Source organism: Castanea sativa, chromosome 11, assembly GCF_040712315.1.
Source record: "Castanea sativa cultivar Marrone di Chiusa Pesio chromosome 11, ASM4071231v1".
NCBI lineage: Eukaryota > Viridiplantae > Streptophyta > Magnoliopsida > Fagales > Fagaceae > Castanea > Castanea sativa.
In genome coordinates, this window is record NC_134023.1 from 2,059,862 (window position 1) to 2,123,081 (window position 63,220).

The window sequence follows — 63,220 nt, forward strand, 5'->3', positions numbered from 1 at the left end:
ACACACACACACACATGTAAAGAATAATTAGAAACACTATTATAGGAGGGCAAAAGTTCAGCCCATACTAGGCCCAAGTCAAGCACTGTTAAGTTTAGGTTCAGCCCAAACTTAATGAACACCGAGCTACAATATATAGACATATGCATCCTCGGCAATCATATCTAAACAAATCCCACTATCCCTAAGGATGGAAGGTAGTGCCTAGGGGGGATCCGCCTATCGAATACAAGATCCAGCATTAAGTGCAACTTACTAGAAAATTATTTCAATAGCAGGGCTGCGAGTCCCATTCCTGATGCATGATTAAACATGCTAGAATAACAACATAGACTCAGGAAGCCACTCAAACTCTATGGATGGAGGGAACCACGTATATGCAAGATATTCTCACGAATTAATGGTAAAGGAAAGGGGTTGGAACATAATTATGGGGAGAGAAGCATGAGAGAGAAGTGAGAGATTAGAACATAATACTTGAGTAACGTGATCCAGCTCGGACACCTAAAAGGGCACCTTGGCTGTCTGGTATTCACCTCAAACAATCACATTTCTAGCAAATTAATAACCACTGTACCACCATTTTAAACCATCTACTATTAACTAAACTTCTACTGAGATCTCCTATTGTGGACTAAATCCAAAACAGAATATTAATTAATTAGGGGTTCAGACCCAACAAACCCAAGGTCGTTGGGAAGACACCGCCACAACTACTACTTTTACAATTTTTTTCAAAATTTATTTAAAGGGTAATTTATGATTGGAGTAATATCATTTTTATATAGATTTAACACTAAGAACTTTTTTATTATACACTAATTACAGTAGGTAATCGTTAACAATTGTAGAAATATTTGGTACAATAAATCATGCTTGTTTTTGTTGCAAAGCTAATCTCCCTGAATTGTCTATGAGAATGTATATTAAGAGTGTGGATTCAGATCTTCTAGAGTTCTTAGGGTACTCTACTAAATAGAGTTCTTTTAATTTTGACCTCTCATTTAAAATTTAATGGTTCAGATTACACCATGTCATTAATTCTTAAACAAAACCTTAAAAATAAATTCCACATCAGTTATTAAAATGGACATGTCACATTTTGAATTTATTTTTAATTTAAAAAAATTTTAAAAGTCATATCTGAATCCAATCTCTCTGCCATGCCAATACCAACGACACCAAACTTTTCTCCGGCGAAGAATGACAGATGAGGAGATTTTGTTCTTTAAGGAGGCATGAATAGCAGAAGAAGAGGCAACCGATCTCAAAGGGAATATACTGAGAAAATGTGGAGGTTCACGTCTGGCAATTCTCAAATTGCAGAAACTTCAATCTCTCTGCCATGCCAATTCTACCCAGTTCTCTATTCATTCCGTCACTTAGATCTCGCTGGAGAAAAGTTTGGTGTCCTTGGCTCTTCTTCTGCTTACATCTTCACGTCATTCTTCGTAAGCTGTGGTGGTTATGTATTCTTGAAAGAATCCAGTTCATGTTTTAATATATAAAAAAATCTTTGATTATTTCATTCTGATTGATTTATTGATGGAGAGGTTTTCAAGGCGTTGGTAGTTGGGTTTTGGTTGGTGGAGCTTTTGGTACTCTTGTTCATATCTGACTTTTAAAATTTTTTTAAGCTAAAAATAAATTCAAAATGTGACATGTCCATTTTAATAGCTGATGTGGAATTTATTTTTAAGGTTTTGTTTAAGAATTATTGACATGGTGTGATTTGAACCATTGAATTTTAAATGAGAGGTCAAGATTAAAAGAACTCTATTTGGTAGAGTACCCTAGGAACTTTAGAAGATCTGAATCCTAAGAGTGTTGAATATATGTTAAGTATGAGACCCTGATACCGAGCATATTATGTGAGAATTTGTGAGAGAAATTCTGTATTGCATTAATTAGAAACTAAATGTACAAGAGGTATAAATACAAGGACTAATACAAAGACTAAGATAACTAACTCCACATTATACGGATCTAACCCCTACAACCAATCAAATCATTACATGTGTTCATATATAAAATAGATATTAATTGAACTAATTCTAGAATTACAGGTCGTATCAGCTACTTTAGAGTAAACCACTATCGTATAGTTGTCACAATTGCAACTCTTCAAATACTCTGTTTTGATGCTCTGCCTCTCTGCCTAAGTCAACATCTTCAATTCAGTGCTTGTTCAACCTTCAATCTTCTTCAACTTGAGTCTTTAAGCTTGTCCTTCTGATATATTAGTTCAACATGAAGAAACATATTATTATGGTTTAGTTTAACACCTTACTTGCTATATACTACATTCAAATTTTGATCTACAGGCTTCCCAATTGATTTTTCTAATGAATTTAGGAGTAAATGACTTGATTAAGCTAAGCTTTCATGATGATGGTGTCTCTACCTAGAAAATGTTTTAGGTGGGGCATTCAAAGCCACAATTATTCAGCTCATACATCTGCATTTCCTTAAAAGTCTAATTAAACTTAATTTAGTTATTCTCATTTGAAGTTATCAAGTTAGCATTGTATGTGTATTATTATCATAGTTTTTTTTTTTTTTTTTTTTTATACAAGATAGAATTCTAATCTAGTCTAATCTAAGTGTATATGTGCGTGAAGCTTCCTCTTGGAGACTTGAACCCCGACTCTTGCCCCCCACACCTCACAAGTACTCATAGTTCAATTGTCAAGCTATTGTTTTTGTGATAAAAAAGACCTTATCAAATTTCCTACATATTTACGTCACTATACATCTTACTTTTTAAATTATCAAAATCAAGCTTCTAATATATATATATATATATATATATATATATATATATATATATATATAATAGGTGAAGCAGAGAGAAACTCCAATTGCAATTTCAAATTAGAATTCTAATCTATATTGTGCCACGTGTCAATGTAAATATGAAATTGGAGTCTAATTTTCGTCCATTTGTTGTAATTCTGATGTGCTTCTTTTTTTTTCTTTCCACACCCGTGTATTTTTAAATTCACCTCCCTTTTCCACACTCACGTATTTTCATATTTACCTCCCTTTTCTACACCGATTCAGGCACCTTAATATATAACTCCCCTCTTCTTCAATCAATGCTATGGAATTTCAAAAGAATCTTTCAGTATCAATGATGCATGTATTTAGGTATTTCTGTATCTTATATAAGAAGAGGTTCTCTAAATATTCCGATTATACTTGTCTTTACAATTTTCATAGTCTTGGTTTATGCTCTACAAAACGAATTCCAACCATTCTTAAGGTTTGATTACTACTTTCTTTCATATGCCTATACCGTTGTTCCTTTTTTGTGTAAATTTTTTATTGTTTAATTATATAATTTTGTGGTTTTCTTATGATTGATGTTGTATGTTTATTTTCTTCCATCTGCTTATACTTTCTTTCATTTTTGTCAATAATTTTTATTGTTTAATTATAAAATTGTTTTGTTTTCCTATCATTGATTTTGCATTTTTTTTTTCATTTTCATAACATGTTATCAGCACGAGTCTCTATCCAATTTCGAAAGGAAGTTGTAATCCTACTATTCTTCAAACATCAAAGATTATTTGTGTAGTTTTCTCAACTCACTATAAGTTTTCTTTTAAGGAATTAGTACTTATCTTATTTGTTTGTCTTTACGTTTTATGCTCATAATTTTAGTGATTTTTAATTGATTAATTTTTTTTATGAGATTCAAATTATTTTATTGTTATACATTGTTATGAGATGCATGTTATGAGATTCACGTTTAATTGATTAAAATATTTTGCTAAAAATGGTTTGTGATAAAGCAACTTAATCATAACTATATGTACCGTGTTTGAATTAACCTTGAATATATATGTCTATGTAGCATTTTTTCATTAGAATTTTGTATGATAAAAATATTTGTTAAAAAATTACATAATGCTAAGTTTTATTAAACATGAATAAACTAAGTCTTTTAAACATGACTAAACTCATGATTAATAAATAAATAAAAAACAAAACCAATAGTATCACTTAAATAATAAAATGTAATATATTTATTTCTATTGTTTTATTAAATTATATCCATTCTCGTGCGGTAGTACTGTTTCTATCTCTTTTTTATTTAAAAATAAATAAATAAGAAGAAGAAGAAGCAAAGTTGCTTTATCTTAATCCCCATTAACATCAAGTCAATGAGGACAATCACGATTACAGAGAGAGAGATCCAAGCAGTAAAACTAAAATGGGGGTGAAAATTCTTTGGTGCCTTCAAATTAAAGATACCACCAAATGCTGCTTTCCTCTATTTCTCTCTTTGTATTGGGGTTGTTGGTATTATTTCTATTTTAAATTCTAAACACTTAACTTCTATTTCTTTTTATTATTAAACTTTTTTTCCTTTTTTGTTGTATTTACTGCTTTCCTATTTTTTCTAAATTGAACTAATTTTTTGGGTGAGTTTAATGTGTTCAAGTTTAGGCATTGTGAAATAAGAAAGGGACAAAATCATGATTCTTAATTCCTTCCAATTTTCTCTCTTGTTTATTCTATGAAGATATTGTGTTTTGGTGGGTCCAAGTTAAGTAAAAATACTAGGACCACTTCTTTTCTCCCCAATTTTCCACTCCTAATCAAATAGGAGAAGACTGAGTTTTGTCTCCACTTTCCTCTCTCCCTGCTTTCCATACCCTATCTTTTCTTCCCAACCAAGGGACATTTTTAAGTAAAATATATAGCTTCCCAAAAATTTATCTAGTGTTTGGTGAAGGCCTAAGCCTAAAAGCCCATCACAAAAACATCCTAACCTCATTTTAAAAGACCCCATCCCTCTTAGAAAACTATCCAATTATATAAATATATATATATATATATATATATATATATATATATATATATATATATATATATAAAGTGATTTAAGAAAATGAAAAAAAAAATGCTAGTGCAGTAATTTTCTCGCTTGAAAAAAATGCATCTATAATAATAGACCAATAAATACTCAATTTAATTGAAACCCTATATTATTTGAGAAAAAAAAGTCATAAATGTGTAGAATCATCAATGATGAGTTATCTTCTATAATGGCTAGAGACATTAATTTTTGTAAATTAATATCCTGCTTGTTATCTTGTCAACATTAGTCACGTAATCTTCCTGATGGCCACACACTAATTTGGTTTTTTATTTTTTTATTTTAAGAAACACAATAATTTGGTTGGTATTAAACCCAGAAGCAGAATAAATAATTATTAAAAATAATGTGCAATATAATAAAACTGGTTCATGTAAAACAAGCATAGTTCCCAGATTGTCATTAGTCTAGGAAAAGTATGTGAAATTGCCAATACCAATAGGCTCTTTTTTACGGCCCAAATGCTTCAAACTCGGTTTTCTGTAAAGGACGCGTGACCCATTTATATGGGCCGTTTTGAACCCACATTTTACTAGCCCGAAAGTTGTATTTTGCCAGGCTCTAAGACCCAAAACAAGAATAGAAATAACAATGTAACTTCTGTAATTAGTTTCTCTCTTTCATAATTTAGTTTCCAAACTTTTAAAGCTTTGATTAAAATAAAATTGTTAGTGTTACGTCCAAATTGATAGACTTTGAACTTTTTAGACAAACAGACACCCCTTATGGTTTGAGTCAAGAACAATTTAGTCTCACAAACATTTTCAATTTGTTACATTTTAATCCCTTAATATTTGGATTAAAATAAAATCGTTAGAGGTATTTTGCGCGGGTTTAGTTCGTGTTATGAAGGTGATGAACTTTGTCCATGGATTTCATCTAGTAGGTATAAGAACTTTTTGCAGTGAAGGGAATGTTGGGGCTAAGGGAAGATGGTGGTATTGGTTTTGTGGTGTTGGACACATTTGGGTCTTGTATTTGAAATTGAAACATGGGTTTTGGGTGCACATGGTTGTTTTAGGGTAAGCTATTCTTTGCACTCCACAATATCAGTGAAAAAAAAAATAGAAGTAAGGGTGATTGTGGTTGGAAGTGGTATGATAGGTAGAGGCACTAGTTTGTGGTTAAATATTAATGGTCATGTTAACGGGTATTCTTAGGGTAATTATTAATAAGCTATTTCTAGAAAAGTTTTGATACCATTTTTATAGAAAATAGAAAAAAAAAAAAAACAAAGATATCAAAACATTAATTTCTTTCTTTCTTTTTTCTATAAAAACTTTACTAACATAGTGTACTAAAAAATACTCTTAGCCTTAGGACGTCTGTTAACTTTTTCGAAATATCAATATATCATCAATGATGAATGCATAAAATTCTGGGCATCGGTTAACTTTTTTCAAATATCAATATATCATCAATAGTGGATGTATAAGATTGTTTGGCTACGGTGGTTTCGTTTAGGGTTGATATAATTTATTATTATTATTATTATTATTATTATTATTATTATTTATTTTAACAGTTAAAAATGTATTAGATATATTTCACTTTTTTCTTTTTTAAAAAAAAGGGTGATGTTCTTTGGAAAAGTTAATAAAAATCTTCTTTAGCTATGTGCCAACCTTTAACATCGTTTGACCTGGAAAATGGTTACAGAGCAGATTGTCATTTTATTTGACAATTTCAATGAAGTATCAATGAACACTCAGTCAATTCGAGGTAAGAATAGCTTGAAGATTTGCGTGGTCAAAGGTTGGCACCGACGTTAGCCTAAACTTTGTTCAAATACAAGTCAGTCTGTGCAATAATATTCTATTGTGACAGTATTGGGGTGTCAATTTTCTCATACCTTGGAGAAATGAATACGGGCTACTTTTATAAGCCTTCTAGGTGCATCATTACTCTTTGGTCTCTGCCATTAGAGCTAAATAGTTAAATTTTTAGTTTCACAAAAAGTTACTTTATCTATTTTACCTATTCACTTTACAAAATATGCTACAACAGTAGATCTATTTTAACTTTCAACACAATAAAATAATATATCCACTACAATAAAATAATATATCTACTATAATAAACAACAATCACAACCACCCACAACCGCTACCGCTACCGCTGCCACTACCGCCGCCGCCGCCACATGATATCAAATAATCGTCTAGTGTTAACAAGTGATTTTTTTAACTCCAAATTATACTTATACATTTTTTTTAACTAAAATAATTTCTCAATTATCATGATATAGCAAATAAGAAACTAGAGTAACAATAATATTTTGTTTTAACCCCAAATTATATATATATACAAAACTCAAACTAACAATAGAACATGATTATGCATAAATACTTAATTTGACATGTAGCTTAATCCCATTGATAAAGAAAATCACACAACAAATTCTTGCAAATAGAAAATTCCCAATACATTCCAATACAAATACATTATGTACATTCATTGATGCTTTGAATCAAAACGAATGGATAAATTACAGAACATTTCATTGAGTAAGAATAGCAAAAAAATTATTGCATCTAAAATAATAAACTGAAAGAACAGGAAAAAGAAATCATTGACCATATTCTTTGATGCTATACCCAAATCAAAAATCCCAAATACTTTGATGTTATAAACTGAGCTGATTGGCGACGTGGGTCTGAGCTGATCGGTGGCTTGGGATGGCGGTGAAACAGAGAGATGAGAGTTTGAGAGAGTGGGTCGGTGACGTTGAGAGAGTTTGAGAGCTTGGGATGACATGGGTCTGAGGCTGAGAGAGTTGATCAGCAGTAGGTCTAAGTTGATTGGTGGCTTGGGAGGGCGGTGAAACAGAGAGGTGAGAGTTTGAGAGAGTGGGTCGGTGACGTTGAGAGAGTTTGAGAGCTTCAGATGAGATGAGAGTGACACTGAGAGAGAGGCATGAGAATAAGAGAATGAAAAAAAAAACCACCTATATTATTTTAATCCGGGGCTCAATAAAAAAATGTTTTTTTTTAGCTCTCAACTACAATGCACATGTATCTATAGATGTGCACTGTAGCAATTAAGCTAAAAAAAAATAGCTTTAACTCCATTGCTGGATGATGGTTTTTTGTGTTTAGGTGGAGTTAAAATAACTATATAACTATTTAGCTCTACTGCTGCAAGTACTCTTATCAGGTATCAACCATAATGTCATTTCTATAATGTCAACACCCACTACGGATTGAATTTTAGACTTCTGTATCTTCAAAGGAGGAAAACGTACCATTAGACAACAAATTCAGTCCTTAAAAGATAAGTTTATGTTTCAACATAATCTATATTAATATATATATATATATATGTATATATATATTAATAGCTAAAATTTAGAAAAAATCCAATCAAATTTTAACTGGATTCTCGATTTTGCACCACATATTCCATTTAATTTGGTGTCAAGTAAATTATTGAGCGTAAAAATTAAAGAGTCCAAATTCAATTGGATTTTAGTTGGGGTATAATTTTTGATTAGGTGTCCATCTAATTTTTTAATTTTTGTAGCAAATGAATTATTAGGTACAAAAACCAAATAGTTTAAATCCAATTAAATTCTAAATTATAAGTTAATATCATGTATAATTTAAACCTCTTCTAAAAAAAGTAATAATTTGAATAATATAATTGTGATTGTTTTTAATTGTATCCGTGTATATGCACAAAACTACACACTATTAATAAAATGATGATTAAAACTCCTCTAAGGAAAAAAAAATGAAACAAATAGGAAAAGGCTGAGTTTTATTTACTTCTTCAACAATTAAACCCATGTACAACCAATAAGTTCATCCTTCTCCTTTCGTTTTCTTCAAATCTAGATCTACTATAACAATTATTTAAACTGCCCTACTGCATGAGTTTGTTTTTTTTTTTTTTTCGATGAGGCTACTGAGTTTGTTTAGTTTTGGATTTGGTCAAAACTTTCACACCGTAACCATGATTGTCTATAATTTTGTCCATAACTCTGAACATGCACCAATTACGGCAGGTTGCTCGAGTTTTGTTCTACCTTTCATTCAACCGGTATTATCTTTCCTCTTTCTCTTTTTCAGCTTTCTTTGGGATATATATTATTCTTATCTTTCTATTTTAAATTATATATTCCACAAATATAATAAGAATTACAAAGAAATCTGTCGTTTTAGTCAAAAAAGAATTACAACGAAGACTAATATATATATATTTACCGGTTATTCTCAATGACTTTTATAAGTTAAGAATTTGGGAGTGGAAAATGTTGTATTCTAGTAATTCTACTTAGGAAAAACAAGGATTATCATATTAGAGTAACAAAGTATAATGGTGTCATCTTTTTATTTTTATTTTTTTAGAGAGTTTCAATTTATGACATCTGCTTCTGATGATATCTCTTTATCATCATGATAAGATATCAATCGGTTTTTGATGTACATGGAATAGATCTCTTATTCAACCATTAGAGACTTTACCAGTTGAGCTATTAAAAAAATAATCATATTTGTTTGTTATTACATGCTTCGAAACTTATGAAAGACTAAATTCTACAGCCCATTAAGACTATAGCCCAAGAGATCTCCCATTAACCCAATTACAAATTAGAAAAACAATTCCGAAATAGACATGTTACTATGTTGGGGACACCATTTTTTTCTCTCATTAATGATATTGTAAGTTGTAATTGGAATAACATTATTTTATAGATATTTATTGCGTTAAAGACCCCTGGTAAATGCCTCACGTTGTATGGGCATGTGATTGAGGATGCTCGTAGACTAGGATCCACTTTACAATCCTGTAGCTTTTATCATGTTAAAAGAGAGGGTAATTTGTTAGCACACTCTCTTACATGTAGAGCAATTTTGACTGCAGACACAGATGTATGGGTAGAAGAACTACCTAGTGATCTAGATGTTGTATTCCGGAATGATTTTGAGTTGGTTGAATAAAAATCTTCTTACTTTTTCCTCAAAAAAAAAAGCTATTTATTGTTTTAGCTATTTATATAATTACATTTTTAAAACACTTTTATAAATACTAATCACAAGATATATATACACACACGATCTTAACAGTTTGTGAAAAAAATAATCTATGTAGGCATATTGATTTCGAAATGTTAAGATAGTGTTCGACAAGAAATGGTGCATCAAACATCATGTTGATTTGAAAGTTTTGATCTAAATCTTCCTAAATTTGAGGGGGCAAATGTAGTGTAGTAAAATAATACTATATACTATTATTTTACTATATATATATAGTACAAATCATAAAAGTGAGATGCCAATGATTTATGCAAAATAGTTTAGAATCTTAGATTAGGAAACATATGTTAGTGGTCCAATCATGAGGTTTTGAACGCGTGTGAGGACATAATCACGTGTGAGATTTAAGAGAGATTATATTTGCATAATATTAATTACGGATTCAATAATTTTTTTTAGAGAGTTTTAACTTATTGCGTCCGCTCTTGATGATAGTTCTTTATTATTAGATCAAGATACTAATTAGTTTTTTTTTTGTGTAAGTGGGAATTGAACCACATATCTCTTATTTAATCATTTGTAATTTTACTAATTGAGTTAACTGAAACTCATTGATTCAAGTGGGTTCTAGTTAGCTCAGTTGGTAAAGTCTTTGATAGTTGTATAAGAGATTTGGAGTTCAATCCCCGCCTGCACCAATAACTGATTGGTGTCTTAGTCTGATAATAAAGAGGTATTATCAAGAGCGGAAGTTATAGGTTGAAACTCTCAAAAAAAAAAAAAAAAAACCCCATTGATTCAATAAAAATAAAAAAATAAAAACAAAGATCATTTTATTGTATCTCAAATGTTTTTGGGATTGTAGACACCACAGAGTTATGTTTTAATCTTACATGAATTACTAGCAAATGTTATAAAATTACTGTTATATGTGACATGAAGGAATCGATCATTAGATTTGATATAGACATTATTTGACACAATCACAATCAAACGAAAAAAATTAATATATAAATATGAAACAACTATGAAGTTATTGTTTTGACATAAGTTACCAAAGGATGTAACAAAATTACTATCTAAATTCCTATTTTAGTGTTAGCCCAAAAAAAAAAAAAATAAAAGGATAATAATGAAACATGGTTTTTTTTTTTTTTTTTTTAATTTCAACCTATATTATCTGCTTTCGATGATAGTTTATTATTATCAGATCAAGACACTAATCAATTTTTGATCTAGACACCAATCAATTTTTGATATAGACAAAAATTGTACCCTCAACCATAAAATCTATTATTAGATTTGATAGTAGATATTGTCTTATATATTTTAAATCTATCGCAATTAAACATAATATATAATAAAAAGTACCAAAAAACTGTAGAGTTATTACTTTGACCTTACAAGCTAATGTAACTGACATTTAACGCCGGTTAACAAAATTACTGTATTGTATATAACATGCAAGAAAAAAAAAAGTACAAATATTATACAATTTCCCTCAATTAAAAAAAGATAAAGAACTTTCTCAAAAATAATAATAATAATAATAATAAACAAAAAGAAAAAAGGTCAGTCATTTTTGTCTGCAGTCCTAGAAGCAACAAAACCATCTTGACCCTTGTCATTGGCTTTTTTTATGTAGTATTGACGGTGGGCAAGAGAGCTTTGTACTTGAAGTATGTGAATTCCACACCTTAATTTAGCAAAACCTAGTAATGTACACATGTGATGGCCTACTAGCTAGTACTAGTTCCATGCAAAATCATCCATAGAGCTCAAATCATCATACATTATATCAGACATAAGGCTAGACTCCACAAACCCAAGATCAAAGCTAGAGCCATCAAATGAAGTATCCATGGGCTGATGAATAACCTTATTAGTTAACATCTCAGAAACCTTATCTTTCTCTTGCTGTGGTTGTGTCAGTGTATATTGCTCTCCTTCCAATCCTGGTGCTTCAAAGGGTTCAAGAGTATTGGCACCCCAAACACAATTCTCATGATTTAAGACCCCAAAACCAGATAGGTTCACCGAAGAGGATGATGAGGAAGAAATATTGGGTGTGCTCTCAACTGATGATACATGAGGGAAACTGGAAAAATCAGTGAAACTCTGATTCCAAACAAGATTAGGGTTTTGAAGCAATGGAGGTTGATCAGCTTCAGGTACTGTAATGATAGGTGTTTTCATTTCAAAGGTGGGAGCATCTGTAAACTGAGAATTCAGAGTAAAAACTGAATTGGGTTGTTGATGGTTTGGTGGTACATTGCATGCAACTTTTTTAGAGGCTCTCTGATGAGAAGGTATGAGATTGTGAGTGTTTGGGTCCAATCCTTGTGAGATAAGCTTTTTCTTGATGCATGAGTTCCAGAAATTCTTCACCTCATTGTCTGTTCTTCCTGGGAGGTGCTTGGCTATTTGAGCCCATCTTTACAGCCAAACAAAACTCTCTTAAAATTTACTCCAAACCAAGAGGAAAGAGAAAAAAGAAAAGAAAAAATGATGGCGGATATTTATAAGTTTAGTAAAGCAATTTTAAAATCATACTTTTTAAAGTACAATCTTTTTGAAGCTTTACTTTTTTTTTTCTTTTACTTTTTTTCAATTCGTTTAAATGGCCTCATTTTCAAAAGGTTTTAAGAAAAAAAAAAGTCAATACCAACTGGACACTAATTTCTAATGAAAAGAAAATATATACTTACTTGTTGCCCACAATCCTATGAACATCAATAATAATTTGTTCTTCTTCTGAAGTGAAAGTACCCCTCTTAAGATCTGGTCTTAGATAGTTTATCCATCTCAATCTACAACTCTTTCCACACCTTTGCAATCCTGCAGCAATCACAATTCCACTTAGCAACCACTTGGGCATATAAATATATGTATGTAAATCTATGGTTTTATAATTTAGTTACTTTGTTATAAATGAATCAAATACAGAATAGAAGTTGTTATGTGTGTTTTGGGAGAGAGAGTTGAAGGAATAATTACCAGCAAATTTTGGGACAGAACTCCAGCTTCCAAGTCCATGGGCGGTGATATATGTGACGAGCTTCTCATCTTCTTCAGGAGACCATAGGCCTCGTTTAACCTTCTGTTTGCTACAGCAGCGATGGCCACCCATCTTTTCGCTTATCGTAAGGGCTTCTTCTTCTTCTTCTTCTACTGAAGAGTTAGGCTTAGTGTTTATCATGAGGCCCTGCCTGCACTGTTTTAAACTGACCAGTTTCACTATTCCCTATGTACTTGTCAAACACTAACATGTGTTGTTTACTACATGTTTTATATGGAAGCTTCACAACAGAAATGAGAGAGAAAGAAGGAGATGAATGAATATTGTAACTGATGACAAGTACAAATATAAACGTTTCCAGTAATATAAGCCAAGTGGCAACATATGTAACGAACAATGAAGAAAGGTTGCCAAATGTGTTTTCTTAGAAAGAAGCAAAAAAAATAAATAAATAAAAGTGGTTATTGCCAAATGTGGTTAATGATTTAGTGTTTTTTGTTTTATCAACTTTTTGGACAATTTGGCCAGATGATTATGATTGAAATACTTTGCAAAGCTCCTCTACAAGGTCTAATGATGGCCCCACTATTTCGGGAAAAAAAATTTTTAATTAAAAAGAGAAAGAAAAATTCAATCAGCAATAAAATTTTAGTTTACTATTAAGATTTTTTTTAATTTAATAGTTTATTATTTAACATTTTAAATGATGTAGTAACGTGATATTCGAAACACATTTAAATTTATATTATTTTAATTAGAACTACTAATTAAATTAAACTTATTTTAAATAAAGTGACCTTTTTCCAATAAAAAGAGTGTTATTGGCTAAAGTATGTTTTATATTTATTTTATTATTTAAAATATACCACCCAAAAGCATTTCTGCCCATTATTTACTAGAAGCTTTTTTGATTTCCATAAAGAAGAATACTGTTTGCGTAATGAAGACGATAGCTCAGTTTATGTTTCTTTAATAATGGGTTTTGTTTATGTTACTGAAATCCTTATTCACTAAGCCTTCCTTGCATAAGTCTCCACCAAACCACAGAGAAAGAAAAAAAAAATCTATGACCCATTAGTCACATAAAGAAAATTCCATGAGAGAAATGTGCTGGAAGTTTAACTTGAGGTGCACTCATGAGGACCACGCTCCACAGGGTCTAATTGAGTGTTTTGGTGGCCTTCTCTTCAGCCATTGCTCATCTCAATTCTCAACTCCATACATAATCACTAGTAAAAAAATGAACAAAAAAACATGACGCTTTGAAGAAACCTTCTTAATCATTCATTTGCTTAATTTGTCAATTGCTAATAGTAGGTGTTAAAGCTTATGTAAACAACACAGTCATTCTCAAGCCTTTACCAATTATGTTCTTTTAGAAAGAAAATTTTTGAATAACAAAACTAATATGAAATAGTAGGAGATGCCCTAAATGGATACTTTGGATAGTGCTCTATGACATCAATGAGATGATCTTTGTAAATTAACTTACAAATAAAATTACTTCATTAAAATGATGGCTCAAGAAATAGATATATATCTAATTTTCAATTCCTTCGACATACTCAATGCGTCTGGCTTGATGGCGATTGGTCACAGTCCTAGAATTATACTTGTCATAGGGAGCAATATCACCTGTAATTGGGACGTATGCAAGCCTTGCAATGTGCTTAGTTAGACCAATAATAAAAATGCAAGTCTTAAAAAAGACACTTCAATTCAGGAGTATATCACCTACAATCGATAAATGTGTAAGAGGTGGTCCAATAAAAATAAACACCTAATTAAAAAAAAAAAAAAAAAGCCAAATGAACGATTCAACAATTACAATTCACGTGAAAGTGTGGAAACAAATATTTTGTTGATTATATATGTATAAGTGAAGTTTCAGATTGAATAATAATAAGAAAAATAAATGGTTAATATAACATAGTCGAATTCATACCCACTTAAAAATTTTGAATTAAATTGTATTTTTATATGTTATATTCGCTAAACTTATCCACCCTAGTCATTGCCATCCATTATTGTCATGGATCAATGGTTGTATGTGCATTTGGCATTGGGGGCAACGTGTGAAGGCAAGTGAGTGATGATGGAGGATAATAGTGGGAACTAGATCTTATCATGGGAGACGGCCGGGATTGTTTGATTTCAGATATAAGATTAGATATCTTTGGGATTAGTGTGTTGTAATTGCTAACTTGGTTGCTGAGTTGGCTGAATTTATTTATTTGGTATTTTTAATTAATGAATATTTTATTTTTATTAGATCATCATCTCTTATACATTGTAGGAATTGCGTATTCACCAATTAGAAGCAAAATGTGGCGCTTGCTTCAACAAAGTCATTGTTTGTGGCTCTTAGTGATTTACACTTTTTTTTTTTTTTTTTTGCTGAGGCTCTTAGTGATTAAAACTAGTTATTTGTCCTTGTGATTATTTCATTTACACATTTGTATTTTTAAATAATCAATTGTCCTAAAAGTTAAACTATCAAAAAAATGGTAAGTTTAATCACTTTATCGTAATTCTAAAACTTCACCCTCACTTGTGGGTTTAAACATCCCCTTAATAAGTGGGGGCCCAATAAGTGGGAATTTAGTATTTTAAATTAGAGGTAAAGTAAAGATAGAAATCAAACTTAGAATCTATTACTCTGTATCATATTAAGCTATCAGGAAATTGTGAGTTTAATCACTATACCATAATTCTAACATGTATAAGTGGTTGAAAAACTGTGTTTTGAATTTAAAATAAGCGTTTATAAAAAAAATTATGAAAAGTTGTGATTACTGTTAAGTTCTAAAAGTTTAGAACCGTGAGCACAAACTTGTCTAGATATAGATCTTATAGTCTATAGGATTTATTAGACAATGCTCAAGGTACTGTAAGCTTGAATACAAGAAAAAAGAAACTACAGGCCAGGTTCAACCGATCAAGAACAAGGCTCGACCGATCGACAATCTCATCTACATAATTTTAAGTTTGGCCCATTAGCCCAAACTTGTCCGTGAAGCCCAAAACGTAATCTGCTTCCTACAATATTTAAAGGACATTATAAGCTAACCCTAGTGGTGGTTTTTAGAGAGAAAAGAATGCATCTTGTGCCTCCAATTGTAGATCTAGGGTTTTTGTACTCAAAACTCTCTAAAGTCTTCTATTGGCAATATTCCTTAAAGGATCTTAAAATTCGGTGTTGTAGAAGTTGCTGTCATACAAGATTAACTACTGATGGTGATCTGAAATTTTTGAGTGAGATCTTAAAGTCATAAACGTGGGTATTTATGTGCAATTGATTCAAGATAGAAGAGTTCGTAAATTCGAAACTGCATGTGGTCGTAAGAGTAAATTTTACAAGATGTAGCTTTAGATTATAGGGAGAAAATATATTGTAAGCTTCCATTATATCATAATAAATTTGTTTTCCTTAAGGATAGGTCAAGTTAAATCCTCCCAAGATTTTTTACCTTGAAACTATTGGTTTCTTTATTTTCCTGAGTAATCATATTGTTGTCTTATTTATTTTTCTACATTGCATTATATGATTTATTATTGTTTAATCTAGATCTGAATAATTAAGTTAAGTGTCAACTTGGTTAATTAATTAGATTAAACAATCTGTGCGTTCAAGGGTCTAACAAACAAACAGTTGCAAAATAGAATTCTAAATCTTAAACACACTCTTTAAGTGTTTTTTTGGGATGAGTTGAAATTTTTAGCTTATTTGCAATTTTAGCTTATTTTTGTTACTATTCATGGGTCCCACTGTACTTTTTGATACTATTCACAGATTCCATTGTACTATTCAGCTTATTTTTCAATTTTTTTTTTTTTTACACTTTCAGCAAATAATTTTCAGTTTTAGTTAAATAAGTTGTTCCTAAACGGACCATTAATCTCTCAAAACGTCTAACCAAACACTCTTTGCATGAGGTGAGTGGTGTGTTTGTTGACATGTGATTTTTTTAATACTAAAAATAGTTACTATGTCATTAAAAAAAAGGCACATCATTGTTCCGTAAGATACATAGGCAAAAAAACTAATAGAAGTTAACAAAGGGACCAATAATGCTCATTTTTTAACTTTAGAGACCAATAGCGCTCACTCAAAACTTTAGAGACTAATTGTGCTCAACAGGTAAACTTTAGGGACTTGCATTGTAGTTTCGCCAAATATCTATTCGCCCAATGTCTACTTAATATACTAAGCAAGTGAGGTAATTGCCTAAGGCCCTCAAGCAAAAAAAGGCCCCAAACTTTAAAGCCCAAAATATTAGATGATAGAATAATGTCAACAGTGACCCAAATAAAAATCAATAAAAACCAAATTATGATAAGTTAATTATTGTGAAAAATGTTATGTACTGTAACATTACTTCTACCAATAGGATATCTCTTTACTGAAAGTATTAATTAAGCCTCAAATTTTAGCTAATAAATAAAAAGTAATTTTTTTATCAAAGAAAAAACTAGAACAAATAAATTTTTCGTTTGATGTGTAACTTTTCATTTTTTTTCATGAGTGCTTGCTAGTGTAGAATTCATTAACCCCCACACAGTGAATCTGAAAAAACACACTCCCTTGAAACTAAACAATTGAAATCAAAAGACAAAAAAGATAGAACAAGACTTGGATATAGTATTTTATTTTATTATTTTTAGTAATCATGGAACTACGTCTGTACTTACCTCTTAGGGTTTGATTTTTAAAAATAAATTTCACCTTCTTCTCTTTTTCTTTTTCTTTTTTTCTTTTTTGAGAGTTTCGTTGATTCTTTATATATATATTTTTTTACTTGTATACTTTTTTATGGGTCCGCATTAACCCTAGCTGTTATTTGTTAACAAATAAAACTATTTGGTTTCTCAAAAAAATAAAAAATAAAACCATTTTTGTGAAAAAAAATATATATATATATATATCAAGTTATCAACAGAATTTTTTTAATTTTTAAAAAAGGCCCAACTCAAAATTATTGCCTTAGGCCTCAAAATACATTGAGTCGGCATTGTATCCACCCCAACACCAGCCTCACAATTAAAGCTAATTCTTCATTTTTTCACACTTTTCATTAATCCTCATTGTAAGCCTCCCCAAAACAAATCCAATCTCATTGACTGCGACAATTTATAGCACTCAAATCGCAGCTAAAATTCCATCTTGAAATTTGAGATTTCTTTTTCTTGTTCATCCAAACAAGAAATTTTTCTTCAACTTCCTTACCCAAACACACGATAAAGGTTTGTTTATTTGTTTGTTTTTGAAGAAGTGTTTGTTAATTTTACATTAGGTACTCTCAATATGGAAAATTATTTTCCTAAAAATTTTGATTTCTTTTGTTTAGATTATTGACATGAAATTCTTCTTCTCAAAAAAGAAAAAAGAAAAAAGAAAAAATTTTACATGAAATTTTATTTTCCTAGTATGCGTTGGAGTACTGGTCAATCACAAAATACCGAAAATGAATAAATTATTAATATTAAATAAGGATTAAATGATCAAATATATTATTTTTAAATAAGTATTTAAACTTTTGAGTAATTAGTAAAATTTAAGCATGTCTATATATGTAGAATTTAACATATAATATTGGGTGAATGACTATTGGAGATCTCGAACCTTAACATATTCCTTGAGATATGCCATCCGACCTTGGCATCATAAGATAATTTGGGAATATATATATATAATAAAAAAATTTCATGAATTAATGCATCTCAAACAATAATTAACTTCATGGGCAATGGGGTACACAAGTTACATAATAATTTAACTATCACACGAGGAAAATATGTGGGGTTTGAGTTGGGGAAGCACATTATTGTCCATCCATTACAAGGAAGAATACAAGGAAAGCTTAATCATTTGAAAATAACACATTCATGTCATTAATCTTTTACTTATATGTATCTGTTATATTATTAAATTGCGAGTATTTTGTAGAATTTTTTAATTTTCTTTCTAGAATAGTCGAGTAAAGATTGTTAATCTGGTGGGGACTCCACAATTATCTTTCCTTCACTCATCTTTTACTTGGATGCCTGAAATCTAAGCAGTGGAAATTTTGATCATAGAATGCATGTATCACCATATTTTGTACTTGTCCTATTTAAACCCTCTTGTCAATTTGTTTTTTCTCCAAATCTCTTAAGATTGAGATTCATTAGATTTCTTATAGCAACTTCATTATAAAGTCTTAAAATCGTATCTATGTATTTTTCATATGAGTAAATTAAATTTTACTATTTTGTTGATAATTTAAATAGAATACAAATAGTAAATAATCAACATTTATTTAAATGTTAATGATACAATGAAATCTGGTCACTCAATCAAAAACGAGCTCTTATTTTATGTTACCCTTTAATTTTCATGTCAGCGTCTCATATTTTTCTCTTCCCCAATAAATTCTAGCCACTCTCTCTAGAATTTTATTATTATTCTTACCCTATGTACATGTCTAATTTTTGGTGTGGTAAAATTTCAGTCATTCTATTAAAATTAGTATTTGTGATTATTTTTAATAAAAAATTCAATTTTTCTTTCCTTTCTTTATTTGAGGGGTGAAACTATTATATAATTTAATTAAAATAATTTCAACCGATCTGCTGCATTTATAGATTGGTAGGTCGCGGATTGGAATTTTCTCAATCTGCTATTAGTGGGTTAGTTAAAAATATTGTCATTCACCTGCCCAATATGACTCGTGCACACCCTTAGTAGAAATTGTCTTAAAATTCTTATTTGACTTGGTTTAGGGGTTTTTTTTTTTTTTCCCCTTAAATTTTAAAATCATTGTATCAAAGACTTTAAAGAGTTTTTTTTAGTGTTTGTTTGAAGAGCTTTTAGGTTTTTGTTTTTATGAATTCTTTTTTAAAAACTACACTTTTTTTTAATATTTTTAAAATATAAGAATATTTTAGCACACTTTTAATAAAAACATTTAATAATGTCAAACGAATACTATAACTTAAAATAATGAAAACCGACTATGTATGAATCACCAAATTTAGCTTACTATGTTTGTATTCCAGGAAAAAAAAAAGGTGAGGGGAATACACAAGCAAAACCGACAATTATGTTAGGCATTTTAGGAAAGGCAACCTTTTACATTGTAATTAGTACGTGGTGGTGAAGTTTAAAGAGCTTTTCGAAAGCTACGCAAAAGACAAAGGAGAAGATCGAACATCGTCATAAAATCTAATCCTCCCCATATATGAACCAATTCAATACCTATCAATTTGACCTCTTTGAGTCTTTTACTTTTAAACCTTTTAAGTGGGAAAAATTAGGCATTTTTAAGACAGTGTTATGACCCACTAATCTCAAAATTATGATTTGTTCTCATATGACCCTAGCTAGCTTAACTAACTGTAATTAATTAGTGGTAAATGTTTTCCATATTTAATTAATATGTACTAAATATTTATTTCACTATTCATGGTGATTTTAAGCATGTGGGTTACAATCATTATGAGCCTTGAACCTAAGTGCAAGAGTTAATGACTCATAATTTGTAATAATTGTGGTTGTTTGTACTTGTTCTTCCATCCAATGACTAACATATTGCAGCCATGCGTCACGTTTATAGGCATTGTACAATAACAATTCTTTTCTTTCTTTTCTTTAAAAAAAAAAAAAAAAACTTTTAATACTAATTGTCTTCACTTACTCTTCCATCAATATGAAAAAAAAAATACCATTAGAGACAACTATTTTTTTTTTATAATAATTTTTCACTATTGTTTAGGTGGGGTAAGTTATGATTGAAATTGTTAGAAATATTGAATTCAATTGTATTGTATTTCTCACTGAAAGAATATACATGAGTGCCTTTATATAGTAGACATATGAGTGCAGTATAAGTAAATATGGGTGTAGTACAAGTAAATATGGGTGTAATACAAGTAAGAGTGCTATACAAGTAAACTAGTTGGACCTAAAGCCCACAACACTATATATATTAACAGCCCCCCTCAAACTCAAGGTAGATGTGAGACCAACTTGAGGTTGTCAACCAAAGTACGAAGACGTCCCTTAGGATGTGACTTGGTGAAGATATCTGCAAGTTGATCTGTAGAGGAGATTGAGATTAGCTTGAGAGCACATGGATAAGATGATAACGGATAAAATGACAATCGATCTCGATGTGTTTAGTCCGTTCATGGAAGACATCATTGTGAGCAATATGAATGGCATTCTTGTTATCACAATAAAGAAGAGTAGCAGAGGATGTAGACACACCTAAGTCTTTGAGAAGTCATCGTAGCCAAAGAAGCTCAGATGTGGTATCAGCAAGGGCACGATATTCTGCTTCAGTACTAGAACGGGCCACATGAGTTTGTTTCTTGCTTCGCCAAGAAATTAGAGAAGAACCAAGAAGAAAGCAATAACCAGTGGTGGACTTGCGATCAGTGAGATCTCCTACCCAATCAGTATCAGAAAATGCACGGAGAACAAGAGGAGACCGAGCAGAGTAGAAAAGACCATGGAAGAGAGTGCCCTTTAGGTACTGAAGAATGCGCAGAACAGCAGCATAGTGAGTCGATCGTGGAGTAAACAGATATTGGCTCACCTGGTGAACAACATAGGAAATGTCTGGACGAGTAACAGTGAGATAAACTAGGTTGCCAACTAAGCGTTTGTAAAGAGAGGGATTAGACAATGGTTTCCCCCCTGAGGGAGTCAGATGCGCATTAAGCTCGACTGGAGTGTCAACAGTCTTGCTATCAGTGAGTCCAGCTCTAGACAAGAGTTCAGAGGCATACTTGGCTTGAGTAATGTAAAGTCCATCTGTAGAATGAGTGATTTCAAGACCCAAGAAGTAGCTGAGATGTCCAAGATCTTTCATCTCAAACTACTGACTGAGAAAATCCTTGAGTTCTTGAATGCCACTGAGGTCATCACCAGTTATGATCATATCATCCACATATAGGAGAAGTAAAATAGTGCATTTGTCAGTGCGACGAAGAAATAAGGCAGAATCATAATGACTGGCCATATAACCCAAACGAGAGATGGTAGAGTTGAATTTGGCAAACCAAGCACGTGGAGCTTGTTTAAGGCCATAAAGTGCACGTCGAAGGTGACAAACCTTATTTGATTCAACAGAGAGACCAGGAGGAGGTTGCATATAAACTTCTTCACTTAAATCTCCATTAAGGAATACATTTTTGACATCCATCTGAAAAAGATCCCATTTACTGGTAGCAGCAACAGCTAAGAGGGCACGAACAGATGAGATACGAGTAACTGGAGCAAAGGTCTCTTCATAATCAATCTCATACTCCTGTGTAAAACCTTTTGCAACAAGATGAGCTTTGTAGCGCTCAATGGACCCATCAGAGCAAGTCTTAATCTTGTAGATCCACTTACAACCAACCACAGATTTCCCAGGGGGGAAAGTGACCAAGTCCCAAGTATGGTTTTTAGATAATGCATCAAGTTTCCCTTTCATTGCAATCTGCCATAAAGGGTCAGTGGAAGCCTCACGATAGGTGTGAGGCTCGTGCAGTGTAGCAAGGGCAGTGTAACAATGATAGTCAAGTAAATGTGCAGGAATGGACCTTACCCGAGTTGAGTGACGAGGTGGAATGTCTTGTGAAAGATCTTCAGGCGGAGCAGGAGTAGGGGACCCAAGATCAGGGTTGGGTAGCTCGTCTTTGACTTGTTCACCTTCCACCTGTTCATTAAAGGGGGAACTAGGAAAGGGATCAAGGATTTCTGGTGGTTGGACAGAGAAGTCAATAGGAGAATCAGGAGTAGCTACAGGAGGATCAGGAGTAGCTACAGGAGGATCAGGATCAGCTATAGGAAGGTTAGGAGTAGCTACAGAAGGAATTTGTGTCTCATCTGGAAATAGATCTAAGATAGAAGAGGAAGATAAAGAAGCACGGAAGTGAGAGAGCTCGACAAAGAGGTGATGTTCCCAAAAAACAACATTGCGGGAGATACGAAGACGATGAGAAATAGGATCATAACACCGATACCCCTTTTGAGTTTCACCATAGCCAAGAAAACAACAAAGTCTTGACCTAGGCTCAAGTTTGTTATGCTTATGTAGCTAAAGAAGAACGAAACAAGCAGAGCCGAATGAGCGTAGGTGGTGATAGACTGGAGGTAACCCAAAAAGGCGCTCATATGGAGTTTGATTTTGGATAACAGGACTAGGAATGCGATTAATAGCATGAACAGCATGAAGAGCAGCTTCGCCCAAAAAAGGAGCAGGAATTTTGGCAAAGAGAAGAAGAGCACGAACAGTGTCAAGAATATGACGAAGTTTTCGTTCGACTCTACCATTTTGCTGAGAGGTACCTAGACAAGTTAGTTGATGAACAGTGCCTTAGGAATGCAAAACAGCTTAGAAAGCATATTGAGTGTACTCAAGAGCATTATCAGATCGAAAATTTTTGATACGTTTAGAAAATTGAGTTTCAACCATTTTTGCAAAATTAGAATACACTTGCAATAACTCAGAACGATGTTTCATATTAAAGATCCAGCTATAGCGAGAGTAATCATCAACAAAGACAACAAAATATTGAGATCCACCAATACTAGAGACAGAGGAAGGTCCCCAAACATTAGAATGAATAAGGTCAAAGATATCAGTGGATATAGATTCACTAGAATTGAAAGGCAAAGCTGGTTGTTTTCCTAATTGACATGAAACACAATCAAAATTTTCTGCAGATATTGAACCTAACAAACCTCTAGAAGCCAATTGTTATACACGGGAAGAAGATGCGTGACCAAGTCGAGCATGCCAAAGAGCAAGAGAAGGAATAGAAGAAACTGCAGCAGCTGCGGTAATAGAAACAGGAGCAACAAGTGGAAGATGAAAGTTTTCCATGGGAAACATACGCCCAACTCTAGGACCGGTCCCTAGCTCCTGTCCCGTCCTTGAATCCTACATAATACACCCAGAATAATTAAATATAATTCGATAACCCAACTCAGCTAATTGTCCCACAGAAAACAAATTGTAAGAAAGGTCAGGAACATTAAAGACCCCAGAAACGGAGAGGTTGGAGGTTGAAACGGAACCTATATTATGACCAGACATTGTGGAACCATTTGCTGTGCGAATAGTAAGAGGGTGTGGTGCAGGTTTAAGTTCAGAAAATAAGGACGAGTGAGGTGTCATATGATTGCAACAAGCAGAATCCATAAGCCAAGAGGAAGGAGACATACCGGATAAAGCTAAGAGAGAAGAGGAATAAGATGCATTACCAACCATACGAATGACATTGGCGATGATGTTTTTAAGGTCATCTGTGGTCATGGTGAAAGTGCGACCTGAAGACTTAGACTGTGCAAAGACGGGAGCCATTGGTTGGACATTCTCAATGTTAGCAATAGTGACAGTAGAAATTGAAACAGCTGATTTGTTGCGCTGAAAGCAAGTCTTAATATTATGGCCAAAACGTTTGCAAAAATTGCAAAAACGTTTGCTAGATTGTTGGCGACGATTGTTGCAAAAGGAAGAAGACCTGTCCTTATTCTTCATTTAGAAGTAAAATATGCAAAAATGGATTGCAAAAATGAAATCTACGCGAAAAACTGGGTAAGGAGCACCTGGACTGAAAAATATTTATTGGAGCAAGATGCACAATGGAGATAGTAGTGCAGTGATCTGTGTGGTGCGGTACTCCTCAACGACGGCGGCTGCAGGTCCGGAACCCAAGGACAACGACTGGAAGACGTCGGAGGTTCTACGGCGAAAAACTGCGTCAGCTGCTATGATGGCGGAAGCGATGTTGAGAATAGAGCACCACCAATAAAGACAAGACTGCTAAGAAAAGTTCAGAGTAGTGACTCTGATACCATGTTAGAAATACTGAATTCAATTGTATTGTATTTCTCACTGGAAGAATATACATGAGTGCCTTTATAGAGTAGGCATATGAGTGCAGTACAAGTAAATATGAGTGTAGTACAAGTAAGAGTGCTATACAAGTAAACTAGTTGGGCCTAAAACCCACAACACTATATATATTAATAGAAATAATATCATTTTCACGTAAACTCAACACTAGTAATATTTTTATTGTACATAAATTACAGCAAGTCACATAAACAATTGTAAAAATAACTTGATGTGACAAATAATTTAAAACTAACAACTTAGACTTTCTGGAACAAACAAATCATTGAAATTCAAAAAAAAAAAAAAATCTAGAAAGTAGAAAAATACTAGTGAAAATCGTCAAAGCCAATGTTGAAATTGCATGAAATTTGATGACTTTACGAAAGTAATCACAAGGATCAAAATTAAGTCATTCAGGCAAATTCCTTTATTTAGGCCCTAATTAATCATTTTTTAGTCATTTTTATTGTTCGTTATAACTTTTAATTTAGAATTCAAAATAAAGTCTCATACGTTTTGGGGTGTCTCTTAGAAATCGTAAGATTTGATTTTGCAATTTTGTTAATTTTTCAAATTTTAATAATTTTTCCTATTTCTAGTCTAATTTCGTGCATGCTTAATGCGAATTTGGGTTTTTAAAGGGCCTGTTTGGATTTTTTTTTTTTTTGTCATCACTCATCACTACCGTTTGGCACCATTACTCAGTTATGTTTTCAACAAAAATAAAAAATAAAAAAACTGGGACCCACACATTGAAACAATGTCAGATGACTTTTCTCTCTCCTTTTTTATTTATTTATTTTTCCCCTGCCTCTCCCCTTCATTTCTCTCAGCTTTTCTCTTCGTTTTCCCCTGTTTTTCTCTGCTTTTCTCTTCATCCATGTTAACACATGTTAACACAACCACCGCCGTAGCCATCGCCACAACCCACCACAGCCACAACAACAACATCAACATCAACAACGGCGACAACCTCATAGTACATACATTCCCAAATTCACTCATCCACAACAACTCAATAATTACATAATACAAACCCACCTACAATTCACAAAGCTGAAACTAAAAAATACAAAGAAATTCCACAACCCGATCGTGGCGATGGAGAACCCACTTACAATTCACAGCAATGGAGAACCCAAGAAATCATGGCACTTGAAGTGGAATAAATAAGATTCACCTCTGATTGTGGCGATGCGGGGTCACCGCTGCAGTTGCCGCTACAACCTACCACAGCCACAACAACAACATCAATACCGGCAACAACCTTGACGAACTCGAGAAGAAAAAAAAAGGAATGGAAACCCAGTGAAAAGGAAAGCAAAGAAAAAAAAAAAAAAAAAAAAAAAAACCCAAGCCCAGAAACCCAGTGAAAAAAAAAAAAAAAAAAAAACCCAGAAAAAACCCACACCCAAATCGGCAAGCAACCCACCGATTCAAGACTGAAATTCAAATCGTCCTTCAACACCGAACTCAGACCGATTCAAGCAACCCACCCCTTCAGCCTTGTTTCTTGATTTTTTTAATTTATTTATGGGTCTGAGATGAGAAAGGCGAAAATGAAGGGAAAAAAAAGAAAAAAGAAAGAAAGAACGAACTGAGATGAGAATGACGAAAAGGAAGAAAAAAAAGAAAGAAAGACCGAACGGAAGAACAGAGAAAGAAGAAAGAAAAGTAGAGAAGAAAGAGAAAAGAAAAAAAATTAAAAAAAAGGATAGTTAGTCAAAAGTTGCGGCTGGTGAGTCCCTTAGTGTATGTTTAATTACGAAAATGTCATTGAAAACAGAGTTTTGGAAATTGAAAACACTTAAAATGTGTTATCAGTTTCCATAATTCATCACTTAAAAATCAGATAATTGAGTTATTCGTTATGAGTGATGGCAACAAAAACTGGAAATAAAAACCAAACAAGCTTCTCAGCCGTGGGACCCACATATTTTGAGTTATGAGTAATAGAAACGGAGTTATGGACGATGGAAACACAAAATTCAAACAAACCCTAAGTGTTTCCCAGCCGCCTTATGAATGCGGTTGGTAACCTAAGAATTAATTCTTTTATCTATTTAAGAACATTAATTGTAGTCTCTAAGAGAATTCGGTTTTTCAGATTAATAAAATTTCAAAGTATTTCTATTCTATATTTTTAGTAGATTCTGGAAGTTCTCCTTGTGAATTCAAGGGCCATTTTCTTCAAGTAGACTTGATTTGCTTCTTATGGCTTTCCGTCTATGTCAACGAATCATGCTTCTACTTCATGTACAAATACATAAAGTTTTTGTTGCAATTTGCAAAGCTAATCCCCAGATCAGCCTGTAAGAACGTGTTAAGAGTGGGGTATATTATAGACTATTAGTTCAACGTGAAGAAAAACATAGTTCAACATGAAGAAATATATTGATATATATTATTATGGTTTCACACCTTACTTGTTATATACTGCATGCAAATCTTGATCTACAGGCTTCCTAATTGATTTTTTACTAATAAATTTATGAATAAATGACTTGATCAAACTTTAATGATGATGGTGTCTCTATATATCTAGAAAATGTTCTACGTGGGGCATTCAAAACCAAGTATCCAGCTCATACTTCTGCATTTCCTAAAAACGCCTAAACTTTTAATTATTCTGATTAATTTGAAGATATCATTGTGTATTATTTTCAATATCCAATTGCCAAGCTAATGTTTTTTTGACTCTCTCTCTCTCTCTCTCTCTTTCTCACTCTCTTTCACAAGCCACTTAGGTATTTTCATTTTATTTTCAATGAATAAGATGATGTACTGATCGGTCAATTCATACAGTTACTTGTGCTGCTGTGTCTATGTTTTGTTGGAATTTGTCTAAATTTCTTGCTAATCCTTTTCTTGGACAACAGATAGAGTAGACCTATAGCTAATCTTCTGTTTATTCCTGTATAATACTCTCTCAACTTAAATAACATAGAACTGGACAATTGTCAACGGTGGTCCTCCATATTGCTCCACATCAGATGACAAGTATTGATGTTGAGAATTTTGGAAGAGCAGGACTGAGATGTATCTCATCCCATTGTTATTTGCTAAAGTTGTACATTTAAGCCATTTCTGTTAGAATATCCCATTGTTATTTGCTAGACAGGCCAATGGTTTTAAACCAAGACTATCCCTTTCTGACAGACTTTGGTCTTTGCAATACATTACTAGACCACCATAAAAATATTCATATGTATCAGCCAGCATGTTAGAACAATTAAGCTGGGTACACAAGAAAAGGTCACCACAATTTCACAACTATCTTAATAAATTAACTTACCGCTTTATATTTGGGCCTACCACAATTAACAATTTTATTTTATTTTAACAATCCGTGTGTGAGATGACAGACTAATTTGAGAATATTGTAGAATTGTTATGAATTTTTGTTGGCCAGTGTATCTAAAAGGACTCGTATTAGAATATTGGTGAGGTCATTGAATTCACAACTTCTTAATAATTTAAACTTTTGAAATAATCGGTAATATCTTATCATAATAACAGAGTAGGTGATCTTAACTCTTGACTTCAAACCCTATTTTCACTTTTACCTCTTATTTAAAAAGTTTAAAAATCTCAGATGTTGGATCTCAATTATTAAGGACTTACAGCTCAAGCTTTGGAGACGATTATTAGTTGAATTTATCATGATACCATTCTAGTTCTATGAATGACTTGGTCTCGCGTCTACCTGTCAGTCTTGTGAATTTTATCTGTTAAGGTTATCAACTGCTTGCTTGGTTTAAGTAACCTATTTATTGACTCTGTCTCATGTCCCCTATTAGTCTAGTGAATGTTATCGTTAAAACCATATAATGTTTTCCTAGTTTCCTTTGCCATATATTACTACGTCTCTTAGCAAAATATTCAACCAATAAACGCCTTGCTAATCCAGTTTTTTTTTTTAATTTTCCTGAATGAAATGCATTATATATGCAGTCTTACATAATATGAATTCTAGAAGCTAGGAAATTTATTAAACTATATCATTATCTTAAGCCAAAATATTCTAACTTTCAGGTTTTCCAACTGTTTGGGCATGCATTTATAAGAAAGGAAAAAGTTTTCAAACTTTTGTGATGGAAGAAAAATAGAACAGAGCAGATGAAGTGCTCTAGGGGAAATTTATACTTACACTTCAAATATTCAATATTCTAACTTTGATTTGTATCCACTAGTGTCTAATGACGAGACTAATTTGACTAAATCATATTATTTCGACCAATGTCTTAATCATATGATCTGAGCATCAATATTATAGCTCTCTCTCTCTCTCTCTCTCTCTCTCTCTCATTGTCATCATTAACACTCATTAATTATGTAAACCTTGCAAGGAGTAGCAAAAATGGTGCACACTTCTCCTAGTATTCATTAGACAGTCCTATTCATGACAAAGACACATAGATTATCCTCCGGCCAGAAACTGTAGTTGATACTTGATAGCCTGAGTGCCAGTGTATATGTTTCTCATATAGATGTAAACTTTGGTGCGATAGCTTGGTTGCCAAAACTGTTTGGCCTGGTGGCCATGTATTTGGCTACAATGGTAATGGAAGAATATATAGACTCAACTATGCTTGATTATAGATAGACTAAAGAAGATGACTGAAGCAACTGCGCATAATATCAAAGGCTCGAGAAATAGCAGTAACACTCAAGAGTGCAATGATATTCGTACTACTATAGCATTGTCAAAGAATTTTAATAGAAGAAAATTGATACAGGTAAAAGACAAAATTTAGGCTGATAGAATTGTTGATCTCTCTCTCTCTCTCTCTCGCCAAAAATAAATAAAATCAAAATAAAATTAAGTGATTCAAAATCAGAATAATAGTATGATACCACAGGTTGTGTGGATTGTAATGGATTGGACTCTTTATCAGTTTGTATTGCGCTAATGTGTGCTATGTCATACATATGGAGTGTTTGTAAGTCAATTTGGGTTAGATAAATGATTACGAGCATCGTTAATTACTATATAACTAGTCTTTTTTAAGTTCTAGTATAGATATGACTAGCGTCTTTCTTGAAACATAATACGTCAATTTTCAGTATAGTGCTCTACGCTTATTGGGAGATGTAGAGACATTCCTTGGGATTAGTTAATTGAAGCTCAAATATAGTCTGTACTATTTTAGTTGTGTAGTTGCTGTTAGAAAATGAAAGAGTTTTAGATATGAAAAAAATGTAGAAGAAACAGAGTAATTAGGGAAGTTAGTGAGATGACAAGAAAGAAAAAGAGGCAGTTGAGTGAAATAGAATTCAAGAGAAATAGTATTACCCCAAATGAATCCAATCTATACAAGGGTGATATTTATACAGTGAAGGTAGATCTCCGAGAAAATTATGCATTTTGTTGACACGATCTTTTCTGGCTTTCAAACCCAGATCAATCAACAAGTTTCAAATCTCATGGAATATGCATTTTGCACTTTATTGATGCACGCTTGGCCTTGGAGTGCATCCCAAGTACCAATTGCTTTTCTTTAATATGGTTGTTTCACTCGCCTTGGTTCTTTGTCATACCAAATTGCTAAAAAGCTCTTATACCAATTGATTCTTAATGGAAAGCATGATAGAGGCTAAACCTCGTTCTAGATTAACGAAACCCTTAAATCAATAAGGGTTTCCTTAAATTTATAAGGAAAACCTAGAATCTACTAGAAAACGATAAAAATCTTGAAATTTTATTAATGAAATTTTGAACTCTAGTTGTGAAATTTTATTTTACATATTGCAAGCTTATTTAAAAAAACTCTATTTAATATCTTATTATAATTGGAATCTAATTTAACTAGAAAAGTCTTTAAAACACCTAAAAATCAAGAAAAAAAAATCCCAAATACTAAAATAAATGAAAATTAAATAACAAAAAAAAAATTCAAAAATTAATATACGATAAAAATTAAACTCCATGTCTTGTCTTATATCACAAAAATCTTTAGAAGTAAAATTGATAATAGTTTAATTATGTCCTTATTCATTTCCTACTAGTGTTATACCACAAATGACAGTATCATGCTCCATGTTTATCAGTCAATATGAAATAGTTTCACTTCTTCTTGTTGTTCAGCGGTAAATTAAGGAAAGTTTATGCCACAAGTCTAGAATTATCTACTATACAACTGCAAGACAAGTTTGAATAATACAAACTTTAGATATTTCTTAAAAATAAGATCCTATGGTTGATCCTTTCCGGAACAGGATCCAGTGTACGTTTCAAACATTCATCCAATTAAACCATAAAGTCTCAATGGTTTACTACACGTAAATTTTTTTCGAGCAGCTTCGGTCAATCAATGGCACAATATTTTAATTGAGTCTAATATCTGTTTCTTCCACTAGATTGTTAGTTTCAACAAAAATTAGAAAAAAAAAAAAAAATAAAATAAAAGTGTTTGGTCTTTGATATTAAAATGCATTGTATGTGACTAGATTTCATTCTTTCATGTCAGCAACCACTTTTTAATTCACAGTCCGTTGAGTTGTGCGATTATGAACTGTCTACGAAAAGTGATGAGTTGCAAAAGACAAAATATGTTTATCAATTATAGTAGCACAACTCAACAAGTTGTGAAATTAGGTGTGTAATTAATTGTGTCTCTAGAATTAATCACCTTCAATTTCACTGATGACTCTCTCTAATGTCACTAGCAGTTGGATTTCTCTCTTTAAGGTCATAAACTTGCTCAGTTTAAGAAACCTATTGATAATTAATTAAGACAGATCCTTCTATTAACTTCTTAAAACATTGGTACTAAGTCATTCGTGTTAAATTCTTAATCAATAATTTTCTTGCACCAATGATTAGGAAAATATTCAATCACTAACCAAGAAACTATGTCACTATATATTGGTCTTCTTTTTGGATAAGTCTTTCTCAGAAGTCTTCACCATATAACAACTAAGTCAATTTCTTCCTAATGACCAATTGCGGTCGCTTGAACTCTAGAAATAGAAAATCTTTTTTCTAAATAATTAAATTGTTTAATGAATTAATAATACAATCCAACCATGCTGGGTTTCCAGCTATTTGGTTATATATTTACAAGAAAAAATCAAAATTTTTAAAACCTTATAAAGAATAGAGGGTATAGATGAAGTATCTAAGTGGATATTGAAGCTTACACTTCAAAACAAATTAATATTCAAAGGCAGAATGTATACAATACGATATTCTCCAATGTCTTGACTAAACCAAGTGATAAACTTTGACCAATGCCTTATGTGATACTCAACAAAAATATCTTTTTACATGTTCTCTCTCTCTCTCTCTCTCTCTCTCTCTCTCTATCTCTCTCTCTCTCTCTGTGTAGTGTTAACTTTGTTACAAGTATCAAGAATTTATCCGCACACGCTTCTCCTAGTGCCCATGACCAATCCTTCACAAATAAACATTGATTATCCTTTAGCCAGAAACTATTGTAGATTGACAGCCTGATTTTACGCATGCATTTGACCAAGTATAGTTTGGAATTGGTGTCAATGTTGTAGCTGTTATGGAACAGACATGCAAGCCTATTTTTGATTGATGATTAGCATTTTTGTTTTTTTGGGGGGTATAGAACAATTTATCCACTACTCACCAAAGGCCCATACCCAACTTAATTAATGCCCATGTTAGAACTCAAACCTTAACTGCTCAGCAAAGGCCCAAGCCCCACTTAATGGCCTTTTCAGATGTGCATGTGAGCTAGGGATTGATAAGGTTATTTTTGAAGGGGATTCAGCCAATGTTTTTCTTTCTCTCAAGTATTGCCCAAATGTGCTAGCTTGAGTAGTTTAAGAGCCTTTGTCTTTTTCTTTTCTTTTTTCTTTTAATAAAATTTTCATCTAGCAAAAGTAAAAGTTATAAGCCAAATGAAAATGTATCTTATGAAATGGTCTTTATGACATCTACCTATTTTAATATGTTTGGATCTTACATGTTGTGAGAGGGTGATCTCATAAGATATCATCTCAGAGTCTCATATGTTGTTGACAATCTTGATGGGTTGCTTTAGTAGTTTACAAAATTCGTTTGATACATGATATCCCAAGTCTTTTAATCAACATCGGACTAGGGGTATCTCAAAAAAAAAAAAAAAATCATTTATAATTACTTGATGTGTATGATACGAGGGACTATAATCTACACATATCTAAATTATTAGTTAAATGCTCTAAGATCCCTTGATCCATATTAACACCAACCATAAAAAAAATTAGGCTATTGGCAATTGATGATAGGATCAAAGCATAGCTGAATGGATATTAGCCGGCCAACATATATATATAAAATGCATTATCCTTTGCAAAAGCATTCTACCAAGCCAATGATGCATTGTCTTTTGTAAAAACATTCTATAATTGCATTTAACTACTCGTAAATCTAGAGGATCCAAGTCACCTCCAGCAATATAAATACAATGCTATATCTATATAAAAAATTCAGCCAAAAAAAAAAAAAAAAAACCACACACAAAAGCAACACTATATTTTGTTTTATAAAATAATAATAATAATAATAATAAAGCAAAAATAAAAAATTGACCACCCTAAATTTCATTTAAAATTTTTTTTTCAGCCTTGTAATTTTTAATTTTTAATTTTTTTATTTCAATCTTTTTAACTTTTAATTTTTATCAAAGTTAGAGCTTAGTTAGGGCTGCCGTTAACACCGCTAAAACGATGCCGTTTCGTTTTGTTTTTTTTTTTTTTTAAAAATAAATTTTGGAATTAAAATAAAATAAGAAAAATCTGTAAAAATAAAATAAAAATTTAAGGGTCGTTCACCTTCTCTTGAAATCAAAACAAAGAACACGACACCCAAACCCTAACTAAGAAAATCTGCAAGGAAATTTTGTGAAGGCTGCAAGGAAATCTGCACCCACAACTGACGGAGTGAAGAAGCCCCATCGTGATCGTCCCGAAACTGTTGTTGCTCTTCGGTAATTATTTTTTGTAAAAAATTCTAACTTTTGTAATTTGGTCGTTTATTTTCTTTCCAAAACCCTAATTTTCTTCTGGATTTCAAACAGTGAAATCTGAAAGAAATCGCAGAAGACTTCAAGGTGAATGTTTTATTTTTATTTTTTATTTTTTTTACAGATTTTTCTTATTTTATTTTAATTCCAAAATTAAAAAAAAAGGGCAAAACGGCGTCGTTTCAGCAGTGTTAACGATAGCCCGTAACTGAGCTCTGAGCTCCGGTTTCGTCTGATTTTCCGGGTTCCAACATAGATAGCTGCGTACTCTGTATTTATTTATTTTGGGTTCTAATTTTTGTTTGGTTGGGTTTTTAAAATTTATTTATTTGGACTTTGAAATAAAGGACGATCCAAGGCCCACCAAACAAAGCCCATCAGTGTTGGGCTCAGCTCGGACCCATTGTGTACCCTTCTCTCTCAAACAGTCACAGTAGAGCAACATTTCTTCTTGCTGCACACTTTTTGATTGTATTTTGGTTTTTCAGAAGTGGAAGTACCCACTGATCATTCTTTTTAGAAATGAGACGAAGAACACTCGCTAATTTCTCTAATGCCACCAGACAGTCTCTGATCCCTTTCTCTACTTCTAGCGGCGGCGGTGGCGGTGGCGGTGGTCGAGGCCGTGGTCGTGGCTTCGTTGGCCCACAGTTTGATTTCACAGCTCCGGGTAAGCCAGGACCCGAGGTGTCCGAATCCGAGTCCGAGTCCAAACCCGACACTTCACTTCCCGGACACGGACACGGTCGTGGTAGACCCCTCCCTTCTTCCCCAACTCTCCCCAACTTCAATTCCTTCGTTTCCTCCATCAAACCACCACCCGCCGCCGCCTCCGCCGGTCGCGGCGGCCGTGTAACTGACTCTCCTCCGCCGCCTCCGGATTCGGGTCCTAAGCAACCCATCTTCTTCAAGAGACAAGATGGTGTCGGACACGGGAATGAACAAGGACACGTGTCGGACACGGCTGCTGAGAGTGTCCATGACCGGAATATCAATTTCAATCTCCCTCAGAGCATTGTCTCTGTATTGACTGGCGGCGGTCGCGGAAAACCCATGAAGCAGCCGGTCCCAGAGGAGAACCGGCATGCCCGGGCCAAACCCCAACCCCAACCCCAAGTTCAGTCGCAGCCCAGGATGACCAGAGAAGAAGCTGTGCAAAATGCAGTGAAGATTCTATCCCGTCGTGGCGCTGGTGGCGGTGAGGGTGACGTTGAGGAGAGCAGTGGAGGGAGAGGGAGAGGGAGAGGCAGAGGTAGAGGTAGAGGGAGAGGATGGGCTAGAGGGAGGGGAGGAAGAGGGTTTGATAGGCGGCGGGATAGAGATTCGGAAGATGGGTATGGTGCAGGATTGTATTTGGGAGACAATGCTGATGGAGAGAAGCTTGCTAAAAGGCTTGGACTTGAGACCATGAACCAGTTAAATGAGGCTTTTGAGGAAATGAGTTCTAGAGTGCTTCCCTCGCCGTTGGAGGATGCACTTTTGGATGGCATGGATGTCAATTATGCGGTTAGTTCAGTTCCCATATGTTGTTTATTAAAAGTTCTTGTTTTTTTGCTAAATTGTGGCTTGGTTGTTTGTTTGTTTTGGATTATAGATTGAATGTGAACCTGAGTATTTGATGGGGGAATTTGATCGGAATCCAGATATTGATGAGAAACCGCCAATGCCACTTCGTGATGCACTTGAGAAGATGAAGCCGTTTTTGATGGTATATGAGGGGATTGAGAGTCAAGAGGAGTGGGAGGTAACTTTTTATGGCTCTTGTGTTATTCTTTCATTTGATTGATATAGTTTTTTGTTATTTAATACTGCCCATTATTATTTTGACTCTGCTGTTATTTCACAATGCACTTGCTGTTCGGTTTTCAATTGCATTTTGTTGCTTGAGTAATTACGATTTGGTGAGATCTTTGAACATATTCATCCATATTGCTAGTAGTGCTATTGTTCTTAGCATTTGCTTTATGTTCATCCTAACTTATTGTTGGTTTAATTTTTTTTGACAAGTAAAACTTTCCTTGTTTAATGTGCACGAGCCATCTCATTATTGTTCATAAGGACCTGTGAAATCCTCAAAAATGAACTTGCAAAGCTGATAGTCATTATGAACATTAAACATGAGAAAGATCTTATTGCTTGAATGTATACAAGCACAATCTGTCAAAGCCTTCTTAAGAGGCTGCTCGAGCTGTAACTGCTCGATAGCTGGCAGTTAGCCAAGCAATATTCTGACAGCATAAACCAACGTCTAACTAGCCACATGCTGAATACCAATTGATCACATGGCTAATTAAGACTTAAGAGTTAGTTATTGACCTGCTCTTTACAGAATTAACTAATCCTAGGACAATGCAAACTAATCTTGGACAGATGCTAACTTGATCAGTTATAGCAGTAAGTGAGCTGAGTAACCTCATGACACCTTACAATGGTCTATCAAAATATCAATGTTACTTCCACAATGAATGATAGAGTGGACTTCGTGTAATGCTATCATGTTTTGGTGGTTTGTAAGATAGTTGATGATGGGTAATTTGGGATTGGTTCTTATATTATTTCAACATCTCTCCTTTCTTAAACAAGGTTAGGATAACCATGTGGCTTATATAATATATATATGCTTATATTAAATTTATATTTCATTACTTTGAAATTTCATTTACCTGCCATCTATGTTTTCCCTATAATATCACCATTTTTTATGTATATCTGCAATACAATTCAGCAAAAAAGAGAAAAGAAAAAACAAAGTCCTAGACACTATAACCAAGATATATTAAAGAAACAAAAGTTTCCAAGCTTACATAAGTTTCAGAATTAAATGAACTTAACAACAACTAGGCTTCTTTCTAGTTAGAAGGCATATAAAGTGGCGTTTTTAAAAACAAAAGTAACGCTGTTTTTATTACAGGGGAAAAAATTATGCCAAAAGTACATGGGCTGTATATACAGATTTATTTCACACTTACAGCTTTAGATATTAAGCACAACAAAGAATCTTTTTCAGTAAAGAAGGCAACCGAAAGCAAAAGATATCTTCCTAAGTTTTTAGTAGAAAGCTCTAAACTGATTTACATTTGATTATCCCTAAAAAGGACAGACTTTGCATGCATGATTTTGTGCATCATACACATAGATCACGTGTTGGATCATTCCCTGTATTTCTGCAATAAGATGAGATGCAGATACCAGAACATAGTGATAAACACATCATTTAACATAATAAATGCACTGAATGATGTCTTGTAGCACCACAACCCAACAAAAAATATAGGATATGAATATAGACACAAAACAAAACACAGAAGACATGAGGAGACGGTGGACAGATGCAACAATAAGAGAAAACAACAGCACAGGGAAAACATATGCTATTTATAATACAGATCAAAACTATTATGTAACACAAACTAGGACCTGCCACATGACATACAAGACTAGATAGCCACATATATTGCTACCAATAGTAAATTACACCTCAGCAAAGTGCAGATGGTAGTCTCCTATTTGCTTATCAGCCCATCTCTGGATGGGTGATAAAAAGGATTGTAAGAAAGACAAATCCCGAAAGTCCCCTTGCTCAACTTTGGAATGCAAACTATTCAAGTGTGACCTCTCTTGTGGACCCCGTTGTTCCTTCAATGGTATTTTTCTTAGCTGCACCATGGCATGTTGCAAGATTCCTTGATCACTTGTCATAACACACTGAGATCACATGACAAAAACTAAAATAAAAAAAGGTAATAACAATAATTAAGTTCTGTTTAACAATGACAATAACAAACTAACATACCAACTGTCATTGGCGCATACACACACACACATAAAGAGAGAGAGAGAGAGAGAGAGAGAGAGAGAGAGAGAGAGAGAGAGAGAGAGAGAGAGAGAGTCCTTTATGTTCATTACATCCAAAACTTCCCGTAAGCATTGATGGAATAAAACAGTTGCAGCATGTGTATAAGGAAATGAGACAAAGCACATCTCATCACCAATTTAAAAATCTTGTGAGACAATAAAGCATTTTCTTTTGTAGAAAAATATGAAAAGTGATTGAATGGCTGCTTAATTTGGCAACCTGACGAAATAATACACATGCATAGCAGGTGCAATGGATGGTCTCCGTGATTCCTAAAACACGCCAGGTTGACTTTAAGAGTTCGAAAATTTCTTCCACTTCCTGAAAAAGTGGATAGAAATAGATGGTCCAGTCAAGCAAATTGTTAAAAGTTCATCTACAATGAATCATCATATTAAATTTACAACAATTCCTTGGGTCGTCTTTTGAATCTGATTAACCTCCCTAAATGAAAATGAGTTTGTTATAAAGCTGTAACTCAAATATGAAGCCATTAACTAACTCAAAAATATGAAGAAAATCTGAAATTTCACAAAGATCTAAATGCTTCCATCTTGGTGCTGTCATCACCTGAAAAAAAAAAAAAAAAAAAAACCTACTAACCTCTGTCAGCTGTCCTTCATCTAACATGCCAAAGACACTGAGAAGCAGTTTCTCATATAGTCTAACATTTAGGTGATAACCATCAGCCCATAGTGAATGGTACACTTGTTGAGAGTGATAGAGGGGAAGGTATTAATTTTGGCGCTTTTCCTTCTAGTACTTTAAATTAAATTTGGTCTTCTGTTGTGATATTTGGTAACTCTGAGAATCCTTGTAACCTAAGATTGGGTATTCTGTAATAGGATTCTGACAATTTGAGGTACTTTTTCCCCTTAAATGATAAATTTATTACCCAAGATAAAGAAGTTTAGTTGATAAGAATGGGGTTCATGTGTGGTTTTCAGTGAAGGGTACACTTGGTGAGAATGATAGGGGGAAGGTATTAGCCTCTTCTATGGGTTTGGGATTTTTCATTCTAGTACATTAATTTAAAGTTTTAAGTTTGGTCTCTCTCTCTCTCTCTCTCTCTCTCTCTCTCTTACTATATTTGGTACCCTTGAGAATCATTGTAACCTAGGATGATTTTAAATTTATTGTCCTTTGATGGTCTCACTAATCACATGGCAACATCTTCCGTACTAGGCTTTTGACCATTTGATTGCTTTTATATCTAGGTGGATGAATTACCTTATTCTTTTTACAATTTGATAGGTGATTACAAGAAGATGGTTATTATCTACGACTATCGTTTAGAAATTAGGATATTCTGTGATAATAAAGATGCATTTCTTGTTTCCCCACTGTTCTCTTAAAGAGGAAGGTTAACAAACCTTCAAAAAATTCTAAGAAAAATGATCAATCTACATACTTAGATGGATACCTTAGTCCAACTTGCATTTAATAGTTTCAAAATAACTTGTATATAGTTACTTATCAAAAAAAAAAAAAAAAAAACTTGGATTTAATTGTGTAAGTCATGATTGAATTTGAATGAAATCTATTGTGCTGTTTCTTTAAATAAATTACACTCAAAGGTGTTTCTTGGGTTCTACCTAAAAGGGTTATTGGCTTGCTGGCCGGTTGGAGAGGAATTGGTTGGGGAAGCATTCTTCAAATGTTTGGAATTTGGTACCACATTGTGTGATGTGCATTATTTGGAGGGAGAGAAATAATTGCATATTTGAAGATTCAGTGCTTTCTGGGGATAAGCAGAAGCTCTTAGAGTTGTTTGTGACTACTTTTTTTGATTGGTCTCTTGCATAGGGTGGGGTTTTTTTTTATTTTTAATTTTTTTATAAGTAAGAATGATATATATACGAAAGGCTGCTCTATGTAAGAAAAGCACAGAGCAAACCAGAAAATTACAAGGATGAAAAAAGAAAGCAGGAAAAATACAAAAAAAGAAAACCAAACAGCAGAATAATTACAAAAGAGAAAGAAAACTAAGAAAAGAAGGGAGAGAATCACTAGTTGTGAGTCCCCAAGCCCAAGACCAATGAAAAAGAGTTCCACTAAACGAAGCACACATCTGATCACTGGACTTATCCAAATCCTCAAAAGTCTGTCGATTCCGTTCCTTCCAAAGACACCATAGAATGCACAACAGAACTAGATTCCAGATTTGAGATGAATGCTTCCTCAACCAATTCTACCAGCTAAAAAGCAAATTTGGAATCGATCTAGGTATGACCCATGCCACTCCAAAGGCTATAAAAACAAAGCTCCATGATCGATAAGCCATCTCACAATGAAGAAATAAGTGATCCACCGTCTTACCACAATGTCGACGCATAATACACCAGTCTACAAAATCCAAGCCCCTCAATCTCAGATTATCACCTGTTAGAATCTTATTCCAAGCTACACACCAAACAATGAAAGAAACCCGTCTAGGAACCTTAACTCTCCATATCCCTTTCCAAGGAAAGACAATTGAGGGTGAGTCTCGCAATTTGTTATAATACGACCGGATGTCAAAATCCCCATTAGGCTTCAATTTCCATCTCAACCGATCTCCATCCGCTGTTTTTAGATTCACTTTTTTTTTTTGTACATAAGTTGTTTTGGTTTCCTTTGTTGCTTGTACATATTTCCTTCATTTACTTCATCTCTTTGATGGAGTAGATTATTTTTAATACAAATTTTTCTTACCTATCAAAAAAAAAAAAAAAAAAAAAAAACTCAAATCCTTCACCCTTTTATGCTTCATTGCAGAAAGCCATTTCCCCCTCCCGTCTCATGTGGTGACCGACTTAAAGTTAATGATGATGAGATATACGAAATGGAGTTATAGATTTTTAATTTACAATTGCAATTTTAGCATTGGTCATAGAATTTGTAGCCTATAGTTGTTTTAAGCACTCTTGACTTACAGTTGCTATATTATGTAAACTTAGTAGGCTTTGGCATGTTTGTTGGATGAGCAGGCCTCTTTAGAAAGCATTTCATTGTGTTTACTGTTGTTACAGATTGAGTTCAAGATGCATAATATTATTAGGATGTGTATGAATGTGAGAAAAGGCTGCACTAAATAAATGATAAGGATCAAGATTTTATCCTCCCCACCCTCTCCCCCTAACCCAAAAAAAAGAAGAAGAAGGAAAGTTTGGGTGTTGTGGTCATCTTCTTTTATATAAGCACGAACCTGGACATATGATAATCTCTATTTATCTTATTAAGCTACCGAGTTCAACAAAAGAGATAGATAGGAACATCTAATATGCTGTGGCTAAATTGTATCCAGTGGATTCCATGAATGACCTTAGAGGGAGGCAACTATGGGGTTCGAGTTCACAAAGTTTGTCTTTAGGCTAATTTACTATTGTGTTGGAGAGGGACTTTGAGTTCATTTTGGAGCAAATATGAAAGAGGTGGACTTATGAAGGGGTTGAATTAATGTTGATAGACTTACGCTTGTCTTTCTAAGATTTTAATATTCCATTTATCCATCATCATTGTTTCCCTTGTTGGATTTTCAAAATTTATGATTGTAATTTGATGTGGATACTTATAGTACACAGTTTTTGATTTTTTTTTTTCCTTTCTGCATATTTCTCAATGCTGTACTTTTTATTTGCTTTATCAAAAATCAAATAGGGGAGTTGTAATGCTCTTAGTATTGTATTAGCTTTAAGATACCAAATGTCTCCACTCTCTCTTGCTCGTCACATACTCTCTTACGATTGCTGTGAGAGTGTCTCTCTTGTACCTTAGCAAGTTTCATCAGTTTTCTTTTTAAAAGTTTATAATGGGTAAGGAGAAGGTTCACAACAACATTGTGGTCATTGGCCATGCCGACTTTGGAAAGTCGACCACCACCAGGAAATTGATTTACAAGCTTGGAGGTATTGACATGGTGATGACAAGTGTAATATTGGGAGGTTCGAGACGGAGGCTGCTGAGATGAAAAAGAGGTCATTTAAGTATGCTTGGGTGTTGGACTTGTCAAAAAAAAAAAAAGTATGCTTGGTTGTTGGACAAGCTCAAGGCTGAGCATGAGCATGGTATTACCCATTGATATTGCCTTGTGGAAGTTTTGAGACCACCAAATACTACTGCACTGTCATTGATGCACCTGGACATTTTGAGTTTATTAAGAACATGATTACTGGTACCTCACAGGCTGACTGCATTTTCCTCATTATTGACTCCGCTGGAGGTTTTGAAGCTGGTATTTCTGAGGATGGTCAGACCTGTGTACATGCTTTGCTTGCATTTACCCTTGGTGTCAAGCAGATGATTTGCTGCTGCAACAAGGTGGATGCCACAACCCCATAATACTCCAAGGCATGGTATGATGAAATTGTGAAGGAAGTCTCATATTATTTAAAGAAGATTGGTTACAACCCTGACAAGATCCCCTTCATGGGGTTTCTGGTTTTGAGGGTGATAACATGATTGAGAGGTTTGCCAATCTCAACTGGTACAAGGGCCTCACCCTCCTTGAGGCTTTTGACCAGATCCAGGAGCCCAAGAGGCCCTCAGACAAGCCCCTCCATCTTCCTCTCCGGGATCTCTACTAGATTGGTGGTATTGGAACTGTCCTTGTGGGGCGGGTTGAGACTGGTGTCCCTAAGCCTGGGATGGTTGTGACATTTGTCCCCACTGGATTTAAAAATGAAGTTAAGTCTGTAGAGATGCACCATGAAGCTCTCCAGGAGGTCTTTCCCGATGACAATGTTGGTTTCAACATGAAGAACATTGCTGTTAAGGATCTCAAGCATGGTTTTGTTGCTTCCAACTCCAAGGGTGATCCTGCCAAGTGTCAATTTCACCTCCATCATCATGAACCACCCTGGTCAGACTGGCAACAGCTATGCTCCTGTCCTTGATTGTTACACCTCCCACATTGCTGTTAAGTTTTCTGATCTTGTGACCAAGATTCACAGGAGATCTGGGAAGGAGCCAAAGTTTTTGGAGAATGGTGATGCAGGGTTTGTGAAGATGATTCCTACATAGTCCATGTTGTTGAGACTTTCTCTGAGTACCCACCCCTTGGTTGTTTTTCTGTGAGGAACTTACGCCAGACCGTGGCTTTTGGTGTCATCAAGAGTGTTGAAAAGAAGGATCCTTCAGGTGCTAAGGTCACCAAGTCTGCAACAAAGAAGAGTGGAACTGAAATGTGCTTTTGAGGTTTATGCTAGTTGACTAGTTTTATCTATTTTGGTGTTACTGGGTTTAAATTTTATTTTGGTTGTTCTTGCATTTTTGAGGACAGCTTTAAAAGTTTCCATCACAGTCCTCTAGCCTTACTTCTGAGGATGTGGAGGGGTTGAGCAGTCAAATTTCATCTGGTTGCTTGACAAGCTGTGGTGGAAGCTCTGTTTTCTGATTTATGTTTTTAAGTTCTATATCTCATTGAAATCAGTTGTGTAGTTCATTGTTGATGAACAACTTCTTATTAGTGTCAAAACTTTGGTTGTTAGTTCACTATCTGAATAAATAAAAAGATACGAATGTCATCATTTGACTTGAATGATAATGATGTTACGGTAACCTTGTTATGTTATTGCTTACATGTTTGATTTATTGGAATTATTTCAATGAGCTTTGATCTTTTTGTGTTGCAGGGATACTATAGTATGCTTCTTGTGGGCTATATTATCCTTTTGTTTTTCCATTATATATATAAAAAATGTGGTGCAGTTCCTTTATTTCTGTTATCTTTCTGAAATTTTCTTATTTTACTAGGAAATAATGAAAGAGACAATGGAGAGAGTTCCTTTGATGAAAGAGATTGTCGATTACTACAGTGGACCAGATAGGGTAACTGCAAAGCAACAACAAGAAGAATTAGAAAGGGTTGCAAAAACAGTTCCTGTCAGTGCACCAAAGTCTGTAAAGCAGTTTGCTGACCGTGCGGTTCTATCTCTTCAGGTTAGTTCACCCTTGGTGTCCTGAAATCTCATGTTATTTTTACATTGGGGATGAATTTCTCTTTATAGAGTAATTGCTCCTTGCCTATGCCTGTGTGTGTGTGTGTGTTAATTTTATTTGCCTGTGGAATGGAACTACAATGGACTATGGCATTTGGCATCTTTATACTAAGAAAAGGATATGGTTTCCTCACATGGGCAAGAGAGTCCTTGGAGACTTGTGCAAGGCACATTTTTGGGTCAAAGTATCTATCTTTCTAAAGGCATAGGACAACAAGCACCATCATTTAACACATCCTATATTTAGTTGCACACTCAAAGAAGTATTTACATTTTCCCTTGTACCTCTTTTAAACTGCTGGAGTCTCTGGGTTCTGGCTTTGTCATTTAAGAACTTTTCATATAAGAAAGAAGAAACTTATCAAAAAACAGAAGAAATAGAATGAAACATTGTCATATTTATAAATAAAGGAAAACGAATTTTGTTCGACTCTGAAGACATGGATAGATGATAGGTTGCCAAGTACGAGCATATTTGTTTTTATCCTGTTACAAAGTACAAAATTTGTACTTGGGCTTGACACAAATCCTTTGGTAGGCTTATCTCCTTAAACTTGTACTGGTCAAAGGATGTCCTGGGTCTTAACATGGGTTTGTTTTGGAGAACATATAGGTTATTTGTAAGGGAAAACTATCTAAGAGTGTGTTTCTTGTTGGTTGCTATGCAAAACCAATCATTCCCTCATTTTAATTTCCTTGATTCTTGTAATTTTTGTATTTGAGTTGTTGACCCCTTGTACACTCCCTGTGTACTAGGGTGATCATTTTTTGATATCAATAAAACTTATTACTTATCAAAAAATTACATGCTGACATCAGACATGTGTCTATGTGTCCAGATCCTCTATTCTGAAGTTGTGTGTATATTTAGACCAATATATGTGGAGATATGAAAAATTCAGATCTAAAATTCCTTGTCATCGTGTTTGGATGTGGATTTTGCTAACCATAATTTTGGAGTTGGAAGTCTAGAAGTGCAAAATATTTCAGAGAAACTGTTTTTTACGGACAACTATATAAGAATAGATTTCTTGTTGTACAATTAAATGCCAACATCAGAAATGTGGAAGGTATCATGATCTTTTAGTCATGTAACTATCTGAGGTCAGATGTGTGTCCATGTCCAGATCCTCTATTCTGAAGTCATGTTTGTATTTAGGGGAGTGTATGTTGGGATATGAAAATTCAGATCTAAGATTCCTTTTTCATAAAATTCCCTTGCCACCCCTGTGGCTGGATGTGGATTTTGTATGTTTGTGAGAATATACTGGTTATTTTATTATGGACAACTACGTAAGAAGTTGTACAATCAAATGCTAGCATCAGGTTGTAATTATCTAAGGGCAGATGTGACTTTTGAGGTAGGTGATGGAGCTTGTGTACGGTTCTGGTATGATCAGTGGTGTGGCCACCTTCCTTTAAAGGATTTGTACCCTGGTATTTTTGCCTGCTTAGTTGATAGCTGGGAAGCACAGAGGCAACATTTTGGGTGCCATACCCATGTTTGACACGTACTAGACATGGGACAAGCGTGCGACACAGCAGCTCGTGTGTCCCAGCCGTTTAAAAATGATGGGACATGGGGGCCCATGTCCCGCGCAGGGGGGGGGGGGGGCGAGGGGGGAAGGCGCATACCGAAAGAGAAAGAAAAACTGAGAGAAAAAGGGATCTGTAACCTTGCATTGCCATCTTCAGTCTTCCTTGTGCTTCTTCAGCTTGTCCAACACTGTGTCTCTTCATTTTTCTTTAACTTCCTTTCTCAAAATTTTTTTTTTTCAAAACTTCTCTCTTTTTTCGATAGCTGTGTGGTGGAAAATCCAATGCCTCTTCTTTTAAATTTCACAATTTCAATTTTCTTGGACGTTCTCTCATTTTTTGAATTCAAAACTTATCTCTCTCTTCTTTTTTTTATTTATTTTTTTGGATAGTTGTGTGGCGGAAAATCCAACACCTCTTCTTTTAAATTTCACATTTTGACTTTTGAGTGGCTAGCTGTTAGCCACTTCCACTCTCCCACTCCAGTGTGTCATTTTTCTTTTTTCAATTCATATATCGTTTTGTATTGTGAAATAGTTGGACATGGCACTCACAGAATGGGCTTTATTATAGTTGGGATATGGGCTAAAATTATTAAAGGAGGTAAGATTTTAGATCTCTATCGAATATACAAATATTTACATGTATTTTGAAAGACTCTTAGACTTTAATTAAATATAATATCCCTTATTGCTCTTAAATTGATATACGTTTAACACTATATGAAAAATAAATGCTTAACAATATATAAAAAATACAAATAAAAATATATTTAATATATGTATCCCCGTCTTGTCGTGTTCTAATTTTTCAGAAATTGCCAAGTTGTTGTGTTGTACCTTTTCCTGTATCCGTGTCCTTAGGTTGGTAGGGAAGCTTTAGTCTCTAACTTATTGGATTATTGGTTGGATGGGGAGGTTAAAAGCTGGAATGTTTGCTTTCACAAGGATTTTCATGACTGGGAGGTTGAGATAGTGAATTCTTTCTTTAACCATATTTACTCTCGAGTGCCGGAGGGGGGTATAGGATGAGATGGCATTTAAATGGGAGTGGCAAGTTTAATGTTCAGTCTTATTACAAGGATATCCATGGTGCCAGTGGTAATATTTTCCCTTGTAAGAGTATATGGTGTGTTAAGGCCCCTAAGAGTGTGTCTTTCTCTTTGTTGACGGTAGTTTGGGGTAAAGTAGTCTTGTTAAGTAGGACTTCTCTTTATTAGAATGGTGTAGCAGGAAAATAGTGAACCATTTACTGCTTCATTGTGATGTTACTTATGCTGTGGTGTGAAGTTCTTAACATATTTGGAATTCAGTGGGTGATGCCTCTGACAGTAATATCCCTTTTATTTAGGTGGAGGAATTGGTTTGGGAAGCATTCTTCAGAAATTTGGAATGTAGTGCCATCATGTTTAATGTGGTTAGTCTATCAAAAAAAAAAAAAAGTTTAATATGATTAGTGTGGAAGGAGTGCAATTCCCACACGTTTGAGGATATTGAGATATCCCTAGATCACTTGAAATTTTTATCGATTTGAAGTTTGTTTGAGTGGTCTTGGGTTTGGAGTTTTACTCATTGTACTTCCATCTTTGAGTTTCACAATTTTCTTAGATCCTCTGTTTGATTCTTTGTAATTTTTTTAAGTTACTTTGTGTAGATCATCATGAACATGAAGTAATTCTAGTTTTCAGAAAACTTCATTAATTACTTAGATGTGTGTTTATGTCCGGATCCTCTATCCTGTAGTCAAATATGTGTTTATTCAGATCTAAAATTCCTTTTTATTAAAATTTCCTTGCCACTCCTGTGGCTGGTTGTGGATTTGCTAACCATAATTTTGGAGTTGAAATTCGGGAAGTGCCAAATGTATGCGATTTTTTTTTGGGGAAAAATTTCATAAATGTGGATTTTATTGTACATTTGATGGCCAGAGAAAAACGCTAATCACTTATTTTTACTTATAAAAATAAAAATAAATAAATGTGGATATTTATATCATGGTAAAAAGTTTTAATAAGAATTTTGGGAAAAATGGTTTTTGTCAAATGCTTGACTAAATTTATGGGAGTTATTTACCATGGGTTAACGTCTGTTTGTTTCAAATTACAGCTAAATGATCTGAGAGATGAAATTTTAATTCTGTCAGAGAAACTGAAATATAATCATGTAGAAAAAACTCACTATGGTAGTGTGGTGGTAAGTAGGGGTGCCCTGGGTTAAGTTGGTCCGGGTTTGGTGTCACCTGCCACTCAGGTGAAATTGCATTAAACTCGCCATCTGCCTGCAAACGTGATTTTTGGAGATGCACACCTGATTTCAATTGCCCATTTGATGGTGCCTATCGGTGACCTTTCGGGTGGGTCCAGGTCAGTTGGGTGGATCAGGTTTTGCAGGTAGAGGAAAAGTTTCTTTATTAGGATGTTGGCAATGATTATTTTTTAAAAGACAAAAGATGATTTTCCTTGTCAGGATGTTGGCAGTGATGCCTTTTCTCTTCTCCTTTTTGCCTGCGTGTGAGAAAGGAAAAATAGTTCGACTTATCCAAAAAAAAGGAAAAAGAATTCATATGCAGAGGGTAGAAGGCTAAGGCAAAAGTCAGTCCTTCAAAAGTTGACATGTTAGAGCATCTCCAGCAGCTTATCTAAATTTTTTTACTGTTTAGACATTGAATAGTGATTGTTAGCTTTTATCTACCTACTTTTTCAAATACACTTTCCAACATATTCTCTATCATTTTCTCCATCTCATTTAAATATTATTTCTTCATTCATTCATTACTTATAATTTATTCTTTTTTTAACAACTACATATCTTCCAACTTTTTTTTATTTAATAGCTGATTATTATAATAGAAAAAACATTTGAAGTATGAACAGTAAACACTACAGTGTTCTCTACTTGTAGAGAAGCACTGTAGCAATTCTAATCTAAAAAATGGAGATAGAGAAGCTGTTGGAGTGGGTTTTTGGGTGTTTTCTCTCTAAAATTGGCTTTAAAGAAGCCATTGGAGATGCTCTTAAGGCAGTATTGATTCGGTTTCATTTTGTTTGGGTATTAAAACGATGATCTAGACAAGTCTTTTTGGAGACCTTGTTTAGTTGATCAAGTAATATTTTATTAATTCATTTAGTAACTTTCTATTTGATTTTTGAATGGTGAAAGACATTCTAGAAATGCTACTAAATGACTACCTTGATGTGGTATGGTTGATTTACAAAGTGGGAAACCAACAAAAAGTCTGTCTTATTGCTATCAAAGCAAGAGTTGGATTGTGAGTCGGTGACTTGAAGTTTACATCATTTAGTGTGGTAAAACATAGTTACATTTCACCTGCTTGTGGATTTTTAATTTTCATTCAAACAACAGAGTTCATGTACAATTTTTTTAGACTGTATTTGATGATTCCACTTGCATGAAGGATTTTAATATCTAATTCATAATAATGATTTTGTGTAAAGTGTAGACTGTGCCTTTTTAATTTTCTCACACATAATTAGTTGGAATGACTGTGCATGAAAATTATGTTTATAATTTCTTGCTTTTGCTTTCACATTATAATCTGATACTAGCTGAAGAAAAAAAAGCAATCCTGAGGTGACTACCTAGCTATTTGTGTAATTGCACTATTTTGATGGAATGTGTTGCTTGGGTGTTTGAGATTCTCTTAAAACTTTTACAATGCAGAGCAACCCTGGTTGGGGATTTGACAAGAAATGCCAGTTCATGGACAAACTTGTGAGGGAGGTTTCCCAGCAATACTCATAAGCTCTGAAAACACATTTTGCCATTTTTATACCCTGTTTCAAGCTGCTCGATGGTTTAGATCATTCTTAGAAGCGAATTGGTAGGTGAGGTTAACCATCCTCGTCATGTTTTGACAAACAGTTTTTATTATGGTAATAATTTTAATACCTTGTTTTAAGGATTTTGCTCTCTAGCTTTTGTACTGTCTTTAGCAATTGTCACTCAAGTTAATTACGGGATTACATAATTCTTGTAATAATTTTGCTATGTATGCATTACGGCGTCTTATCCGCCAACCATATTGAAGCAGCGTGTTCACAATAAGTTTTAACTCAAGAAGCTTTTGCAAGTTTATGTTTTAGTGGTTGCACTACTTGTATTGATTTTATTGTTAACTGTATGTGCCCAGGGCTTGAAATGTAGGAGGCTGATGATACCTGCATCTGCATATATAGTGAGTAATGGTTTGAGGATTTAACTTGGAATTTCATTTGCTTTTTGTTTTAATTTTTTTAAGAAGACGAAAGAAGGCATTGTGAAAGGGACAAGAGGAAAGAGAAAAGAAGTGGAAGGGAAAGGAAGGGAAGGGAAAAGCTTAGGAAATGGGAAAGAAAATATCTTTCTTTGAAGTTTTAAGACATAAAAAAGAAAGGAATGAAGAAAATATGAAAACTTAATGTAAAGGGGAGAAAATAGTATGTTTTCCGATTTGTTCCCTTACATGTTATTATATAAATTAAATATTAACACACTTGGGGGACCTACTAAGTCTCTCTCTTCCCCTGTCTTTTCCCCCAGTTTGGGCTGATAACAAAACCGTGGATCCACATCAGCATATCTCATGTCAACCAAACTAAGAAAAATTATGGGTCCTACAGGCTACAGAAATTAACTTATTCTCCCTCCTTTTTCATTCCATCCAAACAGTGTGTTAATGGTCTTAAATAAACCATGTTAAGCTCTTGATCTGTGGGCTAGTATAGTGTTTTTATGCTCTTTGCTAAATAATTTTTTACTTGTTTCATATGGTACTTTAGTGCAAGTTGTTTTGTTCTCATTTGAGATTGCTAGAAGATGGAAATTGTTGGCTGCACATGTTAATGAGGCTGTCCTTGTCATGGCTAGGTTGGTTCTTTGTGTTTGAGGGGAAGTTTTAATAATTCTAGTTGGTCTTTCTAAGATCATTTATTTATATTAATTCTTTAACATGTATATCTACAATTGATATTTGATACGACAATGTCCATATCTTAAACCCACACTACTCAAATAACATATTTTACCGAGGTTAGGTTATGTGCCAATCATAGCTGCTTGAAGTGGCACACACTTTACTCTCCCCTTAGCCTAAAACAACTATAAAAGCCTTTATTCATTCACATTCCTCGTACACCTCAACCCTGCCTTATAATAAACATAGTTACAAATGGCCGATTCAACACCACTTCTCTCCCAACCCAACTCAGTCAAGTCAGAAAGCACTCCACCTCTAGAAAAACACCATCCATCTCTTGATTCCACCATTGAAAGATGTATAGGAGATTTTGGATGGGCTCAATTCCTCCAAGCACTACTTGTATCAAGTGCATGGATATTTGATGCACAACAAACATTCATTACTGTCTTCACTGATGCACACCCAACATGGCACTGTACTACTCATCAACATGGTTGCAACTCTATCTCCAACATTTGTTATCTTCCAAAGAATTCATGGGCATGGGATTGGCCTTCCCGTACTTCAATCATATCAGAATGGAACTTAGAGTGTGCTGCCTCCATTATCACTGGCTTGCCTGCATCTTCTTTCTTCATGGGTTGTCTAGTGGGTGGACTTGTTCTTGCCACACTTGCTGATTCCTCACTTGGTCGCAAAAACTTGCTCTTTCTCTCATGCCTAACTATGTCTCTATCTGCTTTGCTTACTATTTTCTCCACGAATATATGGGTTTACTCAGCTTTAAAATTGGTTTGTGGATTTTGCCGCGCAACGATTGGAACTTGTGCACTTGTGTTAACAACTGAGCTTGTGGGGAAAAGATGGCGAGGCGAAGTGGGAGTGATAGGATTCTTTTGTTTCACAATAGGGTTCTTATCACTACCAGCTATAGCTTATTTGAATAGAGGTTCTTCTTGGAGGTATCTCTATGTATGGACTTCTATCCCAGGAATCTTGTATTCTATGTTAGTTCACTTCTTTGTTCATGAGTCACCTAGATGGCTATTTGTGCGAGGACGTAAAGAAGAAGCGGTGGCCACATTGAAAAGCATTGCACCACCTAGCCATAGTGGTTATTTAACTTGGAGCTTCTCTGGGGTTTCGTTTGAACAAGAAACATGCAATAATGGGAATGTTTACTCAACTATTAAGATGTTGATGCAGAAAAGATGGGCTTTTAGAAGGCTGTTACCGGTTATGGTGATAGGTTTTGGGATTGGAATGGTGTACTATGGCATGCCATTAGGCCTAGGAAACTTGTCATTCAATCTCTACTTGAGTGTCACATTCAATGCCCTATCTGAGCTACCATCTTCATTGGTTACTATCTTGCTTATAGGTAAGTTGAACAGAAAAATTTCGGTGCTTGCTTTCACAATGATCAGTGGGATTTTTAGTGTCATGTGTGCTTTGAAAGGCCAGGTGTGGGCAAGATTCCAAATTGGACTTGAGCTAATATCTTTCTTCAGTGCATCTACTGCCTTCAATATATTACTCATATTCACAATAGAGTTGTTCCCTACTTGTGTGAGGAACTCAGCTACTTCGTTAGTGAGACAAGCACTTGTGTTTGGTGGTGTGTTTGGTCCGATGCTAGTGGCTGCTGAGAGCAGAAATGAAATTTCATCCTATGGGGTGTTTGGGTTAGTGATAGGGTGTTGTGGGCTTTTTGCAGTATGTTTGCCAGAGACAAGAGGCAGAACAATTTGTGATACAATGGATGAGGAAGAACACAAAGAGAAAGCAGCATGTAATAGTGTAGGTGATGTCTTGGCTTGATTTGCTTTTGGTTTGCTCAAATTATGTGAGAATAATTGTACAAGGTTGTGTAGTGATTGGTCAACCAAAAAAAAAAAAAAAAAAGGTTTCATGTACTATATAATAAAAGTTGGGCTAAGAAGCCATGGTTGCGTCAAGTAGCTTCACTAAATCGCATAATTTTTTTTAGATTTTAAAAAAATGTATATAAATTTTCTTCTCTTATAATTTCTAAGTTGATAAAAATCTTAATTTGATTACAATCCAAATTCTTCATCTAATCCGTAATTTTTACGTGTAGTGTATTATAAAAAATATGTAGCAACTTTTTTAATATAATAAAAGTTTGGCTTAGAAGCCGTGGTTGCGCCAAGTATCTTCGCCAAATTGTAGAAATTTTTTTAGATTTTTAGATTTAAAAATATATATATATATAAATTTTCTTCTCCTATAATTTCTAAGTTGATAAAATTTTAAATTTGATTACAATCCAAATTCTTCATTTAATCCATCTATGTGTAGTGTATTATAAAAAAAAACAGCAACTTTCTTATTTTTTAATTACTTCACTACACGTTTATATATTAAAAAAGGGTAATTAATGCGGTGATTTTGAAGTAACACTTCCAAAAACTAAATAGATAATCCTAAGACACATAAATAAATAAATCTAAATAGATAATCCTAAGACAAATAAATAAATAAAAAAGAAGAGAAGAATTTGATCACAATTGGAATGCTAATCCGCATCAAATACCACTTATATATTATACATAAGTTATCAACTATTCTTCTATTATTCAATAATTAAATAAAAACTATTCTTCTATTGCTTTATCAATTTTAGGGGTAAACACAAAAGCTTAATTGTTACTGTTAGTTAGACAATTAATTCATTTTGAAGTTAGACACTCTTTTTCTAATATACGGTTCTTCCCCCCCCCCCCAAAAAATCCCAGGTCTATACAACAAGCTATTTAATATTTAAATTTCAGTCATTATGTGAGCTCACCGCCACAAAAAAAGTTAATTAACTTCCTCAATGCAATGCCTCAAAATAGTAATCAACTAAGTAGACAAAGAATAGTGGTGGTGGGATTATGAGGGCCAAAATGGCCAAGTATCACTATTTGGCAAAATATGTATAGATCTACCATTGTTTGCAAAATAATTAGAAATCTACCACTTTTTTAAAATTTGAGTTTGTGAAACTCGAGTTTGCCATAAACTCGAGTTTCACAAACTCGAATTCCATGGAAATTTTTTGATGTAACTCGAGTTCTATAAAAAATAGCATGACAAACTTGAAGACTATTTTTTCAAAGAACTTAAGTTACATGGTAAATTTGAATTTCACAAATTCAAGTTTCTAAAAGGTGGTAGATTGTTGAATATTTCACAAACAATGGTATATTGCTAAATATTTTGCCAAACATTGGTATATGGTCATTTTGGCTAAATTATGAGCTTTGAAACCTTTGAATATTGGATTCTCCGAACCAACTTTCAAAACTAACAAGGATATAGGATTTCAACATGTGAGTCAAGTATACCCACCCTTATTTTGTTTTGTTTTATTTACTTTTTTTTTTTTTGGTGTGAGGATAAGGACAAAAAAATAAGAATATTTGATGTTGAAAAAGAGTTAAAATAAGCCGAGCTTTATTTTTTTAAAAAAATATTTATGAAACCAAGTAATTCCTAATATAAACCAGGCAACACAATCATCACAAGCTTGATCCGAAATGATTAGGAGGAAAAACAAGACGGAGAAGAGGACTGTTAAACGGTAGCATCAAGGTATTAATCATTACCATTTTTTTTTTCAAATATAAATGAAATAATGATCTTAAAAAAAAAAGAATGAAATAATGATCTTAAAATATATAAACTTATATATTTCCCTTAGAATATATCTGATTATATATGATGATTTAATTAAGTAAACAGATCTATTTGTTTACTATTTCTTAAGTTTCAACATTACTAAAAAAATACTAATTGATGTAAGTGGAAATATTTTAAATCTCTAATTTGATTGATTAATTATGTTAGATTGAAAACTAGCGTTTTGCTCTTTGGGACCATATAAAATATTTAAATGAAATAAGATTTTTTTGATGTTTAGATTTATAGATAAACATTTTATCTTAATATTTTAAACAGGAGTTTCTACTAAACTATGTTTTAAATTATTTTATGGATTGCATTTATATATTCAATCTAGGGAATTTTCATTTACATCTATGTGCATATTGTGGTGCTTTATGTTTTCAATTTTAATTATTTTTTAGGTTTCTAAAAAAAAAAATCTAATATATATAAATTTGGAGCTACAAATATAATTTTTTTTTTTATAATCTCACATAATATATATTCATTATATAACTTAAAGTAAAAGATTACTTCACTTCTAAAAAAAAAAAGAAAAAAAAATAATTTTATTTTATTATTTACACTACTATTTTAGGGACTTTTCCTATTTGAGATCCTCAATTGGGTGGTTCAAAAATACCCCTACACCCTTAAGTTTAAATAGGACATTTCGGTAAAAATATATCTCTAATTCCCTACAAAACAGGATCACTCCTCTAGTTGGTTTTTAAACTTAGCTCTCACATCTCTCCCATATTCCACTCATCCCCATGTTTTTACCTCTCTTTTTTTTTTTTTTTTGGAAAAATTTAAAGCTCCTACTATAAAAAAAACCACTACTATATTCCATATTCTCAACTCTCCTTTCTCTCCCATATTCCACTCACCCCATGTTTTTACTTTTTACATTTTTTTTCCCTTTTTCCTTTATCAAGACTTATCCGTTTCTTTTGTCCCTTTTTATTTTCAATAAAATTTCAAGTTTCCTTACTCTAATCTCACAGTTATTTTTTTTTCCCAAATCTCTTCTTTATTTTGAAAAAAAAAAAGGCTCATACTATAAAATTACTACTATAACTTCTCATCCATATCCTCAAATTTAGGCACTACCATATATATATATATATATATATATATATATATATATATATATATATTTTCCTGAATGGCAAGTCAGCTGCCAAACAAAACAAAACATAAATAAATGTTTTCTCCCCCTTCTTTTTTTCGCGAAGACATAAGCAAAGTTACATAGTTTACTTACTAACTCTCTTTATACAATTGTATCTTTATTTGATACAAAATGGACTCTCCCTCAAACTACTCACTTACAGGTTATGTTTTGGGTTTTTCTCTTCCCCCTTTATTTTATTTTATTTTATTTTTTATGAAGATGTGGAATTTGATGAGATTTATGCATTTGTGAATGAAATAATTTTTTGGCATAAATATCATCACACCTCTACATTTTTTGTGATTAAAAAATGTATAAATCCTGTCATCATGTTCATGGGAGTGTGCTCTTTTAGTGTCCCTAAACAGAGCAAAAATTATATAATTTTAGGACAAAGAAGGCATTCTATTGTATTCAAGTTCAAACTTGGTGTTTTGTTTCTCCAATAAATAAATAATGATAATAAAAATAAAAAGGTTCATTTTTTTTGGAGAATTAAAAAAAGAAAAAAAAAGGCTCAAATTTGGTGTTTAATGTTCTTTGAATCCAGCGGATATTGACTCCTAAACACCATGTCATAATAATACAATATTTGGTGTAAATTAATTGCATCCCACAGAAACAAGAGAATATTTGTAAAATGGTCAGTAGAATCTGCCATACATTGCTAGCTAGCTACAATATTATTTTATAAATTTTAGATCCAACCAGAGTTTAAAATCTGTAGTTGATTTCATTAATGTCCAATTGTGACAAACACTTGCAGAACCCTTCCACCGTTATAAAATGTATAGGTGAACATTCTAATTCACATTATGTGCCGAATTGCCAATACCAACTTTTCTAAACAATTGAAAAGAAAAACAATAGAAGACCCAATTGAGTTTAGCAGCTAAAATGATGCCTACGACATTATCAAAAGTAATTAATGAACATAAGTTAACACAACTGATTCCTGCGATTAAAATTCAAGAAGCAAATTTCCAATTCTCTTTTGCACTGAATGTGCCCTCGACTTGTAAGCACTTCCAACAAAACCAGTAAAGCAATGGCAAACACCTAAAGCCTAGTTTATCATCATACACATTAGACCATTTATAGTTTCACCAAATTCACATAGTTTTGAATTCAGAAGTACCACTTAACAAATACAGTCCCTAACATCATTTAGAGTAAATTTCACAAATTAGAGAGAAAAAAATACATTAATAAGAGAACCTAGATGGAAACCAACTAACCAAATCCCATCACAAGTGGCTAGGACAAGAAACTCATCATCATTGCAAGGCTCAACCTATTTCAAGGAGAACCAATTAAAGATGTCAAAATAGAACTTGAGAAGAAGAATCTCTTAAGAACATATCCTAATAATGTTATAAATGGCCATATCTAACAATGGTGGCTCTAGAAATTTTTGTTATGGTGGTTATTAAGAAACTTAAATTATACAAATTTTAATAAAGAGACAATTTGAATGTATCAACATCACAAAAAAAAAAAAAAAAAAAAACGTAAACACATGAAATATTACAAATTTTTTTTTTTGTATTGACAAAGTGAATAAGAAAAAAAAAAGACAAAAAAAAGATAAAGAGAAAATTTAAAATTATGATATGAGAATAATAAATTGATCACAACAATTTCATAACTAATCTTATGTAACAAGTTGTTAGCCTGTTATTGGTGGGTAAAACGTGTCAATATTGAACTCGAATTAGAATTAGTAACAGCTTACCACATAAGATTTATTATGAAATTATTGAGAAAATGTTGTGAATGTAGCATTAGTTTTATATATATTGAACTCAAATTCTTATGATTATCGAGTAAAGTTGTTCAACATTTTTATTAGGATGGTCAAAATAGGTTAATTTAGTATATAATATATTTTTGAAAGTATATATATATATATATATATATATATATTTTTTTTTTTTCAAGTCAGGGTGGTCACTAAACACATAGTTTAAAATAATTATTTATATAATTTTTTTTTTTTGCATGTATAATTTTATTTTTTTGCATGTATAATTTTTATTTTTATTTTTTGAAAAGTGAGAGCTGCCTTCACATACAAGTAGAGCCACCTTCACATAGAAGTGAGCTGCCAGTGATACCCATTACCCATATTCAACCAAATCAAAATCAAATAGAGAGATGAATGATATGTAGCCAAACTGATCATTTGGAAATTAGCGCTTAGTTTTGATCCTTACTTTTACCGATTAGCAAATCCATGGAATGTGGGAAGGAGATTGATGGACAGAAAGCTTGGTTCGCCCTCAGAATTGAGTGAGACAAAAAAAATTGATCTGTTTTGTTTTGTTTTTTGTTTTTTTAGGTTTTGCTTTTGCTTTTGCTTTTATATAGAAACTTGCTCTTCTGGTAATCGGTATTCACTAAAATAAAATATACGGTCAGGTTCAAAACTATTACAATTGAGGGTCAAGATTTGAGTGGGCACTGTACCCCTAAAAAAAATGGGGGTACTGTAGAACAACCCATGTGAATGGGGTTCTGATTTAGTAGGAAAAAAAAAAAAAAGATTGGTCTAAGTGAAAGTGACAATTAGCAAGTTATAACTTATCACGTAGGATATTTGTGGTAAAAATTGTGGCTTTTTATATGATACTAAAAGTCTAGAATTACTATTTGATTCATGCCCATTGAAAAAGGAAAGAAAAAAAATTATTGAATAAACGAAGTTTTGTTTCAAACCCTCACGTCAAACAGCCTTTAAGTCGTGAACTTACATTGCTCACACAATAGAATTATGATAAGGATTTTTCTTGATTACATGAGATTTATTTATTGGGTAAGAAGGTCATGTAAGATAATCCTATCGAGAGATTAAATCTATGAATAAGTAAAAAAAGTTATAAAAATACTATTAACTCACAAATCATACATTTAAGTGCAGTGACTACAAGGATTTTGTTAATCACAAGACACAGATCTATATGTGTGTGTGAGCAGTTGGAACGGAATATAATACATAGATTTATTAAATGGAATTGTTTAAACAACATAACCATGGTTGGCTGTTGGCTGAAAACAAGCTAGTAATAACAAATTTGCTGCCGAGGTTTTCGAATTCAATTAAATAATACTTTTGAGCTTTTGCTTAGACAAGACAATTGGTTGGATGAACAGTTAAAACAATATTATGCTATTATTATCATTCTGATGGAGAAATGGTACATCGATCCATTCCCAGCCCACAATTTCTAAAGTAAAGCTTATTATGTCATTGATATAGTATATTATCTCGTACTTGGACAATGCTAAAAAGTATTGAAGTGACAAGCACTGCCAAATTAATGATAGGAATGCTAGAATTGTGTAATTTATTGGATTATTTTGATCTAAAAACAAGTTGGGTAAGGGGAGAAAATGTTTTTCGAAAGGGTGAGGTCCTAAAAACACTTTTATAAGGGGAGAAAAACTACACCATACATACACTTGAGCTGGGAGATAATTTTCTTGGTGAGTTCAATTGATGCTAGAAGATAGAAATTGTTGGCTGCACATTTTAATGAGGCTGTCTTTGTCATTGCTAGGTTGGTTCTTGTGTTTGAAGGGAAGTCTTAATAAATTGGTAGTAGACAAACCGAATAAATGTTATTGGTTGAGGGATAAACTATAATTTATTAGCAATAGACAAAGGGAAAGTTAAGGAATATGCCATTTTTTTTTTTTTTTAAATATGATAATATTTTAAATTTATGAGGTCTACTTCATGATAATTATTCTTTATCATTTGGTTGATAATCAATTGATTTTTTGTGTAGACATGAATCAAATTCTAAATCTCTTATTCAATAACAAGATACTTTATCAGTTAAGCTAATTGGACAAAAAAAACTTTCAAGGATAACCATCCCCTTAGTCAATCATTATGTTCAATGTAGTGTGCCCTTTTGTGTGCTTATTAAACAAACCAAAAATTATACAATAGTCTTAGGACAAAGAAGATATTCTAAAGTATCAAGTTCAAACTTCGTGTTTGTTTTAAAAAATAAAAAGGTTCAATCTTGGATTCTTGGTGTTCAATGTTCTTTGAATCCAGTGGATAATTGACTCATATAGACCTTGGCATGATACATTAATAATAATACAATATTTGTTATAAATGCTTTATTTATCTTGATTCTTGAGAAGTTTACAATTTAAAGACGGCAAACAGCCAGTTAGTAATTATCTTGGTGTTCAGAGGTTTATTTCGTAATGGCTAGACTATTGGCAACCATGCATATGGGGTCCTCAATACCAGGTTGAAAGTAGGGTGATATGTGATGCTGCTAGCAGCTTAGAGGCAAAGATTTCTTAAGTGCCTAGGGGTAGGAATTGTTGCTGGAAACCTGCTAGATCTGATGCTCAGGTGGCCATCCAAAGAAAGCTGCCTTCAACCAAATTTGGTGATCAGGACAAACCTGTCTTGTTCCCCCAAATTCTGGTACATCTACTAGGGCAGGAACTTGGGTTGAGATCATGAAATTATGATTAATTTGTAGAGCTGCAATCAATTGGGATGAGATAGTTGATTGGGTTTAATTAACTGGAAGGGTAATAGGTTAAGGCGCAATCTGTCTAATGTGTCTTGGGGAGCAGCACTTTATCATCTACGGGTCCTAAGAAACGACATATTCATGGTGGTCAGCTAGGAACAGAGGAGAGTTTAATGCAGCTCATTAAGTAGGAAGGTAGAGCTTGTGTTGCTGGCAGAGCACGTTTTAAGCATTCTATCATGATCCGGGCCCTTTGTTTTGTTGTTCTTGGGGGATTCCTGAATCGAGTCTTGTTAAAAGTCCCAAGTAGTATTGGTACTTGGTGTATTGCCTAGTTAAACTGTAATTAAGGTCTTGATTGTAGGGAATATACACAAAATTTTCAAATCTATAAAATGCAGAAATAGAGAAAAAAATGTGTCAAAGAAAACAATTATACAAGACAATATTTATGTAATTCGATAATTTGCTTATGTTTACAGAGTTGCATGGATTTTATTATTAACCGGAAAAAATATAAAATGCAACAATACAATTTTTTTCTCAATATATCACACCAAACCTTAATCTCTAAACAATATTTTTTCTATCCTATGCATTTAATTCACAATGGGCTAAAAACAGCCCAAGCCTCCACCCCATGAACTAAACCTAAGAAAAAAATCTCTTTAAAAAATCGTAACACTTTTGTATTTCTCCTGAGTGTATTGTAATCTCTTGTGCATTTGCCGGGTCTCAATAGCAAGTTGTGTTGCAAAGCTTTGTTGATTTTGCAGCGTTTGTTTTAAATCTGGTTTTTTTGTGTTCTTGTCGTTCTATTCTTTATCTCAATGAAAGTTACTCACTTGCTCATTAAAAAAAAAAAAAAAGGGAAAAAAAAAAAGAAGAAGAAGAAAAAGAAGCAAGAGTTGTATGGTGACTTCCAAGTTTACCGTACGTAGTTGGTGGAAGAGAGTTTACATTTCACCTTCTCTTTGCATTTTAATTTTGGTATGACTGCATTTTTGGGTTCTTATGTGTATAATTTCCTGCTTTTGCTTTCTCATTTAAAGAAGTGAGACCAGTTGAAGGAAACAACAATCCTGAGGTGACCACCTAGCTATATATATATATATATATATATATGCATCTGCGCAATTTTTATGGAAGGTGTTGAATGTTTGAGATTCTCATAGAACTTCTACAATGCAGAGCAACCCTGGCTGAATATTTGACATGAAATGCCAGTTCATGGATAAGCTTGTGAGGAAGGTTTCGCAGCATTACCCGTGAGCTCGAAAACTCATTTTGCCATGTTTATACCAAGTTTCAAGCTGCTCAATGGTTAAAGTTAAAGATCATTCTAATTAGTGAACTGGTAGGTGAGGTGGACCATCCTCGTTATATTTTGACGACTGATTTTTTTAGGACAAAGTTTAGCTAAAAATTAGTTATAACCTAAAATTACAATCTTACTTAATAAAATAAACATGGAAAATGTGAACAAGCACCGTGCAGTGCTTGTTAAGATTTTCCTTTTTGAGTCTTACTTAAAAAAATGAATAAAGTTGTCAAAAAATTGCCAAAAGCTGCCCCAAAAATTTGTTGTTAACGGGCACCTTACAATGCCCATTAACACAATCCAATAAACATTACTACATATTTATGCACTTAATACACATGTCAAATTTTGTGTTAATTGGATATTATTTACTATATGATCTATAAGTTTAAACTATAAAAGCTTGTAATTTAAATAATTTATTGATGACATAGTTATTGATTTTTAATTTTTAAAAAATTTTGCAAGCATAGAATATATAGAAAGAAGATATAATCTAATGAAAAATTTGTTAAAATTCACCTTTAATAAAAAAAATATTGAGTAAAGTTGTAACTTAATATTACAATCAATTTTGTAGCTAAACTTCGTCTTTTTATTTATGGTATATTTTTTCTTTGTTTGAAGGATTTTGTTCTGTGGCTTTTGTACTATCTTTAGCAATTGTCTCCCAAGTTCATTACTGGGATCACATGATTCTTGTAATAATTTTGCTATGTATGCATTATGGAATCTGATCCACCAACCATTCTGAAGCAGCGTGTTCACTTTAAGTTTTTACTCAACTAGTTTGTGTTCCAGAAGTGATTGCACTGCTTGGATTGCTTTTACGGTAAATTGTGGCTTAAAATGTAGGAGGCGGATACTGAAAGTGCAAGCTCAGAATATTCAAATCATGAAGGAGAAGAGGCTACTGTTCCAACGGCTATTCCCAAATCCAAAACGGTGTCATATGTTAAAGTGATTAAGTGCTCGTTGGGATTCACTTTTTCCTTTTGAGTTTGCGTTTTTTTTTTTTTTTTTTTTTTTTTTCACCACAACTTTTTTACTGTTACGTTACTGTTCATGAACAGTAATAAGTACGTGATTACACTCTGCGAGAGACAAAGTTACTGTTCATAAGACCCACAAACACTTTATTCAGAAAAAATATTAAAAATAGGTCTTATAGTACTATTCACACATTTAAAAATTATTTTGCTAGTATTTTCAGTTTTCAGTTTATAATTTTCAGCAATAAGTTTTATCCAAACGAACCCTAAATATAAAACACGCCTAAAGTGTAACGGTGTCATTTCTCATAAAACCCAATGTGGTCGTTTTTGTCGTATTAGTTATTGAAGGATTCAGTTACCTCACGAGTAGGATTCTGTTATGGCTCGTGTGAAGTGGTTACAAGTCTGTTGTACCAGACTTCGTTGAGCTTCTCTCTTCTCCCTTATCTGGTGTATCTATATATACATATCTATTCACTTGTATTCATTGCATGTACTCTTTGATAATAATAATACTTGAGGTTCTTCAGATCATTTTCTGCCTCTGTTTTCTTGTCTGATTTGGTTGATATAGTAACAGTAAGATTGAGAGAGGTTTACTTTGAGAGATTAAGAGTGTTTTTACAGATACATTGATTTGATTTCTATTTACATTTTGTAAGAAAACGAAGAGGGCACTGGGGCAGTTACTTCTAAAATTTTTTGAGGTAGTTTGAAATATTCATGTATTCTGAAATATTGACCCCACAGGATTTTGAGAGAGAGAGAGAGAGAGCTTGAACTAGAGTATTTGTCCTGTGACTATTAAACAATCAGAGTTTTAAAATTTTAATTGCTAATTTACAAAAAAAAAAAGGTTTTCCAATGTTGTTAGTTATTACCTAAGATGCATGGACACTGATATTGGTACAAATACAAATACAAATACGACACGGTGACATGAACAATTTTTGAAAAATTATAACATAAAACGGCAGATACAATACCAGTATGACATGGCTATGATGCCCTAAATGAATTGTGTGTGCATCCTAAGTTATTACAACAAAATTTACTCTGCTAATTATTAACCAGGCCATACATAAGAAAAAGATGGGTTCTTGCGGTTCTTTTAGCATATTGAACTTTGTTTATCCTCCAATCTATGCTGGACTCAGACTCAGAAATGGTTACCCATCTCTTGACTTATGTGCTGGGAATTCATTGTAATTAGGAGCTCATATTCCGTTGGTTTAACACATTTGAGGAACGAAAGTTGTTAGAGCATTTACACTAGTCTTATATTTTTAGCTAAACAATCCTAGAAAATCAATTATTAGTCTGAGTCCAGCATAGATTGGAGGATAAACAAAGTTCAATATGAAGTCGAATTGTTGACCAACGATTCATTAAAAAGTTTGCATTAAGAGTAGATACAAATGTTTCTCTTTATTGAAGTACACCAAAACTCTATTCCAATATGTTTTGCGATTTTGTTCATACCCTTGCACCACATTTAATGAAATATTGAGTCAGGCCGA

At 33.2% G+C, this 63,220-nt stretch overlaps 3 protein-coding genes and 1 pseudogene across 3 annotated transcripts; 3 read left to right on the top strand and 1 right to left on the bottom strand.

Annotated features, from left to right (window-relative positions):
- Nucleotides 1–11,332: 11,332 nt before the first annotated feature.
- Nucleotides 11,333–13,255, bottom strand: LOC142617590 (uncharacterized). The gene is made up of 3 exons (XM_075790495.1): nt 12,865–13,255; nt 12,576–12,705; nt 11,333–12,301 (listed from the first exon to the last, which is right to left on the bottom strand). The coding sequence occupies exons 1-3, from the start codon at nt 13,064–13,066 to the stop codon at nt 11,617–11,619; spliced, it is 1,017 nt and encodes a 338-aa protein (XP_075646610.1). The 5' UTR covers nt 13,067–13,255; the 3' UTR covers nt 11,333–11,616.
- Nucleotides 13,256–34,185: 20,930 nt separating this feature from the next.
- Nucleotides 34,186–49,211, top strand: LOC142617179 (uncharacterized). Its single transcript, XM_075789911.1, has 4 exons — nt 34,186–35,246; nt 35,335–35,484; nt 43,330–43,515; nt 48,791–49,211. The coding sequence occupies exons 1-4, from the start codon at nt 34,263–34,265 to the stop codon at nt 48,869–48,871; spliced, it is 1,401 nt and encodes a 466-aa protein (XP_075646026.1). The 5' UTR covers nt 34,186–34,262; the 3' UTR covers nt 48,872–49,211.
- Nucleotides 38,579–43,181, top strand: LOC142617428 (elongation factor 1-alpha-like; annotated as a pseudogene).
- A 950-nt stretch (nt 49,212–50,161) lies between the features above and the next one.
- On the top strand, nt 50,162–51,945 carry LOC142617178 (organic cation/carnitine transporter 3-like). Its single transcript, XM_075789910.1, has one exon. The coding sequence runs from the start codon at nt 50,277–50,279 to the stop codon at nt 51,846–51,848; it is 1,572 nt and encodes a 523-aa protein (XP_075646025.1). The 5' UTR covers nt 50,162–50,276; the 3' UTR covers nt 51,849–51,945.
- Nucleotides 51,946–63,220: the final 11,275 nt, after the last annotated feature.

Coding starts and splice junctions, on each gene's coding strand:
- LOC142617590 (XM_075790495.1), bottom strand. CDS start 13,066: ATGATAAACACTAAGCCTAACTCTTCAGTAGAAGAAGAAGAAGAAGAA. Junction 12,706..12,864: donor TTCTGTCCCAAAATTTGCTG/GTAATTATTCCT, acceptor TGATTGCTGCAG/GATTGCAAAGGTGTGGAAAG. Junction 12,302..12,575: donor CATAGGATTGTGGGCAACAA/GTAAGTATATAT, acceptor TTGGCTGTAAAG/ATGGGCTCAAATAGCCAAGC.
- LOC142617179 (XM_075789911.1), top strand. CDS start 34,263: ATGAGACGAAGAACACTCGCTAATTTCTCTAATGCCACCAGACAGTCT. Junction 35,485..43,329: donor AGAGTCAAGAGGAGTGGGAG/GTAACTTTTTAT, acceptor TTATTTTACTAG/GAAATAATGAAAGAGACAAT. Junction 43,516..48,790: donor GTGCGGTTCTATCTCTTCAG/GTTAGTTCACCC, acceptor TTTACAATGCAG/AGCAACCCTGGTTGGGGATT.
- LOC142617178 (XM_075789910.1), top strand. CDS start 50,277: ATGGCCGATTCAACACCACTTCTCTCCCAACCCAACTCAGTCAAGTCA.